The sequence below is a fragment of the Hemicordylus capensis genome, chromosome 5 (genome assembly GCF_027244095.1).
Source record: "Hemicordylus capensis ecotype Gifberg chromosome 5, rHemCap1.1.pri, whole genome shotgun sequence".
Classification (NCBI taxonomy): Eukaryota; Metazoa; Chordata; class Lepidosauria; order Squamata; family Cordylidae; genus Hemicordylus; species Hemicordylus capensis.
The window spans coordinates 201,271,700-201,343,788 of record NC_069661.1 but is presented as its reverse complement, the minus strand read 5'-3'; positions in this window follow the sequence as shown (position 1 = coordinate 201,343,788).

Here is a 72,089-nt window from a genome sequence, read left to right as displayed (position 1 = left end):
AAAACATGAATCAGCATCATACAATGTATCTAATTTTTAAAAATCTAAATTAAAAAAAACAGTTTTCTCCAGCAAATCCACAGACAATAACAAAAAAGGAGCATATGATTTATAGGTTGCAGCTATGCAGTTATGCCCTATTGACTTCCCTTGCAGAGATAACTCACCTAGCCTAATATTACACAGGTTTTTACAAAATGTTGCTTTTAACCTTTGCAATGACTATCTAGCATTAGGATGAATGTGTTGCTATAGATTTTACCCAGAGCAGCAGACTCCAGAGAGCATGATCTACACAACCATGCATTTCTGGGTTACCCAGTGTCATAAAATCATGATCTTGTCCCAGAGGTCAAGCAGGTGGAATAGGAAAACAGTTGTGTTTTGTCAAGTCATTTTGCTCATGACCTTAAAAACACTAGCTAACATCCATACCAGTGTTGTGCTAGAGCAATGAGACAAGTTGCATGCACTTCAGAGCCTTGCAGAACTGTGGGAAGTTGTGTTTCTCCATGATATTGTCTTACCACTAGTGGAAGGTCTTCTTCTGGACATGTACAAGGTTATACGATGTGTTGTGCAAAATACGAGGCACAGTGCAGCATGCTTTGCAATGTGTGTAAAAATTGCAACATGTCAACATCTTCTGCTAGGGGGAAGAACTAGTCTGGAACAAACATTCTTTGCCAAATGTCATTGCTCTATTTCTTTACTAATGCAACACTAGTAACTCTGTTTGCTAGAGCAGAGGCATTATGCTAGCACAACAGTGGCCAGGATGTGGGCCATCAATAATACTGGACTTTTCAATTTTCTGATGTTTTAAACATTTTTCTGTTATGTGATCTATCCACAAGGTAATTTCCTGACTCACAACCACCATATACAATACGACGGATATGTATATACCACTTTTCAACAGAAGTTCCCAAAGCAGTTTACATAGATAGAAATAAATAAATAAATATAGGTCCCTGTCCTCAAAAGGCTCACAATCTACAAAAAGAAACATGTAAGATCCCAGCAACAGCCTCTGGAGGGATGCTGTGCTGGGGATGGATCAGCCCAGTTGCTCTCCCCCTGCTAAATGAAGAGAATCACCACTTTTAAAAGATGCCTCTTTGTTTAGTTATCAGGGGAACATGCTCCTGCTAGACTGTGCCATACCATTTCAGAACTTCTGCGAGCCAGTTGCATATGACGGTGGGAAGCTCACCTCTTTAAAGCTTACAAAGAAGGTGTGGCAATGGGTTCCACTCCATGGGTAAGGAGTTGAACCTGGAAATTACGTTACATTAAAATTAATTATTAAAACTATTCATGAAAGTAAGGGGGCAGAGGGTTGGAGTCGGGGAAAGGCAAGGAGAAAGAGGAATGGTGTCAGTGGGCTTCAGCAGCCAACTGTATTGAGCGTCTACCGCTGGTCAGTGGGATAGGCCAAGAGTTTTTCATAGCTCTTGCTGGGTCTGCAGGATCGTCCCACTTGTGGGCTAGCAAAGATTTCCCCACAGGTTGGATCCGGTCCCTGGGCCTTATGTTGTGAAGGCCTGACGAGAGTTGGTCTTGTGGTAGCAAGCATGACTTAGCTAAGCATCCCCTTAGCTAAGCAGGGTCTACCCCAGTTGCATATGAAAGGGAGACTAGAAGTGTGATCACTGTAAGATACTCCCCTTAGGGGATGGAGCTGCTCTGGGAAGAGCAGAAGGTTCCAAGTTTGGTTCCTGACATCTCCAAGATAGGGCTGAGAAGATTCCTGCCTGTAACCTCGGAGAAGTCACTGCCAGTCTGGGTAGACAATAGATGGACCAATGGTCTGACACAGTAAATGGCAGCTCCCTGTGCCCCTATGTCCCTGAGGGCTTTCCAATGCAGGTGGCCCCTTTTATACTGGGTAAATAAGACATTTAATATATTAAGCTTGGTTTATGTACATAGTCCAGAAACTGCAGTTGGTCCATAATGTGGCAGCCAGGTTGGTCTCTGGGTCATCTGAGAGACCATATCACTCCAGTATAGAAAGAGCTACACTGGCTGCCAATTAGCTTCCTGGCAAAATTCAGTGTGCTGGTTATAGCCTATAAGGCCCTAAACAGCTTAGGTCCTAGGTATTTAAGAGAACGTCTTCTTTGCCATGAACCTCACCATCACTGCACATTGAGATCATCAAGCCTGTTTACCCAGGCTTTTAATTAGATTCTGAAGCTATCCCCTCGATCACTAGAAACTGGGCTAAGGGAGCCCAGCCCAGTTTCTAGTGACCGTCTAGTAATCCACAGCGGCTAGCCCACCTAAAACCCCCTACCATTATACAAGTGAGAGCTCCATTAAACTTGTTGGCTTGATCATGTGTCAGCCATGGCTGCTTGCAGGTGTGGGTGACACACTCAGGGTCGGGGGGAGAGGAGGGGGGACCCCAGGAAGGCACCACACACTCACGCAGTGCCTTCCTGGGGCTCCGGGGGCTGGGGTGCCATGCGGCAGTGTTCCCCTTCCCCCAGAGCTCCCCAGCGAACAGCAGCTGGGCGCTGGAGCACCTGACCAAAGCCACTACTTGTCTTAGTGGCTGATCCAGCCTCCAAGCAGTGGGCAACTGCTTGTGTGTGGGGAGAGCGGGCTAAGCCCCCCTCCCTGCCAAACCCTCCTCGGCTCCACATCTTGATCATGTGATCATGTGTAGAGTCTCACTGTTTAAACCATTTTTAATGTTGTTTTAAATTCTAAATTATTGTAATGTTTTAACCTTTTTATTTTGTGATCATTTGTATTATTTTATTGTAAACCCTCCAGATATGTAAGTTGTAGGTGGTATACACATATGATAGATAGATAGATAGATAGATAGATAGATAGATAGATAGATAGATAGATAGATAGATAGATAGAGTCCCATTGAAATTAATGGGACTTAAGTTGGCCATGAATAACTTCTATTATTTGTTTCAGTGGTGCCTAGACATTACTAACTAGTCTGGATACCACCCACTCTTTCTTTAAGACAGACAAAGTCATTTAAGATGGGTATGCATAATCGCCGACAGTGAGGCACAAGTACCCTTCATATGTTATAGAGTGGTGGGGAAGCTAAGTATCTGTCCAGATGCTATGGTGCTGCTGTAACAACTGAAGATCTGGAAATGACATGGATTCTTCCCACCCAATTGCCACAAATGAACCAAACCATATAAACATTGTATGGACCCACACAACTGGCCCTGCCTATGTCATGCCCATTATATTTTGGACATCATAACACTTTGTTCTTTAACAGCTAAATATGTGTATTCATTTTGGGCACAAATAAGTGATAACTACAGTGTTCTGCACTGTAAATTAACACAAAGTAGAGGTGTGCATGGAACTGTTCTGGGCAGTTCAGTTTGAATTCGAACTGAATTTGAACCAAAGCGCCAGTCCACAAACCATTTCATTAGAACCAGCCAGCAGTTCAGTTAATGCACTCAAACCAGGTTGAACCAGTTCAGTCTGGTTCAGCCCAGACTGAAATGCTTGTAAAGGGGAATCCGGTGAGGTAAAGGGGAATCTTTTAAAAGCAACCCCCCTAGCAACTAAAAGGGCGTTGAAAAGGGCAGGAAGCTGCCATATCCTGAGTCAGACCATTGGTCTATCTAGCTCAGTATTGTCTTCACACACTGTCAGCGGCTTCTCCAAGTGGGGTCTGGAACCTCATGCTTGGCCTCAGAATAATACAGGACTTTTATAATAACTCTATAAACTTGCCTCTGTTGGATATGTGTTACCCATCCTGCTTGCAAATGAAATATTGTGACACTTTGGAATGATCAAAATGTACCTTCAAAGACTCTCACCTGATGTTTTACTTCTTTCTGGAGATTATTAATGAGGAATACATATGGGGCATATAGGAATGACATTAATTTCATTATGCACCATTCTTGCTTTTATGTATAATGTATATCAGGACCAAAAGAGGAGAAGTCACTTGTCTCAGTATCAGCAAGACTCACAGAGAACTTTGTTGGTGTACACACTTTTACTTTCAGTTGGATATAAATTATTACTTTATAACATATTCAGAAGATGCTCTTGAGAATTAATGCTAAGAGCCTGAAATGTCAGGAACTGGCAGTTACATCATTTGGTTTCCTGCAAGCATTACTCCTACATTTTTCTCATTGCAATTCCCCCCTACTAATATACTTGACATTGTACAATTGTTTTTAATATGTTCTACATTATCTTTGTCCCAGAGGGGGCAGGGGATATAAGTTCTATTTATTTGTATGATGTGAAGTATTAAAAGTCTTTGAATTCAGTTTAGAATTAAAGATATACTTTATCTTGTACAGCTGGAATTTTTGCTTCACGGAGATTTTTATTTCCAGTGTATATGACCATTTTAACAAAATGTTTGCACTGTGCATTCAGAAGCAACCAGTTAGGGCATTCAGGCAATTGTCTGAAGAACTGATAAAGGCAGGACTGCTGTGGTCACCTAGGTGCTGCTGCTGCTACTGCTGTTGCTTCATGGTCAGGATGTAGCAGGCAAACTGCAGGAGCAGAGAAAGGTATCCAGTCTAGGAGACCCTTCAGCCCACCTTCCTTTGTCCTGCCCTGCTGCTGCAGACTGGGTCACCAGCAGCTCCAGTGTCTGCCTCCAGGAACATCCATTCACTGCGCAGCACCAAGCAGGACCAGCTCAATCCATGTATCATTCTCCTAGCCTGGCCCACCCTTCCACTTTTCTGCTGTCACCTAACTGACCGCCTTGAGGAAATAAGATGAGCCTCACCCTCTCACATGTATGCATATACACCACACACAAAACACACACCCCAGCCAAGATGCACAAGGGAGGAATGAGAGAAGAACATGGCGTTAAGGATAGGGCAGTGGGGGATGTGACAGGCTGAGAGCAGTTGGGGAGAGAAAAAGGTACTGCTATTACCCTACTGGTGATTATCTGGGAGGAATGTTGCAGATTTGCAGGGCAACTGATTTGCAAGGCAGATATGAAGCATGTTGTGTTGTCAGTTCAGGAATTGTGAGGTGTTGTGGTTGCTGTCAAGCCTTCCAAGGTGGGCTGAAAGAGAAAAAAATCTGTAGAAGGAAAAACCCTTTAGGGGCTTAGGAGAAGGAAAAGCACTGGCCATTGAATACTAGGGATGGGTATGAAGCGTTTTGTGCACACCCAGTGGGGGCAGAGAGCAGGTGCTTTAAAAGGAAGGAGGCAGGTTTACCTGCCCCTCCTTTGCTCTTCTGCCGCCCCCTGCCGCCCCCAAGCAGTGCTGTTTGTATTCAGCAGCTGGGCTCTCTGTTTGCCTGGCTGCATCTTGTTGGGAACAGGAAATTCCGTTCCCGGTCAGCCTTTGGGCAGCCTTTGGGCAGTGTCAGGAAGGAGATGGTGTTTGAGCATGTGTGAATACTATCTTGAGTGTTCAGCAACACTGAATACCCAAGATGGCATCTGCATTTGCTCAGATGCCATTTCCTTCCTGATTCTGGCTGCTGGGAACAGGGAACTTCCTGTTCCCAGTAAGATGCAGCCCGGCAAACAGAGCCTGGCTGCTGAATACAAACAGCACCACTCGGGGGCAGCAGGGGAGGTGGAGGAACAAGGGAGGCTGCCTTCCTCCTTCTAAAGTGCCCACTTGCCCCCCACTGAAATGATTCGGCTGGGGTAGCGTGAAGCATTTTTGCACCTTGAAATAGAGCTGCTGAAATACTTTGAGCACATCTTTATTGGATACTTCTTGCCAGGGCCTGGGGCAAATCAGCCATTGTGGGGCTCCCTTCCAGTTAATTCCAATGGGGGTTAAAAGAGAGGGGTCCAGGGCGGGTGCCCTGGGTGCCCTGCCTGCCCTGCCTGCCCTGCCCTAAGGACAGCCCTGCTTCTTGCTTATGGGGCCTTGGCCACAGCTTGGTTTACTTGCCTTAGTGCCAGTGTTACCTCAGCCATAGATGTCCAGGGCTGGCTGGGTGAAGAGTCATAAGTCTGTTTAACAGATTGCGGGGGGGGCGGCAGTAAGCTCTCCCTCCACATTTTGACAATACCAGAAATGAAGGGAATGGGTGAATGCTACTATTGTCAAAGTCAGAGAGAGGACAGATGTGGAGATGCTTTTCCATTCCTTTCTGAATTTTAGGTTTTTCAGAGTTGCCCCAAGGATCAACTGAAATTCTCTCTGTATTTCAGGGTTTCCCTGAAATAGAAATTTCAGAGATTTTTCTCAGTTTCTTCACATCCTAGGACTCCATACAAAGAATAGGATGGGTTACACTGACATCAATAGGACTTAAGTTAGTTAAGTCATGATTACCTTAACCCAGATCCTGCCCCAAATGCTTAATGAGGCTATTTGTGTGTTTTGTTAGGGAGAAGAAGAGGGATTGTTCAGTAGCGCTCTTTCCCCCGGACTTTGGGACTCAGGTCCAGGGCCTCACAGCCTGCTGTCTCAGAGAGGGGCCTCCAAACCGCCCACCCAGCCCCAGTGCGCCTGCCCTCATCTTCTCCCAGCTCAGCATCACATCTGTGGCCAGATGGGGTCGAGCGCTACTCAGCTGAGTCGCCGTCTTTCTCTCTCTGAATTGGAAGCTGCATGCCCGCTCAGTACACCTCCAAATCATGCCCTACCCCTGCACAAAAGAGAGCCTGGCAGCTGTTGTCAGAAGAAGCAGCACTGCAAGATATGGCTGTAAGGTCCATCTAGACCTGGTTGCTGCCCCTCCTGGGGTGGGGGCACATGGTGAGGATGATTCTGTTGCTGTGCAGGTCTTGAGCAGCAAAGGAGAGCAACCAAAGGGTGTGGGCTGCGGTGCCATCAATAAGCTGATGACACCCAGCTCTACCTAACTTTTAAGTCAGCAGACACCAGGGAAGCAGTGGATGCTCTGAACCGGGACTTGGAGGCTGTTCTGGACTGGATGGGGACAAACAAGCTGAAACTTAATCCAGATGAGACAGAAGTGCTCTGGGTGGTAGAACTGATCATCCGAGTAATGAGGTAAATCTGATCTTGGACAGGGTCACGCTCCCTCTGAAAGACAAATTCTGCAACTTGAGAGTGCTTCTGGACCCAACACTGTCCTTGGAGGCACAGGTGGCAGTGGTGTGCAGAAGTGCCTTTTACCAACTACGGTTGATATGTCAGCTGCAACCCTTCTTGGAGACGTTAGACCTGACCTCAGTCACTCATGCGTTGGTAAAATCCAGATTGGACTACTGCAATGCTCTCTACATGGGGCTGCCCTTGAAGACTGTTCGGAAGCTTCAGAATGCTGCCGCAGGGATGCTCATGGGTGCAAGTTGCTTCAGGAATATTACACCCATCCTGCATCAGCTTCATTGGCTAACGGTCCGCTTCTCAGCTTGATTCAAGGTGCTGGTATTGACCTTTAAAGCCCTACATGGCTTGGGGCTTACCCTTACCTCTCAGACCACATTCGCCCATATGAATCTGCCAGGGCCCTTCGCTCATCATCTCAGGCCCTGCTCATGGCCCTGCCACTAACAGAGATCCGGTAGCAGGAAATAGAGACAGGTTGTGGCCCCTCGGCTTTTCGGTTGTGGCCCCTTGGCTTTGGAACACCCTCCCTGAAGAGCTTCGCCATGCTCCCTCCCTCAGGGTTTTTAAAAAACTTGTTAAAACACACCTTTTTAAAGGAGGCTTTTAAATGAACCATTTTTTGTTATATCTGGTAGGTTCTTTAGCTTTTTATAATTTTCAGTTATTAGCTTTTAAAATAGCCTTTAATTTGAACCTAATAATGATTGTAGTTTTAAATCTGACAACATTTTGGGTAATTTAGTTAATTTAATTATTTTTATTGGACCTATCTTATTGTTGTGAGCCATCCCAAGCAGTAGTGCACTGGAGAGGTGAGGTATAAATATTTTAAATAAATAAATAAATAAATAAATAATAGTAATAATAATAAGAACAACAAGGTAAAATAATCAACATAGCAAAACCAGGTGATAGCAGAATAGAAGAAAAAGAAATAGAAAAAATAACAAAATACAAAGATCTACAAATTGAAATTGAAAGGCTTTGGCAGAAGAAGACCAAAATAATCCCAGTAGTAAGTGGCGCCCTAGGTACAATTCCAAAAGACCTTAAGGAGCACCTCAGCACCATAGGGGCCACAGAAACCACCATCAGCCAATTACAAAAAGCAATTTTATTGGGAACAGCCTATATTCTTCAACGATATCTATAATAATAACAGCAACAACATTTATAATAAAATTCAGCCATCCCAGGTCCTTGGGAAGGCCTCGATGTCTGGATAAAACAAACCAGTCAATAACACCTGTCTGACTGTGTAAAAAAAATAGTAATAATAATAAAAAATATGGGCCCCACCAAGTTTCACTTTCCACACTGCCCTGTGAAGAAGTCCCAAATGGAAAATGCAGCTCCCACCCACCCCTCTCTCCCTCAGGCTGAGGATGGGATAAGGCAAACAAACAAACAACCATCGTTACTACTAGATCTCAAAAAATTCTTTTTAAGTTTGGGAAGGAGCTGGAAGACTTCAATGAAATAAGTGCTGGGTAAATACAAACACTTTTCTTCAGTCCCTGTGCCAACTTCCAGCTGGGTGTGGGGACCAAGCTTCCATTGGGCACAGATTTAGGGCAGGGTGTGAGGGAGCTATATATATAATTTAAAGTGGATTGGATAATGTGTCAATTTTAAATATTTTTTTGAATTAAAAATTTTAAAAGTCCTATAACTGGCTTGTTTCTACTTCATGGCAGAAATTTACAAAAACTTCAGGAACTGAACTGCCCCCCCAGACCATTATTCTACACCCCCCCCTACAGAGGAAGCTGTCCCTTGCCGTCATTAAAAAGGGTAAAGCAACCCCCCTTTGACCCACCATTTAGATCTCCTGGAATGGCTCAGCATATGGCTTTGATATTGGGCATAGATGTAGGTCAGGCTATGAATATTGAATTTGAAATTGATTGGTCAGTCTATTGATTTTTAATTTTAAAAAATCCCCTCTTGCATTAAATCTGCTAAAAAAAGTAATTCATAGAATTATCTATGGATTCGTACATAGTGAAAGTGGAGCTGACTGTAAATATCTGAATAAACAAACAATTTAAAAAAAATAAATGCACTACCTCTCCCCACCCCTATACAAAATGTGGTGTGTCCTGCGCAGGTCGTCAGTTGGAAGTTTCTTGTTCAAAATTCCTTCTAAAATTACAAAAAAATAAATAAACCCACCATTCCCTGAGCATGTTCTAGTGTAAAAAAAATAGTGCATTGCAGCTTATCTGGTGGTGGTGGTGGGACTCCAAAAGGTCTTTAGGTCCAGGATTCAAAATTACCTAGGTGTACCACTGGGATTGTTACATATTTGCTATTCTTCTATTGCACGAATTCATCTCTTTAGAACACCTTGGTTGTGGTGGCCCCTGCCTAATAAGAGAGGATTGAGCTTTAACGTGTCTATGATTCTATAATTTTATTTGTTTTTAGCTGTATTAATTATCTGCTTTGCAGCTCTCAAGATAGTTTACAGACTTCACTCAAAGATAAATAAAATATTTATTCATTGAGTAAAATATCTTTCAATCAAAGATAATAAATAAGCACCATTTAAATTTATATAAAAATGAAGCATAGAGTTCAGACGTCTGATGCAAAGGTAACTTTTTCAGGAAACTTGGTATACAATGAGAACCACCAGTCAAGCTGCCATCTGACTACAGAGCAATAAACAGGACAGAGACAATCACAGAACTTAATCAAGTAACTAGGACATGGAAATTAATCAAAAGGGTGGCAAGTTATGTCAACAACAACAACAAATTCCAAATCCCCAAAAGATTTCTAAAACATATTAAAAAGAAATCAATAACTGAACATTAATCTTGCGCAGTGGCATGCTCGTAAGCTAATTAACAGCTGCTTCTTGCTTGCCTTACATAATTGTAAAATTGCTCACAGGGGTAAAGAAAGCAGACTTTCCCTAGTACATCTTAAACATGTTTTTGAGTGTGGGGGGGGGAGGGAAGTATGCACTTTGAAGCCCAAAAGTTCTAAGCATCTTGTCAACAACATCTTGCAGTGACTGCTCCCCACTGCCGTATTAGTGACATTAATTCCCTCTGAGATGCACCTCAGAGAGATGAAAAGCAGAGAAGAAAGTGTAAACACACGAGAACTGGAGCACAGAAAGTTGGATGTAGCAGAGTGCAAGATGACAAACATGAATTTTGAGAAACTGTCTGGCATGTTGTCCATCTCTCAGTGTCATGTTGTGAAAGAGCTTGTGGCATTCAGTTAGAGAAACAACGCCTCTCCTCATCTATTAGGCATATTGCTGGACTTTTTGCTGGACTAATTATATGAACAATGAATGTTTCATTAACTTTAACGTGAAGTACTGGAAAATTAGATATCTTTTTAAAAAAACCACCCTTATCTTGAATATTCAGTAGCTTCAAGGTTAAATACTTTGGGGGATTTGCTGAAATACAGAATTGTAGTCAAGATGAATGAAAAAATAGAGAGGCTATTTGAATACCGATACAAGAGAATAAGCAGCTTGCTTATCTTGAATAAGCTGCCTTCCCAGGTCTGCCCTTCCACTTAAGCCTGATTCAGACATTATGTTGTATGAGAGTATAGATACTGTATCTGTTTGCGTTTGTGTGAATGACAGTACCTGTGTTTATTTTAAAAGTAAGCTTGTATACAGGCCCTTCAAATGCATGGTGCAGGTAGGAGGTGCACTTCTGTGCCTGTGTTCAGCATAACATGTGAATATTTATACAAATGTACTTGTGTACACTATACACTCATTGTACAAGTGTTGAACATAATGTGTGAATGGGCCTATGGTCACATGGGGTGGAATATCTAAATTGATCCATATCACATGGTCTACTTTAATCACTGCTTTAAAATAGTATTTGAACCCCGCTATCCTCTTTAAATGGGGAATGAGAGAGACGTGCAAACATGACATGTAGTCAAAGCATGAAGCTCGTTCTTTAATTCCTAGAGTATATCCTTGTCAAAACCCCTTCAAGAGGTTTGTGCACTTGCTGACTTGAGCTACATGAGGAAGTCTATATGGCTCAACTGGCAGCTGGGCAAGTTGATTCTTATTTTGTCTAATTCAGAGTTCTGTTGAAATCTTGCATTTTTTACCAAATCTTGTATGAAATCTTACATTTTTTTCACCAAAAGGTTAAGTAAAAATACCATCCTACCCATCACTATGGCAACTGCACTCTGCTTTTGTTCTTGGATCCCATATTCTGTTCATATTTTGCACTGTATTCTTTAAAAACAAAACACTAGAGAGGTCCAGTTCTTATGTCTTCAAAGTATGCTAAACCAAATGAAAAATCCTAACTGCAGCCACCCACATATGTGAGGACAGTCCCTAAGAATTTGTTTTATCACAGAACTAAACTTAAGAATATGTTAATTTCTTTAAAATGTATCTTTTAGCAGCCAGTTTGGACAATATTATTTGACTAGCATATCACATGAGGGAGAGCACACGTCTTCCCCCTACTTGGAGCACTGTTTCATTCCCATATAGTCACGGGTGTGAGGTGGAATGTCTGAACCACCCCTGGTTGCAGGGTTAAAAATACTACTATAAAATGTATTTTAACCATATGATTAGGAACAGTTTGCACATTCCATCTCATGTGACTATGTAGGAGACTGGGGAGGGAGAGGTGTGCACACGCTCCTCCTCATGTGATGGGTGCCTGATTGGATAGTATCATCTGTATTGGCTATATTAGGAAGTAGACGTATAGTTCAGTGGTCTAGCACATGCTTTGCATGCAGAAAGTTCCAGTTTCATGGTACTCCGTGGTACTCCAGGTAATCCATGGTACTCCAGGTAAAGCAGAGAAAGATACTTTTCTGGAACCCTGGGACATCACTGCCAGTCAGTGTAGGGTAGGGACAAGATGGAGCTAGATGGACCAATAGTCTATATAGGAGCCTTTTCCCTAAAAGCTTCAGGTAGCACTGGGTAATGTCAAGGAATGGACTTGAAGACACTTAAACAATATATCACCTATAGCAACTTCCATTCCATAGTCACATGGAGCTTTTATAATACACCAGCATTAATTCAAAGAAATAACTGATTTAGTTTTGATGAATTCTGAAGCACACAGCGTCTTAACTTGCTCCTATGCCCCGCACAGTTATACTTCTGCGTGCTGTGTGCTAATTTGGATTTGTAAAGCAATTATTAAAAGTCTTTGATATTTATAAGTGAGCCACAACTTTCCTAGCAATTAATTATTGATTTCCCAAATGAACAGCCCCACCAATCTCCAATAAATATTTAATATTTTCTTGAAGCAAATAAAAGTTTTGCTTTTAACATAATTATACTGTATTTGGCCTTAGTCAATTTAATATTTGAAGCACTTTGAATTTTAATTTAGATCCTATTTTCCATGCCCCATTTGTTCAAATGTATTAAAAAAGAAAGTCAGAGGGTGGTCAGAAGTAGCACTGATATCAGCTAGAGACCTAGGATGCATTTGTCATTAAAAATGTGGTCTATTTATAACAAGCATCTAGGACAATTGTTTTTCAATGAAAGCATAGGTCAATGGCGTAGAAAAACTCTGTTGCCGTCACAGTACTATTCTCTGGTAAGTGTGAACTTGAAGTGGGGAAGCAACCTGCTATTTCAAGTGCTTTTCCAAGTATAAAGCATATTGACATTATAGCTTCTGTATTGTGAAACAAACCGATGTTGGAGTCAGAGTGAGCAAAGGATTGGAACACCTAAAGTTGGATGAAGTAAAGAAATACATTGAGCCTATTCTCTTGCCCATGGATTCCTGGGTAGGTTGGAGTTAACCCAGGAATCTATGGTTATCTGGGGAACTGGGAGGCCGCCCTACCTAGCAGCTGCAAACCTGGGTAGTCGAGTTCCGCTACCCAAGTTAAAAGTGAGGTAGGAGACAAAGACAGTTGTCCTCCCTTTCTGTTTTGGTCATCTGCAGCACTGGCACTATTTAAACTGTTCCCAGACTGTTGGCAGCCATCTTTACCATAGAGTTCTGTGGCAGGGACAGGCAGAGCGGAGCTGCCGAATACTGAGGCCTGCCTCCCCACTGCTCCTGCAATGCATTGTGGGATATGTGGATGTTCCAGTTCTCAATTTCAGCAGTGGAGAACACTGCTGCAGCATTCATGCATGTGAGCAAGCTACAGAGCACAAAGGAGTCTCTGGTCATCTGGGAGGCATGAGGAAGAAGAATGCCTTCCATCCAGCCTACTCCCATATGGTCACGAGAATGAGCCCATTGGAACAGTTGAGGATGTATGTTCGAATCATAGCATTGGATGGTACATTTAATACTGTTCAACTCTAACCCAGTGTGCCCAAAGTATTTTATCAAGTGGCACACTTAAGCACCCTCCCCAAAACAGATGGTGGCATAGTTGGCCCCAACTGTCCCTTTTCTCCCCTTTTTGGTGGCAGCAAAGGTGCTGTGTGATTACTTATTATTTAGGAGCCAGTTAGCTCCCTTACACCCTTCCTGTTGCATTATGGGTTGAGTTGGCTCCAAAAGAGGGGATCTTAAACACTTTGTTTTGGGAACCACTTCACCCCATAATGCACTGGGAAGGGCACATTTCTTCAGGTGCCTAAGAGAGTTAGCTAGTCCAAAATCAGGGTATTTAAATGCTCCACCTTTGAGCTGTCTGCATAGTACACCATCCAGTCCAAGGCACCAGCTGGAAAGCACCAGTCTAGCCCACTGTACCGATCCCCTACACTATATAGGAAAAGAATGCACATCCAACCTCTTTTTTTAAAAAATGTCTCCAGGAAAGGAGTTTCTGAAACTCCCCATAAGATGCTCATATGTTGGGATGTGAATTCCATGCAGTCACTTTACACATTGCCATCTTTACACATCCTGTGTTCTAAGACACCTACTCGATGAGAAACACATTATTAGAGTTAGCACATGGATCTTGCAAAGCAACAAGAAAAGAACAACAACACACACGCACACATGCATGCACACATGCACACCCCTACTTATTATAACCATTGTAGCCTTCCCCCACATGAGCAACACTGTCACCCCTCTTGCTGTACCCCGCTCCCAGACAAGCACCACTGTGACGAGCAGTGCAGCAGCAGGGAGGCCAGGGGAAGGATGCCCAGCCTCCAGGAAATCTCACAATATTCTTATAGACAAATTCACGGAGGGCAGGCCTTCAATGGCTACTAGTCTGGTGGCTATAGGTCACCTCCAGCCTCAGAGGCAAGATGCCTCTAAATATCAGTTGCAGGGGAGCAACAGCAAGAGAGAGGGCATGCCCTTAACCATCTCTTGTCTGTGGGCTCCCCAGAAGCATTGGTGAGCCACTGTGTGAAACAGGATGCTGGACTGGATAGGCTTTGGGCCTGATCCAGCAGGGCTGTTCTCATAAACCGGCTGCAGCTCTCCAAAGCTTGGAAGTACAGTGCCCCACCATTTTAGCAGAATTCTGAAGGACTTATATAAGATTTTGTGTCCGGAAAGAACATGAAACCATACTGATTAAAACTATTCAAATTGCTTAAACAACCTTATAAGAGAGTATCAAGATATTCTTATGTTCCCTGGGAGTTAGGCACTCTAGGCACCCAATTCTGTACGTGCTTGGGCTGCAAGCTGCAACCCATGCCAGGGTTAAGGGTGCGTCAGGGTTAAGGGCTTGCCAGGGTTAAGGGTTAAGAGTTAAGGGATGCCAGGGTTAAAGGGCTTGGCAGGAGCCCTGGGATTGGGAGCAATCCTGGTGCTCCACTCCAGCAGCCTAACCCAGCCAGGGCTGCCCCAGCCTGGGTTAGGCTGCTCGTGTGAACAGCCTTATTGTCTTGCCTAGTTAAGCATTAGCAACAATCTATCAATTAATTGAATCAATGATGTGTGAACTCATGAATCGTCAATGTAGGCATTTTCAATTCCCAGGCAGTAGTGACCTAGAACAATAGGGATCAATGTTCCTAACAACGTATTCAGAAATCAGCCCTCATTTCAATTATTTGTAACCATATTTGAATATATACCAAACGCATACTTTAACAGTAAAATTACTGTTTTCAAGGTATGCACTTGTTTTTAAAAAAGCAATAATGTTCACCAATAAAAATTCATTTTGTAGCTGTGTAGGGGGGGGAAGACAGCGGGGGGAAAGTAATCAGAAAATACTGTAATAAAATGTATCAAAACCTAGTCATCCAGGTATTGCCTCTACACAAAATCATAATTAATTCATACTCTGTCTCTACTGTGGGCAGGAGAAAGTACATAAACAAGGAGAGTTTCCCCCCGCTTCCAGACATTTTTGCTGCCAAATTCTAGATGAAACTAAACTAAAGCAGGGCTCAACACAATTTGATTACAACAGAACTTCAAAGCACTGAAGCCATTAAGCATATGTTTCCTAAATTAAAAACTAAGTTGTTGGCAAACTCTCTTGACATGGTCAGCAAACTAGCAAATAAAACAGCACCTAATTGTCAGGAAGCTCTCTCAAGAAAAAAGCACATCACACCAACTATGTTTACGCAGAATACTTTAAAAGAATCACCAAAGTCTGATGAGGTGTCTAGAAGGCAAATGGCTTTATAAGAAAAAAGCCTTGAATTTGATATGTGAGAACAGCAGCACACACCAGAGTGGTCCTAATAACTCAGGCATTCATTGCTTACAATAGAGGAAAGAAAAACCTAGGCTGAAATAATAAAAAGGGCAACTTAACGGAGAACTGCATCTAGTTACTGGTCCGTTTTGGGCAGGGCTGTAAGGCTCTTGAGGAGATCATACTGGCTCAACCACTCACATAGACATTTGCAGAAGTGTAACTGTTTCCTCCAGTGTATTCACATAGCCTGTCTCATCCTGAGGTCTTCTGAGTCTTAAAGAGGAAGTGCATCTTGATATTTAGAATCAAGCTCTGTTGATGTTGTGCCCTGTTATTGTTACACTGGGAATAGGGATGTGCAAACTGGCTCAAAATCGAGCTGGTTTGCACTCAAGCCAAACCGGGGGGAGGGGGGGTGGCAGGGGCACAGTCCGACGGTGAGTTGAGCCAAGCCCCCGCCTTGTGAGCTGGCTCAATGTTATACTTGTAAAGGGCAATCCAGAAAGGATTCCCCTTTACAAGTAAAGGGCTGCGGTGTGGCGGGGTGGGGGTGGGGGAGAGGGAAAAGTTCTTTCTTAGTCTTTACCTTTAAAAATTGCTGCTGCGCAGTGGGTTGTCGGCGGAGGCAGCTACAGCTGTGGGGATGGTGGCAGAGGCAGTGGCGCGGGCTCCTTCCACCCTCCTGCCTGCCTCCCAAATGACAGCTCTGGCTAGCTGTGGCCTGTTTGGGGCATCTCTGTGCATGTGTATGCAGAGGCCTGAAATGGGCTGCAGCAGGCCCGGGCTGTCATTTGGGAGGCAGGCAGGAAGGTGGAAGGACCGCTGCCTCTGCTGTCCCTTGCCGGATTCCCCTTTAGAGGTATAGTCATTGAGCCCCTCAAGCCTGCTTGGTGGTGAGGCTGAGCTGGGCCAGGCTTGATTGAAACTGAGTCCCAGCCACCCGGGCTCAGGCTCAATCAACTGGGCCGGCCAGTTCCGTGCACATCCCTAACTGGGAAATATTCACTTGAACTGGTGTAGTCCTCAGAAGCTTCACATTCCACGAGGCACTGCAACCATTGCGGAGACTGAAGGGCTTGCTTGTCATGAGCCAGGCCAGAGATGGCATTTTTAGGTAGAATCAGGAAGTAGGTTGTACAAGGAAATGATATAAGGCAGGCCACACAACCCAGAGCAGGGAAACATAGGGAGGTCATGTAAACTAACATTACCTGTGCTGGGGAAGGCTGGGGGGAGGGCAGGAGTCTATCTGCCTCCCCTCACAATTGATCCAGAGCTCAACCAGGGCTCCTCTGCTCATACACTCACATGGGTGCTGGGGTGGTGAGTGGCAAGGGAGAGAAGCAGGAAAGGATGCCTGGCTTCCTGGAAGCCCACAATGCACTGCTTGAGGTGCATGGTGTATTGAGGAACTTCCTCCACCAGGCTGCTCCTTCTGCCTGTCTCTATGGATGCTCAGGCTGGCAGCAGCCTGAGCATCCACATGACCGGGTGGTGAGGTAGAAGGGTGTGCATGCATCCTTCTATCTCACTTTTAGCCTGGGTAGAAAACCTGGGCTACTCAGCTGAGGAGCACTGGATTGGTCCCATTCCCAGTGGTTCTCATGACCACCTCTACCTGCGTATGGCAGTGCTAGCCTGGGTAGAACTGGTAGTGAGAATATCATCAGTAAGTTAGAGTGACCATAATTAGGTCTCCAAGTTCTAGGTCAGAGCCAAAGCTAATATCCAGAGCGATTACCTGGGGGAAGGACTGGTCAAAACAGGCAGAATGATCTAAAGAGGGCAACAGGCAGGGAGATAAGGTGTTGATTTAGCAGAAGAAGGAGAATGTATATGTTGTGGTGAGAAAGTGTCCCTTTGCACATGCATTTTTGCTATATATTATCTACATGCAGTTCTCCTCACCAAATAGAGTTGTTATTTCTTAACAACACTCCTCAGCACATACTTTGGCTGCATTCGCACGTAACAGCAAACTGCAGGTAGACAACCCTGAGGTTAATTTTTGTAACTGTGAACTGCATTGCCTCAATTGGACTGCACTCGCATGAGGGAGGCCATCCAAATCAAGGGGGCCCCTGCTTCTAGTAAATAATAGAACTTGTACACCATGACTTCCTCCTCTCCAGGCAACCCTTCCATACTCGCAAGGTGTAGTGGCCACTCCATTTTTCCAAGTGATCTCGGGTGGGCAGATTAGGGAAACACTGGGACTGGGCATAGATCTTTACTCTCATTCAAATTTCCCAGGTTTGCATTGGCGTTGCGGCGAATGCAGTTTGGCTGTCTCAGGGAATCGCAGGTGAGGGGACATCTATTTTCAGTGATGCCAGAAAAGTAGGGTGGCCCTACTTTTGGTCAATGGGCAAAACCAAACATGGATATGTGCCAATGGACAACTGGAGTGGCAGAGGGCCTGCTTGGACTGCTTATTTGTGGCAGTTGCCATGACAGGGAAAGATGGGGGGGTACCCATCCCTGTGGCTTGCTTGTGTTGAGCAACCAGGCTGGGCAGCTGCTGCTATCTGGCCCACATGTGTGTCTCCATGGCCTTTCACTCTCTTGAGGAAGTGGTGCTTGGGAGAAGGCATTGTCACACATTATTAACTATTCTGCCTGATCCCTGTATACCCCAGGGCAGTTCTTCTCATGAGTAGTGCATGGGTCTCTCCATGGCCGTTCAGTCTCATGAGGGAGCGATCTGCTCCAGAGCAGCCTCTGTCATCATCACACAAGAGGAATCTCTCCTCCTACTGCTCCTGCTGATGGTTCTTCTCATTAGTACCACCAGAAACTGCATGCTTTTATCCAAGGGGAAGGGGCTGGGGCCCCCTTCCCAAATTTATTGTATGAAAAATAGAGCAGAGCCATTCAAGATTTCCTGGGTGGGGCTGCCTTTTTAACTTGACCTCGGATATTGCTGCCCTGCCATATGTTATCTTTGCAGTGATCTAATAGGGTTGCCCGATTAATGGTGCAACTGCAACTACATGTGCTTGTGAACATACTTCTTTATCAATTTATTTTTGGAGACCAAAACACATAGTGCCCATCTTGCCATCCTGTCCCATTTCTCTTCTGATTGCCAGAGAGGGGAACAAGAGACACAGTGGAAAGTGGGCATCCCCCAATGTGACTTTCCGCTTTGACAGGCTTAGCAGCTTGAGATGGGACAAGGCAGCATTCTTGTTCCTGGGCAGAAGCTTGGGGAGTGCAGAGATAGGGTAGAGCAAGTGCTCGGAGAGGCGATCGATGTGAAGAGCAGCAGGCATGGAGCAGGTTCATTCCTGGTCGGGTCTGAACCACCCTCTCTCTGATTTAAGTTCCAGAAACAGCAAAAAACAACAACCTGGTGATGGCAGCGTCTGCCTTTGGATATAATGCTGCCTCCTTCAAACCTCAGGTTGGAGCAGCGAAACTCACTACAAACCATAGGTCCAAGTTGGAGTTTGGTGAGGGAAACCGCAGGTCACTTTTGCTGCAAAACTGCAGTTTCATGCATTCAGACGTACATAAATTCAAACCTCTCCCCCATTCAACTTTGGTTTGGCATTACATGTGAACATGGCCAGTGTAAATAATCGCTGGTAAAGTGTGAAACAAAACTATATCACAAAAATATGAAGACTTCAGCTTGAATGTGGCTACTGCTGCATTGAACTTGATCCTCTTTGGCCTGGGTGGAGGCTACAGAGCAGGAAACCAGAAAAGGAAACAGTTGAGGAAGGACCATAGCTCAGTGGTCAAGTACATACTTTGCATGCGAAAGGTCCCCGTTTCAATTCTTGGCTGGCATCTTCAGGTGGAATTCTTCTCTAAAGCCACCCACTCTTTGAAGAGAGGTCTGCTATTGAACATGTAATGTAAACTGCCCTGAGCCTTTTGGAAGGGTGGTATAAACATTTTAATAATAAATAATAATAAAATAAATAATAAATGTAGTTTGGCTCTTAAACACCTTAGTAACAAAGAGGAAAAACAATAATTCATAATATAATCACATTATAGATTCGCAAAATAGTAATACCAATGCTGATAACTCATAATAACCAGTTAATAACCAGTTCAACAACAAGAACCAGTATAATTATTTCAAAATGGCTGTTTGGAAACTGTCTGAACTGGGGGGAAGGACAAGCAACGATATACAGTTTTTCAGAGTTAGACCCATTCACTTTGAGGATGCTTCTAAACAGCAAAATGCTTTGCGGAAACAAAAACCAGAATGGTGATAAACGTATCCCCCCCTTGTCAGCTGCTGCCTCTACAGCCTTTTTCAAATGTACATAGTAGCTATGCTAAGTGTCAGCTACCACAAGCTGGTCCTGTGGTAGCAAGCATGACTTGTCCCCTTAGCTAAGCAGGGTCCACCCTGGTTGCATATGAATGGGAGACTAGATGTGTGAGCCCTGTAAAATATTCCCCTTAGGGGATGGAGCCACTCTGGGAAGAGCAGAAGTTTTTTCAAGTTCCCTCCCTGGCTTCTCCAAGATAGGGCTGAGAGAGATTCCTGCCTGCAACCCTGGAGAAGTTACTGCCAGTCTGTGAAGACAATACTGAACTAGATAGACCAATGGTCTGACTCAGTATATGGCCGCTTTCCTATATTCTTATGGACCTGAAGTGCTGTTACTGAAAGCTTATAACCTTTGAACCATGGAAGTTATGTTTCCGTACTTTACCTAAGTTCTACTGCATACATTGGATGTATAAGGGCCAAATTACATGCATTGCTTACTCACAATGTAGTTTTACCTTGACTCTTTCGTTTTTACCAAATGTACTCTCAGAAGTTGCCATCTACTAAGGTGGGGTAGGCTACCTTGCCTCTTCAGCTGCTGCTGAACTACAACTCCCATCACCCCCAGCTGCAATTTATTGTGGCTGTGGATGATGGGGGTTGATGTTCAGGAACAGCTGGAGAGCCACAGTTGCCTATTACCTGTACTAAGGCATCACTTTCTTCCTTTTACTTTGCCTTAAAACACTCTCTTGACTGACCTTGGAGCAATATGCTCTTTATTCTGTAATCAATGGTCCAAATAACTTTCTATCATAAGAAGGTAACATTTCAAACACATTCTTAGAATTGTCTCCTTACAATATGTTTGCTAGTAAAGAACGTCCATGTCCTTGCAAATAGAGATGAAGATGAAGACAGGTGCAAGGTACCCATTTTGGGTTTCATTAAGGTTGCAATTTATCAAGCCTGATTGAAGACAGACATATACAGGATATAATCCTAGGTTAGAAAATTCAAAATACATCATTCTCCCCTCAGTGTTACATTTTTAAATTATTATTATTTTTAAAAAAGATCTACTGTCTCATTTCCAAGGTCTTACCAGTCTTCGCTTACAACTTTGGCATTTCTTTATTACTGGATATTTAATACTTTTAAAAATTGCAGTTATTGCAAAATATGCAGTCTATAAAACTGAGAAATGAATTTAGAAAATGGAAAACTAGGCAAATGTCAAGCAACTAGAATAAGGTTGGAAGAGAACTGTCGTGCTTAGTAATATATTTTTTCAGAGCATGTTCCATTCTCTACTTCAGAAGACCAGACTATTTACAGAACTATGTGTATGAGGAAAGATCATGAAGATCGTTTCTTCCTTAGCCTCTTCCAGAACCAACTGCTTTTATTTTTAATGTACCACCAACAAATAAGCACACCATGAAATCCAAGAAAAGAAAACCTCTTGGTATATTGTTTGTTTGTTTGTTTGTTTGTTCAAAAAGAGTGGGATGTGATCAGATTCAATAGAACACGAACATAAAACTTTGCAATATACCTTAAGAAACACAAGAGTTAAAATGATATTTTTCCAGATGTTTTGATTGTATATGCCATGTGTCATCAGACAGACACAAACACACAAATGAGTCAATACAAAAATATAAGTCAAATCACAACTCAACCCACACTATGTCCTATATTTTGCAAAGCTAGGGGGTGGTGCAGTGGTTAGAAAGTCAGATCAATAAGTCCTAGGTTCAAATCCCCACTCAACCATAAATATCACTAGATGACCTTGGGCCATCACCATCTTTGAGCCTAACCACAGGGTTATTGCGAAGATACAATGTTCTGGAGAGGAGAAGTGTGTACACCATCCTGAGTTCCTTGGAGTAAGGAGGGAACCCCCCCTCCCACAAAAAATTGTCAACACACCCAGCTTAGACTTTAAGACATTGGTTGGCATCCAGACCAATGATACATACACCATGCTATTTCTCTCTGGACAAAACACTGAGAATGACCTGGAATTAGAGAAGCAAATCAGTGAGGTGTCAAAGAGAGACAAAGCTGTAATTACTGATGACTTCAATTACCTTGAGGAGAGGAGAGTTGCTCTTGTGGTTAAGAGCATAAGACCCTTAGCTAAGCAGGGTTTTCCCTGGTTGCATAGGAATAGGAGACTAGAAGTGTGAGCACTGTAAAATATTTATTTTTTAATTTATTTTATTTTTACATTTATATCCTGCTCTTCCTCCAAGGAGCCCAGAGCGGTGTACTACATACTTGAGTTTCTCCTCACAACAACCCTGTGAAGTAGGTTAGGCTGAGAGAGAAGTGACTGTCCCAGAGTCACCCAGCTAGTTTCATGGCTGAATGGGGGTTTGAACTCGGGTCTCCCCGGTCCTAGTCCAGCACTCTAACCACTACACCACGCTGGCTCAATTCCCCTCAGGGGATGGATGGAGCTACTCTGGGAAGAGCAGAAGGTTTCGCTCCCTGGCTTCTCCAAGATAGGGCTGAGAGAGATTCCTGCCTTCAACCTTGGAGAAGCCGCTGCCAGTCTGTGAAGACAATACTGAGCTAGATAGACCAATGGTCTGACTCAGTATATGGCTGTTTCCTATGTTCCTATGTACCTTCTCATACTGTGCAAATTCACGTGCGGGTAATGACAGAAAGGCTAAATTTCTAGATATGCTGAATGACTGTGTCTTAGAACAGTTGGTTGCAGAACCAACCAGAGAGAAGGTAACCTTGGACTTAATCCTGGGTGGTGCCCAGTATCTGGTGTGAGATGTCACTAGAACCATTGGGGAACAGTGACCATAGGGTGATTCATATCAGCTTATGCGTGAGTGGAGCATTGCCAAGGAAGTCCAACACAAATGCATTAGACTTCAGAAGAGGAAACTTCTCAAAAATGAGGGGAATGGTAAAAAGGGAGCTGAAAAGGAATGTTAGGAGGGTCAAATCACTCCAGAAAGCATTAGAACTTGTTTAAAACCACAATAACAGAAGCTCAGTTGAAATGTATACTAAGGAGGAGGAAAGGTACCACCAGGATCAGAAGGATGCAAGGAGACACTAAAGGATGCAAAAAGAGTTTGAGAACATATAGCTAGAAGTGTCAAGGGAAATAACAAAAACTTATTTAAATATATCAGAAGCAGGAAACGTGCCAGGGAGGCAGTTCAACCCTTAGATGATGAAGGTTAGAAAGGGATTATTGAGGATAAGGAGATTGCAGAGAAGCTGAATGAGTTCTTTGCATCTGTCTTCACGACAGAGGATACTTACCATTATACCCACTCCAGAACTGAGTTTCTCAGGCTTGGAGGCTAAAGAATTGGGCCAATTTGAGGTGATGAGAGAGAATGTTCTAGACTCTTTTGAGAAACTAAAAATTAACAAATTGCCAAGGTCAGATAGCATCCAAGAGTTCTGAAGGAACTAAAATGCAAAAATGCTGATCTCCTAGTAAAAATACGTAACTTGTCCAACAAATAGGCTCTGTACCAGAGGACTGGAAAGTAGTTAATGTAACTCAGATATTCAAAAAGGAATCCAGGGGGATCTGGGAAACTACAAGCCAATTAGCTTAACTTCTATGCCAGGTAAATTGATGGAAAGCATGCTTAGGGACAAAATTGTTAAAACATATCAAAGAACAGACCTTGCTGAAAGAGAACCAGCATTGTTTCTGCATGAGCAGGTTATTTAAACTGCATGACTCACTAAGCTTTTGGAGTTCTTTGAGTGTGTCAACAGGTATGTGGATAAAGGTGATCTGGTTGACATAGTATACTTGGATTTCCAAAAAAATTCTGACAAAGTTCCCCACCAAAGGCTCTTGAGTAAACTTAGCAGTCATGGGATAAGGAGACAGGTTCATGTGCGGATTAGTAACTGGTTGAAGGAGAGGAAACAGGGTAGGAAAACATGGACAGTTTTCACAATAGAGGGAAGTAAGAAGTGGAGTCCACCAGGGATCTGTACTGGGAGCAGTACTCTTTAACTTGTTCATAAATGATCTAGAAGTTGGGGTAAACAGTAAAGTGACCAAATTTGCCGATGACACTAAACTATTCAGGGTAGTGAAATCCAAAACAGATTGTGAGGAGCTCCAAAAGGATCTCTCCAAACTGGGTTATTGGGCGACAAAATGGCAAATGCACTTCAGTATAGTGATGCATACCCAATCTGCATCACTATAATAGTGATGCATATTGGGTAGGGATGTGCATTTTGATTCAGCTACAATACGTAGCTTTGTGTCCGAAAATGGCACTTTTGGACATTTTGTGCACCTGCCGAAAATGAAAAACGCGAGAGTGAAGATTCTTGTAGCTGAATCAAAACGACCCCATTTCAGAAATGAAGATTTGTTTTTTTGGGGAAAAATTGGTCCTGTTTTACAATTGCTAGCAATCTCTCAAGACTCTCCCTTTAGTTCTTCTCCTGACATCAGTTTGAATTTCCCACCATTCAGGCCTGCAGATTGGCAGGCGAAAGCAGGGCCGGATGCGGCAGGGATGCGGCATTTCTGGAATGGCAAGTAAAGGGACAGGGAACTTGGCTTGCTGGCCTGAGAACTCCTTATGTGGGCGGTGGCGGCAGGTACAATTGTCTCAAGGGGACAAAACACAGCCATCACGGGTGTGGACAATGTGGTCAAATTTCTAGATACACTAAATGACTGTGCCCTAGAACAGTTGGTCATGGAACCGACCAGAGAGAAGGCGACCTTGGACCTAATTCTGAGTGATACCCAGGACCTGGTGCGTGACGTCAGTGTCATCGACCCTTTAGGGAACAGTGACCACAGTGCCATCAAATTCAGCATACATGCGGGGAGAGAATAACCAAGGATGTCTAACATGGCCATTTTGAATTTCAGAAGAGGAAACTTCTCCAAAATAAGGAGTACGGTGAAAAGAAAGCTGAAAGGGAAATCCAGGAGAGTCACTTCGCTCGAGAGCGCATGGAGTTTACTCAAAACCACAATACTAGAAGCCCAGTTAGATTGTATACCCAAAAGGAGGAAAGATACCACTAAGTCCAGGAGGATGCCAGCATGGCTCATGGGTACTGTCAAAGAAGCCATAAAAGGGAAGAAGACTTCCTTCCGAAATTGGAAGGCCTGTCCAAATGAAGAGAACAGAAAGGAACACAAACTCTGGCAAAAGAAATGCAAGGTGACAATAAGGGAGGCAAAAAGAGAGTTTGAAGAACTTTTATCCAAAAGTATCACAAAACCTTTTTTAAGTACACCAGAAGCAGGAAACCTGCCAGGGAGGCGGTTGGGCCATTAGACAATGACGGAGTGAAAGGGATTATTAAGGAGGATATGGAGGTTGCAGAGAAGCTAAATGAGTTCTTTGCATATGTCTTCACGGCAGAGGATACTGAGCATATACCTGTTCCTGAACCAGGCTTTTTAGGGATGGAGGCTAGAGAGCTGAGTTAGATGGTAGTGACAAGGGATGATGTAATAAACTGTCTGGAAAAACTGAAAGCTAACAAATCACCAGGGCCGGATGGCATCCATCCAAGAGTCAACTCAAACGTGAAATTGCCGACCTCCTTGCTAAAATTTTCAACGTATCCCTGAAATCGGGCTCTGTACCAGAGGACTGGAGAGTAGCAAATTAACACCGATTTTCAAAAAGGGACCCAGGGGTGATCCGGGAAATTACAGGCCAGTCCGTTCCAGGCAAATTGATGGAAAGCATCCTCAAAGATAAAATTGTAAAGCACGTAGAAGAACAGGCCCTGCTGGGAGTGAGCCAGCACTCACCAACCTTTTGGACTCCTTTGAGGGTGTCAACGAGTGTGTCGATCAAGGTGATCCAGTTGACATAGTCTACCTGGACTTCCAAAAAGCTTTTGACAAAGTTCCTCATCAAAGACTCCTGAGGAAACTTAGCAGACATGGGATAAGGGGACAGGTACATGTGTGGATTGCTAACTGGCTGAAAGACAGGAAACAGAGGGTAGGTATAAATGGATAGTTTTCACAATGGAGGGAAGTAAGAAGTGGGGTCCCCCAGGGATCTGTACTGGGGCCGGTGCTTTTTAATTTATTCATAAATGATCTAGAAGCAGGGGTAAGTAGTGAGGTGGCCAGATTCGCAGATGATACCAAACTCTTCCGGGTAGTGAAATCCAAAATGGATTGTGAGCAGCTCCAAAAGGATCTCTCCAAACTGGGGGAGTGGGCGACAAAATGGCAAATACAGTTCAATGTTAGCAAGTGTAAAGTGATGCACATTGGAACGAAAAACCCCAACTTCAAGTATATGCTGATGGGATCCGAGCTGTCGGTGACTGACCAGGAGAGGGATCTTGGGGTCGTGGTGGACAGGTCGTTGAAATTGTCTACTCAATGTGCGGCAGCTGTGAAAAAGGCAAATTCAATGCTAGGGATCATTAGAAAGGGGATTGAAAATAAAACGGCTAATATTATAATGCCCTTATACAAAACTATGGTGCGACCACACTTGGAGTACTGCGTACAATTCTGGTCACCACATCTTAAAAAGGACACTGTTGAACTGGAAAAGGTGTAGAAGAGGGCAACCAAGATGATCAGGGGCCTAGAGCACCTTTCTTATGAGGTAAGACTACAACACCTGGGGCTTTTTAGCTTAGAAAAAAGACGATTGCGGGGAGACCTGATATAGGTCTATAAAATCATGCATGGTTTGGAGAATTTGGAGGGAGAAAAATTCTTTTCCCTCTCACACAACACTAGAACCAGGGTTCACTCCATGAAATTGATTGCCAGGAGGTCTAGGACCAACAAACGGAAGTACTTTTTCACACAACGCGTGATCCACTTGTGGAACTCTCTGCCACAGGACGTAGTGACAGCCAACAACCTGGATGGCTTTAAGAGGAGTTTTGATAACTTCATGGAGGAGAGGTCCATCAATGGCTACTAGTCGGAGGGCTGTGGGCCACCTCCAGTCTCAAAAGGCAGGATGGCTCTGAGAACCAGTTGCAGGGGAGTAATGGCAGGAGAGAGGGCACGCCCTCAACTCCTGCCTGTGGCTTCCTGCAGCATCTGGTGGGCCACTGTGAGAAACAGGATGCTGGACTAGATGGGCTTTGGGCCTGATCCAGCAGGGCTGTGCTTATGTTTTTATGTTCTTAACCACTCTTGATGAAGGACAATGTAAATCAATTGCATCGATGGATGTGCACTGTCAGCCCATGTTCACTTTCCTTCTGGAAGGTGTTATGTGTCCTGCTTCCAGTGACCACCAGAATTCCAATCCTGACTGGGAAAATTCCTGCTTATATCTCACAGGCTCTCTAAGAGAAAGTAAGATGGCTGTTGAGACTAGGACACTAGGCAATGATGAGATATGGGAGGTGAGAAGGACAGAAGAAGAGCAGGCAAGTTTGTGAAGTTTCAGAAAGTTGCTTCAGTACAATATATCACTTAACGTGTCTTGTATTTCTTTACACCTGAAACATAAGCCCATTCACTTGGAAGAAGGCTCCACTGAACTCAGGAGGAATCATTTCCATGTCAATGTGTTTAAGAGCAGAGTGTAAATCTCTGGAAGGAATCTGGCAGCTACTGTCTATACCAAACTGTATGAAAACGTTACTGTGAAAGGTTTCATATGCCATTTAAAATATTTGGGTTATTAATCATTCCACTAATGGGCAAGTTGGAATAATTGAGGGTGAACTGTACTAATGTGTCTGTAATTTTTAGTACGAGTGACAAGTTTGGCTGGAGTATTTCTTACTAAGTGTGATTTCTGAAGAGTCAGGGAGCTTGGCCAAGAGTGCATTAAAGAAGGAGATGGATGATATTTCTAGAGTATCAACTTCTTTCCAGGAGCCTGTAGAATTATAATGCATTAAATGCTTCGTACTGGCTTCTTTGCTTAACTGATTTCTTTCTTAACTTCCTTTAACTTTCGTAATGGATTAAATGGATCTTAATAATTGTATCCAAAACAAATTTTGAGCATGACTGACAAGTTTGGCTAGAGTATCTATACAGAGATCATGAAGAACTTACCACAAGGGCCAGATATGATAAATTTGAGTACATTTATTAGCTAGTTTTAGTTATCAAATCAAAAGACTTGTAATGCTGTATGTCAGTGGTAAAATACAATTCTTACATTTGTGTACCTTTAAATGTGTGCTGCCTCAACCCCTTCCCAAGATGTTTAAAGATCACAGCTTGTGGTTGTGTAGGCATATTTGTCAAGACTGGCAACCATTCTCAAGTTATTCTCTCCACTTCAGTGAATGTGAGGAAAGGGAGAAGGACCACCCCTCCTGGTCCTAGACTCTGAGCACCCACTAGCCCATCCCCTAGTGGCCACGTAGTCAGCATTCTTGTACCAGGGGTGATACCTGCACACACCATGGGAGCAGCAGGCCTGGGTGATTAGAATTTTCACTCCCATGGTATATGTGGAGATCATGTACTGCATACCATGGTCCAATATTACTGGAGAGACCAGTGGGCTCAACAGCATCAAGGCATGGCTAACAGACATGGTCCCACTAACTCTCTTCACATTAAGTGAACATGGGAAGAATATTTTGAAAACTAGGCTAGTGACGAGGCCAGGAGGTACAACAACAGAAGCAGTTTGCCTTCTACCATCCTAGCACTCAGATCAAGTGTCCCATTTCTCCAGTGTATAATATACAGAAGAGCAGGGGTGTATCTAGGGTGGGTAAGGCAGGGCACATGCCCCAGGCACCACTTGAAGGGGGGGCACCATTTTTAAAAATTAATTTTTTTTTAAATTGCCACCAAAAACAAAATGGCCACCGCACATGCTCAAGTGGCCTCTGTGAGGCCCTAGGCCATGCCAGGCCTTGCAGAGGCCATTTGAGCATGTTCAGTGGCCATTTTTTTTTTCAGCGGCCATTTTTTTTTTAAAAAAATTATTTTTAAATATGGCCACCACACATGCTCAAATGGTCCCTGTGAAGCCCTAGAGGCCAGCAGGGGGGACCTTTGCAGACCCCCCTCCAGCCTTTAGGAAGCCCCCCGAAGGGGCTACAGGTATTTTTTTTTTAATTTAATGTAGGTCACTGTACGCATATTCAGATTGGCACTATGTACAGAGAATCAGGGCTTGTGAATACTGAGCTGAACCTTATGAGCTAGGATTGTATTCATTTGCTCTAACTTTGCTTCTTGTGATAAGTGAGTTAAATGTGCTGTCTTAATAATATGGTTATTAATGGTGAGTTTGTCTTTGAATCAATGTGAAATCCTTAGTATTAAGGCCCACTGGGAGTTTCTTGCTCTCTTTCTCTCATTTTAACTATCTTTCTGAAATACTAGAATATATTCCAAGAAGTGACACAGTTTACTCTGCATGTCCTTTAATTATTTTCAGAGTATCTGGGAAAAGTCAAATTCTCCATTTATTTTTAAAACTTATGTAATAGGGATGCTACAATGCATAGTAGAGAATTAGACAGGCACTTCTGTTTAGTTTTCCAAGTACACCTCCACATAGTATTTGGGTATTTCATGAGCCCCAGCATACTGAAATTTGTAGTTTTCCAGCATTTTTTGGTCTGGCTACATCCACTAATAAATAGTTTTTGAAATATTAAAAGATTAACGAGCTTGACTTGTATTTTTCAGCTGATATTATGGTGAAGTTATCTGAACGATGGGTGTCAGATGTTTGGACAGGGGACGCAATTTCAGTGCTTGCCCTAGGCGCTATTTTCCCTAGATACGCCTCTGCGGAACAGACTAGGAGTGTATTCTCTAAAATTACTAGAGAGGTCAGTCGAGCTTACTCTGGCTATTTACTAAGTAGAATTCTATCAAGTTGATTGTTATTAAATTCAAGGTGGCACAGGCCTGCTTGTGAGAATTCAGAAACATAACACAATGGATGGGCCAATACTATCTAGGTTAGATTTGCTACAATAATGGCAGGCGTCTACCACACAGGGGCCTTAGCAAACTGCTCAAGGTTTTTAAAGTCCTGTAATAGAAATAGTTGCTACATATCATATATATATATATATATATATATATATATATATATATATATATATACACACACACACACACACACACACACACACACACACACACACACATATATATATATTTCTCTTAGGCATACCCATTGCTAATCCCATGTGTGGAAGCTCTCATGAGAGTTGAAGCAGCTGCCGGATTGCGACAGGGATGGGTGGGAGGAAAGAAAATGGCAGCTCTAGCCAGCTGGCAGGATGAAAAAAATGGCAGTGGGGGGCGGGCAGGGGAAGAGGACAGCTGGGCAGTTGGCCGGGAGAAAGTGGCGGCAGCAGGTGGTGGAAGTAGTGACTAGCCAGCCAATGGGCAGGGAGCGGGGAATTCCCAGTGTGTGTGTGTGGGGGGGGGGGACTAGAGGCACAGATGGTCTGCAACCAGTTCAGACAGCTAGTATAACAAGCATTTCCCCAATCAGTTCCAGCATTTTTATACTCTTTTCTCTCTGCACAGTTGCACTCAGCTTACTAAACCCCATTTTCATCCCATCACAGAACATACATTTTTAGTTTTGTTGCTCCTTGTATCCTCCACATTGTGACCACCTCCTTCAGAACCACCTGCTGCACATCTTTCTTTTTGTAGTCCGGCATCTTCCTTTATGGACAGCGGGGCTCATCCCATGGTTTTTTCCCCTTCGAAAAGGTCAACAAAATCACAATTCTTATGTTCAAGTTGTTTCCTCTCTCTGTGACTTTGCTTTTCAAGCAATTGCTTGTCTTTCAGCTACTGATGAGTCCTGCTGCACTTTGGGTTAACCCTGGTCACAAAGGTTAGAACGATCCTGTTTGCCTTCATTTCCTGTTCAGTAAGATGTAGAAATCTCATCAGCTTCCCTGTGGTCAAGGAGAATCAGAAAACGAAAGGACATGGCATACAGAGCAGTTGGTTACAAAAGAAGCAGCACACCTTGAGCAGTGGGGAGTCTAATAGAAAGAGGGCAAGGTTAAAGAGAAGCAGGAAAGGGCTGCTTATGACAGGAGAACTTTTATCTCAAAAAGACTGTCGATAAGCACTTCAGAGGCTAGAATGTTTATCTGAACTAATAGCTTACCCTAGGAACTGAAAGTCTTTTTCTGAACTGAATTAGCACTGTCATTGTACATTGGACGGAAAGATTTAAAAATCTCAGAGCTTGCTTGGCATTGCTTTCTGTTAGTGATTGCTAACTGCAAATCAACATTAGTTACTTGCAAATGGTAAAGCTGTAATGTTTCATGTGAGAACCACTATGGACAGAAATTAATTCTTTCTTGCATTGACTTAAGGGATGATTTTAAAAAGAACGGATTTATATTTGCCTTTTAAGCTCTCACTTCAGTCCCTGCATACAAATATCAGTCTGGAACAACACTAGAATTTCAACATCTGTCACCATTGCAGTGTTCGATCAAACCAACAGAGATCATGTTTGGGTAAATTAAAGGGAGGAAGACTATAGAAAATAATTCCTCTCTTGGTTCCAGACAATAAGAGTTTGATAATAGATCCAATTTTTATTTCACTAGATGGAATAATTTTTATTAAAATCTAGAAAGCAGCAACAATTCCACAAAGGCAAATTAAGGGGGGGCAGGAACCAAGTATAATGACTTTAACACACTGTTAGCAACAGCTTAGAAGAAAACCAGCATGAGAGCCAGTCTGACAGCAGCTTTCAAGAGTTGGTTAGGGTAGTCCAATTGAACGATTGACTGATTTGAAAAACTGGGTCTGTCGTGTGCAGTGAATTAGTCATATGGCCACATGCATTCAGCATACATATCTTCAGCCCACATTTCAGCCTGGTTTAAATTGCATGTATGGGTCCTTAAAGGTAAAGTTGTGCCTTTGGCTTGGTGTTGACTCCTGGTGACCAGAGAACCATGTGGTTTTCTTTGGTAGAATACAGGAGGGAATACCTCCTTAAATCTAGTTCCAAAGTGCAGAAATAGCCCATCCTGGACTGATCCAGATGACAAGTGGAGGATAACAATTTCAATGCTCCAAGTGAAAAGCCTCCATGTACATGCACAGTAAATGTACCAAGAATAAGAAGGGCTTTATGTTTTAGTCTATCTATCTCTAGCATGCTAGTTTTCCATATCCCAGTGGCCCAAGACTATTCCACCTGAACTGGTTACAGTCATTTGAAGAGGTCAGATTTGAGGGATAAACTTAACTACAGTATATGCTGGAATGGAATTCACAAATATATACATACGATAACAAAACCCCAATACTTACCACTAGGTGTCACCACAATGCTGGGATGTTGAGTTTAATATAATTGATTGATTGTGTTTGTATTACATATTTATATAATACTATTTTTCTTAATTTTCTGCTCATCTTGGATTTTTCTGATGAGCGAGTTTTTGCTTTGAATTGTAATTGGAGGTGGGGTAGGTCTTCAACATGTTTTCTAGACAATTTATAACTGGAAGTTTCTTTCCGTTGATTGCCTAGTTGGGCAGTCATTACAAAATCTTTAGGGAATTTACTATTACTATTGTTAGTAATATTGAAAGTGGTTACCCAATAACCATTATAAAATTGTGGCTTTATATAAGGTTTTGATCACTGTTCCTAAAAGGATTTGTCATGGTGCTTTTACTTGAGACATACGATGCTGCCTCATTCATATTCAGACCAGTGGTCCATCTACCTCAGTGTTGTCTCTGACGGTTGGCTGTGGTTGTTCTCCAGAGTTCCAGAAAGGGATCTTTTCCAGCACATCTTGAGATGCCAGGGATTTGAGTCTGGGATCTTCTGCATGCAAAGTATGTACTCTACCACTAAGCTAAAACCTCTCCCCATGGCACTAGTAAATTTGGAGATTGGCATGTGCTATTGAGAAGGCCTCCAGAATAATCTAGAGATGAAGATCTACCAGAAATCCCACTTAACGTGCTGCTGGACATTAGATTCATTCCAGGGCCGAAGCCACCATTGGGCCAACGGGTTCAAAGAACCCAGGTTGCACCCAATCAGGGGCCGTGCTTTGCGACCCCAATATGCCCCTCGCGTCTGACAGCAGACGCGGGGGTGCTGGTTTAGCTCCCAAACGGGGGTCATGCGGCCCCTGTTCAGGAGTTAAAGGGCCACTGTGTTCACGGTGCAGCCAGGAGCGGCTCTTTCCTGCAGGGAAGAGCCGCTCCTGGCTGCGCTGCGAATGCAGCACCAACGAAAGTTTAACTCCCTAAGGGGCCACGTGGCCCCTTTGGGAGTTAAATGGCCAGTGCTGCATTTGTGGTGTGGCCTGGAGAAGCTCTTCCCTGCAGGGAAGAGCTGCTCTGGGCCACACTGCGAACACAGCACCAGGCCGAGTCTAGTTCCTGAAGGGGCCACGCGGCCCCTTCAGGAGTTAAACGGCCAGCCCTGCGCCGGCCTGACTCGCTCCCTCCTGAATGGAGCTGTGGGGCTCTGTTCGGGAGCCAGGCCATGCCCCCACATCTGACATCAGACACTGGGGCTTGGCTAGCACCCACGCCTGACGTCAGACGCAGGGGTTGGGGTGAGCAGGGCTGCTGCTGCAGCCGCACACAGGCTGCTGGTGGTCGGCTCCGCCACTGATTCATTCTATTTTGTACACAACATGGAAGAAATGAACAGACATCACACAATAAAAGAAGAAAGCAAACCCTAAAGCATTGTTAACGGTGATAATAATTATTTTATATATCAGCATAGGTTCATGGCAATACCCTCCCTCAGAGAAGTATGAATGATCTTAACAAGACCATCTCCAATAATCTCCCTGCTAGATTATATAAGCCATGTAGGGCAAGGATCAAGAGAACAGGTTGTAAGGTAAAGTGTCCCAAGCAGCTTCTCCACATCCTCAGGAGTCACAAACTGAAATGTATCCAATTTAACCATACAAGAGGAGCTGCTGGACACCTCCACAGTAGGCTCTGCAGTAACTGTAGAGTCTAGTTCAGCTCGAATATGAGAGATTTTATCTGCAAAAAACTCATTTAGAACATCACAATGGGTAATTGAATATGTACTGTTCATATTAAGAAGCATAACACAGGCAATTATTTCTATCTGAGAACAGACTACAAAGCTTGTCATCTATACCTTCAGATAAATTTTCTGAACTTTGACCAGACAATGGACCACAGACAACAGGTATGCATATGTAGGACCTTGTAGAGGTTGACCAAAACCAAAGAGATCAGTGGGGAAGGAAAAAAAACACCTTTTAGTATACTGTTTTGCTGGAATAACCTTATATACTGCTAGGATAGGAGAGTATCTCCTCTCCTATAGCCTGCAATTTATTTCCCAAGAATTTCCACATAGGTTTTTGTTGTTTCTTAAATCACTGAGCTATAGAGCACAAGATAAAACAGGCAAAATTATTGACAATTTCTATGGGAAGCTTGCTCCAAATCTGTAGAATTCTGCAGATCATTAATCTTCTTTCACAAGCTCCATGAGGCAAGGCCTCTGCAGAGTCTATTTGTATCTCTAGAGATTTTGGGAGTGTCAGTTGTGACTCAGTAATTACGGCTGACTTCCATTTTACATTTCCAGCAAGGGATTCACACCAGTTACTACTATGAAGCAGGAAAGCCTTCTCAACTGCCAACAGACTTATCTGGTAGTAATGACTTTCCTAAAAATGTACAAGGATTTTGAACTAATTTATTAAAAGGTGCAGGAATGTCAGTGTCATTGGTTATCTTTTTCATTTCTGGGATTACAGGTTCAAAGAAACTTGGGCCCTGGTTGGGGGAGGCTTGGCCAGACCTGGTGGTCCTTTGCGATATGACAGTTTATCTCTCTGTGTGGGAGGTCCAAGTCACTCCGACCAGTGCTTCAGGTGCCAAAGCCAGGTGCTGTTCCACCTTACCTGACTTCTTGCCATGCCAAATGCTCTCCTGACTAAACAAAATGAACTCATGACCCACTCTTACCCAGTAGCGTGTTTGCACCACCACTGCTCATTCCCCTCCCCCTCTTTACCTGATGGTGCTCCTGCACTGTTGCTCACCTCCTCCCCTTAAAAGGTGTGGGGGGGGGGAGAGGGCAGAAGAGGAAGTATAGAGAAAAGGAAAGTGTGTGCTAGAGGGTTTACATCCCTACATTCTCCTCTCCTTCACACTTCCTATTCTGCTGCCTCTCCCTCTTTTAAAATGGCGGAACTGGGAGGAAGAGGAGAAGGATGGTGGTGAGGTGATTCACCTCTGGCATACCACTGGTAAAGGGAGCACTGGGAGAAGGCCAGCCAGACAACAGTGGAGGCAGCACTGGCTGAATCAAAAGCCAGAAAGCATGAGACACCCCCGCCCCATCCCATGGGTCCAGCCATGAGAACTGTTGAGGCAGTTACTTCAGACATGATTGATTACCTCAGCAGTGGCAATTGTGAAGGAATAGATGAATTTCAATGACCTCCCCTTGCCCCAGAAGCACTCTGTTTCTCCAACAATATGTTCCTGTGGGTCAGGGATATCGTTTTGGGCAACACAGAGGACTTCCAAGGGAAGGGAGGTCTCTGATATTCACCTCCCCACCCCTTTGTGAACACTGATGCTGCATTAGTTGGGGATTTGTGGTGCATCTTATGAAGCATCAGTGGTTTGTGACTGAGGATGTTGGCCATTGGTTCTTCCTAGCATTTAAGTGGTTCAAGTTGGAGACTTGGCCTTTGTAGACATTTTCTCCACTCTGTCTCCATGATACTCCAAATATTCCTATTTAACAACATAGCTTTAAGAGAATAATGTGATATAGCTTTAAGAGAGTAACTTATTCAGTGTATGAACAAAATTGCCTGAAGGAAGCTGGAAATAGTTCTATAAAGAGAGGAAACAAAAGGGATTATTGAAACTGGTTATAGAGTTAACACTTGTTGACTTTTCTTTCTTTTTTACTATGTTAATAAACCTTTTCTAGTTGACTCTTTCTTTTCCCTCAGTTTGGCATCTCTTCTTACAAAACCACCACATCAGCCTAAGTGAAGGATGGATCGCCAAAGGCTCACAGAGGAATGTTTTTGTTGGGTTGCCCAAAGCTGCTTATTTTGTACCGTTAACTTACATATCCTTCATCCTCTTTGATAAAGGCTACAATACTATGTACAATTCAGCTTGTTAAATCCTCTTATGTCAGAGGTCTCCAAACAGCCATACTGTGTGCAGAATTGCAGCCCATTTTTCTTAAAACAACATCCACATAATCTCTTTTGTTATCATCAGATAATCTTTAGCTTTATATATGACTGTTCTGAGTCATATTTTAGATTTAAGTGGATGGTTGAGAAAGGCAGAAGAACTATAATATCCATGCAGTGAAGTCCAGAAACAGATTGGTGAGGCCAGATTGGAACCCACAAAAAGTCCAGAAGAGGAAGTTCTAGAAAACTGCTTGTTATCACCTACAGCTCCCTGCTAAAATGTTCTCCAGTCTATAATCTTCAGGCTATCTTGGTAATGACCACTGGCCTTGGGTGGTAGGTCTGTCCTTACTTACAGGTCTCTTCCATGAACCAAAAAAACTATGCATTAGGATTTACATTTGAAGGAATCAGGCCCTACAACAAACTCATAAGCCAACTCAGTCCTCATTTCCACTTAGGTAACATAATTGTAGGATCTAAGAACACCATTCAATACCATCAGGGGGCTTGTTCAGCTGCTCATCCTACAGCATGATAGTTGCCATTACTTGCCAACAATGCTGTTTTAGTGTCTACATAGGCCAGTCTCTAAGCCAAAGAATACATAAATGACAATGTGACCGGGGGGGTGGGGGGTGGATTTCTGTCTACTGGGAAGCTCTGCTACTAATTCCAGTATTACCAAGCTTCAACACATATACTAGAAAGGGAGTGTGAAGTTGCTAAGCTAAAATTTACCAGCAAATTTTATTCTATCCATTAAGACCTGAATAGAATGAAACTTTCTGGAAAATTTGCTTAACTAGAAACATGGATTTCTCTCCTACTAAAGGTGTTGAATTAGCATAGTCCAAGTTAGCATAGGTTCCAGTTACGTTAGAGAGCTCCTTCTTCTGCATGATCCTCACTGCACATTAAGGTCATCTGAGGAGGTCCATCTCTAGTTACTTCTGGTTCATCTGGTGGCAACTCAGAGGTGGGATTTCTCTGTAGTTGACCTGGAGCTGTGGGATGCACTCCAAGTAGAAATCCAGAATTCATTGCTGGCCTTCAGGAGAGCCCTTAAAACCTATCTGTTTGGCCTGGCCTTCCAGGGTTTTTAATTTGTTGTAAATTGTTTTTAACTGCTATAAATGTTCAGCCTGGTTCTCCAGGGTTTTTAACAGTTTTAATGTTTTGTTAATGGTTTAATGCTGTTTCTATAGTTTTGTTTTTAATTGTTAATTGATTTTAATTGTTTTATTTTGATGTAAACCACCCTGGAAGGGCAGTATATAAATTTTTGGAAGGGCAGTATATAAATCAAATCAAATCAAATCAAATCAATCAATCAATAGCAAAGCTGGGAAGACAGCTGTTGTGCAAGGGTCTTTCTGTTCATATCTAGTATTCATTGTGAATAGAAATGCCATGGAACTCCTGGATTTCATGGCCTTTTAGATCCAGTATCTCTATTTCTTTTTCTGTACCCACACAGTCACTCTCTCTTGCATGTACACATGCACACACACTCACACACACAACCTCCCACTACATCTGACAAAATGGACTGCAGTCATGAAAGTGTATGCTAAATCTTCTGGTCTTTAAACTGTTGCAAGACTTTTTGCTGTAGATTTGGTTTTGAGTCATGTCAACTTCTTAGCCGTATTCAGACATTATGTTGTACAAATATACAGATGTCTGTACACAGGTACATGTTTTTGTGTGAATGATTGTACCTGAATTTATTTTAAAAGTGAACCTGGGTACAGGCCCCAAATGCATGGTACAGGTAGGAAGTGTACTACTGTACCTGTGTTCAATATAACATCTGACTAGGGCTCATGCCTCCATCATAAGTTTCTGAGTGTTGCACAACATTCTGGATTGTGAAGAAATAAATGTCTTTGTATGTCAAATAGACAATGTAGCTGTTGGTTGATGAACAGTCAATATCTGTAGATCCAATCAGAAAGTTATAGGATATTAAAATAAGATAGATCATATAACATATCCAACTAATGATCATGTTGATGTCTTGCCATTGTTCCCACACGCTGAAAGAAACGAAGCAGTGATAATATGGACAATTCAATGCTAATAAAAGGGCCACAACTTTATTTAATTACATTCAACTGTTTAAACTATTATTATTATTATTATTATTATTATTATTATTATTATTATTAATTCGCTTTCTATACCGCCCTTCCAAAAATGGCTCAGGGCAGTTTACACAGAGAAATAATAAATAAATAAGATGGATCCCTGTCCCCAGAGGGCTCACAATCTAAAAAGAAACATAAGATAGACACCAGCAACAGTCCACCTGGGGGGCACCACGTTTTGACACAAAAAAAGTTCTCAAAGTGGTTTACACAGGAAAAGAATACAAGAGTAAGGTGGTTCCTTATAGGCTTGTGCATTTCGATTCGGGTACAAAATGTTTTGTGCCCAAAAATGGCAGTTTCGGAGGTTTTGTAATCAAAATGAAATCAAGAATTAAAAAACAGAGATTTTTGTTTCCAATTCGAAATGACTGTGTTTCAGACAGAATGCTTTGTTCTTAGGAAAAGCATTGCAATTCAAATTGACTTCTCTGACTCTTTCCACTCCAGCTGAGGCACTGAGTGATTAGCAGAAGATAAGATATGCAAAAAGCTGTTGAGCACAAATGGTTTAGTTAAGTATGTGTTGTATTCAGTGTGATTGAAATGCAAACAGACCTTGCAAAGGGATTTGGAAGACAGCATTTTGAGACAGAAATACCCAAATATCTTTGGGAGCTCAATGCAATTCCAAAACTCTTGCTAAAAGTCATGATATAAATTGTGTGGAGAAGCTTTTCGAGAAGCTGGTTAGGAAAGTTCTGAAATTACACAGGTTTTTCTTTCTGAAGGTTTAGAAAGAATCTCTTGACTTGTTCAGGGGTCTTTTGAAGAGCTATTTTGCTTTTCTTCTTATTTTTATGAGTTATAGTGGTGTCTAAGTTTTGTTGCCCAAGTTGAGCAGTCTAATGTAATTTAGTCCACAATGTAATTTGGTGGGACATGATGTCTAAGCCAGTGGTTCACAACTTTTGCCATTGCAGGGACAGGTCATCCACATGGGACTACAGGAGACAAAAGAAGCGGGGTGGGGAATACCCCTGTCAATCTATTGACATCCCCAGGAATCTTAGTTGCTTCTCTCTTTCTTGTAACCATGATCCATGGTTTTGCACTTTCTTAAATGCAGTGATGATAAATCTCAACAATTCTGAACAGTAGGCTGATTTGTTTGGGCTACAGCTCACTCCACTTCAGTTAAATGAACATTTGAAGCTGTTCCATAGTACCAAGGCAGTTCACTGGTCTATCTTGCTATCTCAAATGACCTGTGGTCACTGTTCCATGGGGAGGGAGTGTTTTTATTGAAAGATTGCTTGAATCCACAAATGGGTTGTGCTGCTGTGCTAGTGCCACAGGGACAGGCTCCCACCCGCTGCAAAATTCTCAAATAACTGTGCCAAAAAATTCAGTGTCGTTGTTGTTCATCATTCTCTTCACTCTTTCAATTTGTTTATGTGGGGCTTCAGGGGCAAAACAGGGGTTGGGTGGCAGTGCTCCAAGGGTGGTGCACCCAGATTCCAAATAGGGCAAAGGGGTGATTTCTTAGGGATTTTTGAGGTTTATGCGTCTTTAAGATTTTTCCCCATAGGGAATAATTTCAGCAGCCCCATAACTCCACCTGGGGGGCACTGGGATGGCCCGAGGTGAGTGGTGGTGTAGTGCACAGAGGGTGCCAACCACCCCCCTGGATTGCTAACCCATTGGGATACTGGGCTTTGTTGTTTCTGAGGTGTTGCGTTTAGATTCTTTGGTAGCAAATGAGATTTTTAATGAAAAACCATGAATCCACTCTCATATGCTACTAGAGAATCTACTCTCAGAACACCTCTAGTACAACAAAACCCTGTACTTCATGGGTTGGCAACCCATGTGGGTGGTTGGCACCCTATGTGCACTACACCACCACTTGCTCTGGGCCACCCTAGTGCCCCTCAAGTGGAGTTATGGGACTGCAGGAACCTCCATTATACCCTACGAGGAAAGTCTGAAAGACTCATAACTTCATTAATTCTTTAAAAATCAGCCCTTTGCCAAATTCCTCTGAAAAAATTGTGGTATCTTCCTTGTACCAACTGGGCACTACCACCAACCACACTCCACTCTGACCCCCCCCCCACCCGCCATGTGAAGCTATACTTTTCCTGAAACCTCCATCATACCCTATGGGGAAAATCTGAAAGATGCGCAAACTTCAAAAATTCACCAAAAATCAGCAGTTTGCCTAATTCCTTTGAAATGTTTGTTGTAGCTTTCACTCATTGGGCACTATAACCCCCACCCATTCTTTTGACCATGTGACCCATTTAAAAATCTGAATTAATTCAGATTCATATCTGGATTAATTTGGATACAAAACAAAACTGGGGTGATTCGGAAGGCTTAATTTCAGACAAAATACAAAATGGGGTTGATTCAGATTTGGTACAAATCAAAACAGAAAAAAATACAAAACGTGCAACCCTAGTTCCTTGTCCCCAAAGGGTTCACAGTCTAAGATGAAACACAAGGGAAACACCGGCAACAGCCACAGGAGGAATGTTGTGCTGGGCTGAATAGGGCCATTTGCTTTCTAAAGGTTCCTGTTTGCCTAGCTAGTGGGGGCATAAGTCTCCACTACACTCGGGCTGAAGGTCAGTCAATCACATACTTTCCCATAACTTGTTTGGGTGATCATACTCTTGCTCAGTGCAGTGGATCAGACAAATTCAGATCCCTGCTCCTCTTTGATAATCCCAATGTGGGATCATTGGTTTCAGCACCCACAAAGCTATTCAGTAGGGAAGTATGTCCCAATCATAATCCTTGTGCAGCCAAACCTTGCAGGCCAAATTGACCACTTCCCCTTTGTTAAAACATGCTCAAGGGTGCTCAGCAATCACTATACGCCGTCCATACTCTGCCAGACTCTGCCAGTTGTGACCTAAAGCAATTCAACTTAAGTGAATAAGAGCAACAAAAAGAACCCCTCCCTGATAAAAGCCAATCAATTGGAAAATCAATTGGAAATGTCCATGTGACCTCCAAAAGGATGACCAGCATAGCCCATTCTGCCCAGGGGGAGCTCCCTCTGATAGTGAATGAGACACTTGGTAAGGAAGACTAAGCAACAGACCACCAAGCTCCACTTCCATCTCAGCACCTCTATCAATCCCATCTGGATGCTACAGGCTATGGCAATATTCCCATAGGATAATACTTCTTCTGTGCTTGTATGTCTTGTCAGTCACTCTGATCTTCCATCTGCAACTTCAAAATAGTAAAGAAACAATCTTACTTTCATCTGGAGACAATTAAGCATTTCCTGGAAGTGGTCTTAGACCTTTTTGTTGTGTACATGAGCAGAAATGCAGTAGCATGTTGCCTAGCTTCAAAGTAGCCTCCTGCATTTGACATCGCCATGTTACCTGCATAGAGAAAAACCAGGGAATTGTGAGTGATTCTGGAAGAAACTTGTGTACATGCACAGATTTTGAGACACTAGCTGTTGCTTCTTTCTTAGCATAGTGTTTTCCACCAAGCCAGCCATGACAGACTATTTTCTGCTCTGTGTTGGAACTGCAAAGGGAGGCAGGGACACTTTTGTCTTGTGTTTATTATGGTAGCTCATTGTTGGAAAGTTTGAAAAACCCCAAGCAAAGATTCCCTGGCCAGCCTTCTCAGTTATTAATGATCACAGACCATTTTACACTAGTTATTTTCATGGATAATCAATATTAGAAAGTATTTATTGTATTGCTAGCTGACAGCTTAGGAAAAAGAGAGCCTGCATTGCACAAATACAGCAGATCAATGATAAGAGAATAGGCTCTGTTTACCCTGAGTTCAGAGGAATTACTCCAAGGCAGACAGATCTTTCTTATTCCAAAATTGTATATTCTCTGTTTGTACCCATTATTTGCTGTTGTTGAAATAAATTTGTGTTTTATAGCTGCTTCCCTTACACACACAAAGTAATCTTATATAGATTTAACTAAGTAAGAGCATATCCAGAAAGAACTCTTCTCCTTCTCCTTTCCCTCCCTTTTCCTTTCTGACTTCACCCCCAACACTCTCTACAGGATCCCTAGTGGGACAAACTTCTAAACAACAAAGCATAAAATATACTGGATATAATACACGAAGTTGCTAGCATCACTATTTTAATTCCAGGAGATGAAGTTAAATGTAAATTTGTCAATAGGCACTTTTCCTAGTTCATTAAATATTTTCTTCTATAATAAGAACAAAAATTGATTTCTTCAGATGATTCTGAAATGCATAATTCCTCACATACCTAAACTTTATAATTCTTTGGAGAGTCAAGTAATATTTGTTCTCCAGTGTTATTAATTTTAGCTAAGTCGTCATAACCTTTTCTCCTGAGGTTTTTGCTGCAACAGTGGATCAATTGTTCAGATTCAAAGGAACCCAGAATGGTACAAATCCCTTTGCTTCTGCCAGGGGTGGGGGTGGGGTAGGGGGCAACCATCCTGGATTGATAACTCCACAATGGTTATTGTGAAAAGGCACCTCATTTTAGTAGAAGTAATTTATTTTATTTTTACTTTAAATGTACTCAACAGCAGACCTTTCGTCCTTGCTCTTTTACTAACATCTTTTGCTCTCTCCTAAAGTGGCACCATGGGTGAATGGCAAGCAAAAATAAGAGCATGATATGCCACCAGAGGAGGAGCACAAAAGGGGCATAATATACCCCTTTTTTCATATATTTAATGATATATATATTTCATATAACCATGTCCAGTGAGTTTCTCACAGTAAATGTTACTGTATTTCTGAAGTAACCAGATTTTTTATTTATAATCTAATGTAAATTTCTTCATATGAAATTGTTTATATGTTTACAATTTCTTCATGTGAAAGGTTGACAGGATCTTGCCATTCTTAAAAGTAAATCATTATTGGGATGTTCAATTCTTCCTGACAGATTTCTGAAAGAAAAATAGCTTCTGACCACAACAAACTTTCCTAATGAACAGACATAACACCTACAGGAGGTCCTATTTTTGATATTTGTTCCTGGCAATGTAGAAAACTATTTTCCAGAGCGGTTCTTTAAGCTCTGTAGGGAAACTCTACAGAGAGCAGAAATCTTTGAAAAACTGCTTGAAGGGACTGCTGATTAGGCTGAGGAGAGATTATTTCTAGGTCTCTGACTGAAGTTCTACTACTGCCTCTAAGAATCATGTATGGGTTCACTGTGAATTCTTCTCTAAACAGAAAATGTTAGAGACTGTACACAGCAATACCATAAGTGTGTTGTCATGCTTCATTTTCTTGATGGAGAGTAGTAGTGTGTGGCAGTGTTCCTTGGTTTAAATCTTTTTTCTTTAACAATTCTGCAGGTGGTGGATGCAGTATTAAGTACCAGCTTCATTGCCCAGCTGGTGCCATTTTGTTTTCTGGAAAGCACCAGGAATGATGCAGCATCATTGTGCTGGTGCATTGTACATTGTGCTGATTGCCTTGTGAAGCATCATCCCCATTTTTTTAAAGCCTGGCTTTTAATGATATCGAGTTTTAATGTTATCTAGTGTTAACTATAATTTTAATCTATTTTAATTGGTTTTTTATTTTAATTGTTATGTATTTTTGATTTTAATGTAAACTGCCCTGAGCCACCTTTGGAAGGGCAGTATGTAAATAAAATGAAATATAAACAAACAAACAAAATGCAGCATCATTCCTTAGCATATTCTGGGAAGGAAAACAGTGCCACCCAGGTGACAAATCTAGTGCTTAATGCTGCAACTACTGCATTGTTAAAGGGGGAAAAAGTTTTAAAAGTAAGAAACACTGCTGCAGACACCTGCACAGTGCCTAGGCAAGCCCCTCCCCAATAGGGATGTGCACGGAACTGTCTGTGCACTCCTGGGAGGGCAGGGGGTTTGCTTTAAATTACAGGGAAGGTGCAGCTCTCACCCCATCGCTTTCCCCTCACCGGTGCTCTCCAGAAAAGCAGGCACCCTGGGCTGCAGTGTTCCTGCTTGCAGCGACAGTGCATGCTCGTCAGCCATAAGCGTGGCAATGCTGCTGGGGCTGCAAGCAGGAAAATAGGGGGACTTATAACCATAATATATAATGAATTGGCAGATCTAAACTTGGTGCCTGAGGGCTTCTAAGAGAGTGGGGGGAGGGATTTTGACAGGGGCCACAGCCAGCCCAGGCTTTCATTTGGGAGGCCAGGGGGGCTTGGAGCAGCCCCCGTTACCCCCACCTCTGATGTTTCTCCACCACTTCCGCCACTTCCTGTAAAGGTACAGAGGTTGCTTTCTTTCTCCACCCCATGCCTGTGCCTTTAGCTTAAAGATTAGGGATTCCCCCCCCCCACACACACACTTGTACAGGGGAATCCTCAAGGATTAACAGGTGTGGGGAAAACTGCTGCCCAGAACAATGCAGTAATGTAAGTAACAGTCAGAATTTGATAGCATTAGGGAGATGGACCTATGGTTGTATTCTTTAAGTCCTCGACTATAAGGTTAATTTGTGCCAAGGAAAGAGCACTTTGTTTATGATCAGATATTCATTTCAGCTGAACTGCAGATGCTGAGGAAAATAAGTCGAGCAATGAGAGGAAATTTATCTCCCGGAATTCAGTAGCAGGAAGTCCACTATCACATCGAACTCTCAGCACAGGTGATTTTAATCAGTCAGTTAAACCCTCAATACATGTGGCTTTGGTCAGTCAATACACACCCCTCTTTCTTCCTCTTCCCAAAGTTTAGTGATTTTAGAGCTTATCTCTGAATCAGGATCCATGGAGAATTACAGGGCAGTTTTTACCAGCCTCTTAGACTTACACCCTCAGACTTTCTGTTAACATTTAAAACTCACAAACACAAAAGATAATAATTATCCAAATGGGCTTCATCATTTTTGTTTGGCCCTCTAGGCATTTGGAGACACCTGTCTCACTCTTAAAAGATTTTTTTTTTAATATTCCCCTATAAAACCAAAATATCCATTTACTAGTAGCTTGTAAGTGTGTGTTTAGGCCTGCAGGTACATGTGGAAGGTTGAAATCCAACAGTAGTTTAGAATACATGAATTTTAAAAAGCTTTTAGTAGGAATCAGTCCAATCAGTCACAAAAAAAAACTGCAAGAAAGAATATATTTCTTAAAAGCAATCTGTCCTGCAGGGCAGCATTATAGCACATTCCCCAAAGATCCAAAGAATAGGGGGCAAAAACCACTCTTAGCCTCTATTTCCTTAAACACATACTCTCCTTAGAGGATAAACAAGTACACTGTATTATTCCTTAAACAGGCTCTGAGTGTGACTTGCTGTCAACAGTCATTGGTGATTCCTTACGATGACTTTGTCTTTATATATGTTTAGAATTCCTTAACATCATTGCTGTTTTTCCAAGCAGACATTCTTATATGTTGATTTCTTTTTAAAGAAACAGGAAGCAAAACATATAATTTAACTTGAAGGGCATTGATCTTCAACATTTGTCTCACTTAATTCTATTTTCCAACTGTTATTTCTACTAACGCCAAAGCCCAGGGAAAAGCCATTTTAGAAATGATCTGGCAGCCTTAATCGATAGAGTGTAAATGGAACAACCTTAATGGCTGTTCAGTCAAGAGAGAGTCCATCAGATTGCATCAGGTTTAACATGACACAGCTAATGTTAGCGTCTGCATGTCAAGAGCACAAGAGCATTCGCCTGTCATTTGGCCATCACAATGCCCTCCTACCTCTAATTTCATATGGAAGGCTTAATGGAACACACATCATGGGAGGCCAGCTGATAGCACAAAGCTCTGCCACGAGGGATATATCAACGAGAACTGCGCGTACTCTGTTGTTGTTATTATCCTAGAAAGCAATTGGAAAGCTGCTAGAGCAGCATGATTAGAGGGCTACTGGAGAAACTACTGAACCATGCCAGCACTTCTGGAGAAACATAGAAGGAAAAGGTGGTTAAAAAATAACAAACACTTTAGCTTACAATAGTCAAAGTGACAGACTCCTAAGAAAGCAATGTGTATCTGTCTGAGCTTCCTGATATGGGCACATAGGTTTTACGACTACATTTCACAACCAGCCACTTAATTTGTTGCATGGTTCATGTGGAATGGTGCTCCAGAGAATGGTTCAAGCTAGCTCATTCTCATAAATACCTACCAAAGGGTCTACTTGGGCGAGCAGTACAATATCAGAGGAGCGATGTTCTATTTAGAGCAACTTTCCTGCTGATGGTTTTCAGTGCACTAAGCATCAGCAAGCTGTGTTGTCTAAATCTACATTTGTGGCAGGTAGTTTCCTGGAGTGACAGGAATGCAGGTTTAATTATGCATTCCATCCTTTGGTGGGGTAGTTGGATGACATCAAGGATTGCAGACTATGGGGTAGGGCTTCAAAGTGAAGGCAGTTGTTGACTGGATAGTGCTGGCTTGAAATACGGGCAACCTCAAGCTTATCTGGTGGGAAGGTGAGAGGAAATTGCAGGCAGGTGATTGGGGTTTGTCTTGGTCTTCTCACTGTGCTGCTCCTCAAAGGAATTCTGAGTCAGGGAGACTCTAGATCCTTTTACAGCAAAGGGATGAACATCTGCAGGAAGCTTCCAGCCTGTTCCCCGTGCGGTCAGATTTCAGATCTTGTGTCATCCAGCACGAGTACAAAGTTATCTCAATAATGTTATATTGTTAAGCTAATAAAGTTGTGGCTGGGCATTCTGTGCCACTTTCCCATATTCCTATCTCAGTGACTTCTCTGACTCCTGATGCAAAGTATAAACCTTGGGGGTGGAGTGAACAGGGACATACAGCTTGCAAGGCTGAGATTTATTCATTATTCATATTGTTTCCACATAAATACATATATACCATGAATTGAATATGCTGACGGTGAGAGTAATGAATTTGAAATACAGCAAACAGCAAAAGCATACTTTAAAAAAGACTGCATTTACAAGCAGAAATCAAATATTAAGAGCAAGACTTTGATTTGACAAACACCGCAATACTTGACACTGCTCTTCTGCTATAGTGTGCATTTTACTTATCATAATAGACCAGCTTAAACCTCTCAGGCCTGCTTTTTGATGGCCTCCAAGGAATTGAAGCCATATGAACTGCTGTTCAAAATATAGGGACCTGTCATGTAAAAACACAGCAGATCTATCCAATCCAGAGAAGACAGATAAATGGTTGGCATGATGTGCAACAGAGATCCCCATCAGGGGCTGCTGCAGATTTGAAAGGCAGTCCCTACACTGTAGAGAATGCATGGTTGCGCACACATTGCTGCTCCAGTTTCTGCCATTGTTGTGGATGGGAGAGACTGCGGCAGCACTGCTTGTGCAATCCTGCTTTCTTTTTGGGCGACACAACTTTGGCTCTCCTGCAGATGTTGGACTACAACTCCCAGAATCCCTGACAATTGGCCACTGTGGCTGAGTGTTGTGGGCGTCGTAGTCCAAAAACAGCTGGAGTGATGAAGTTGTACAGCCCTGCTCTGCAGCACCAGGACTGCCTTAAGAATCTGGAGCAGCTCTGATGTGTTGCACATCATCTCCATAATGCTGCATTATGGAGATGATGATACAGCTTAGTATCAGTTCACTTTGCCAGTTGCACACTGAATCATATAGTGGCTCTTCCAGTATCTGAAGGAATGTAGATGTTGAGAATATCTTCTGTGAGCCAAAATATATTGGGTTAAAAAGCAATGAATTGGTATTTCAAAACATTTGAATTGTAAACCCTCCAGATATCTGTATATGGGGCAGTGTAAAAATGTGCTGAACAAACAAAAATAAAATAAAATAAAAGTTGCCATACAGCCACCACTTCTTGAGCACAATTACTGTAATTATGGTAGTGGAGAAATGTCTATAGTGAATGCAGAAATTGCAACTGAAAAGCAGCAGTTCTTCCTGTAGAAATGAGATGTTCTTCATGTGAATGGGTCTTCTAGGAACATTGCATAGCGTCAAAATTGGCCATGTGAAATTCTCCCTCAATAAATTGCATGAAAGAGGCAGTTTTGATCACTATAGAGCAACTACAAGAACAAAGAAATGCAATAGTGGTTGTATAGGTCTCTTGGGTATGCCAGATCTTTAAGATTTTATAGGTCAAAACCAATGAATCTTTTCAGAAGCTATGGGGAACAAACAGACCCTGATGTCTGCTCACCACACAGGTAAGAAGGTACAAGCTATCTTCAAATCTAGCCTCTTACCAGAAGGTAGGATCACCCTACCTGTCCTAATAACCTCAAACCAGAGTATGTAACAGACAGAAGAACTGTAATGAACATTTTTTTAAACTTATTTATTTATTTGACCTATTTATATACTGCCCAAAACGCAAGTCTCTGCGCAGTTTACAACAATACAAAACATGGAGCATTACATCAAGGTTCCTTCAAAAGAATATCCCTGGTATTCAAATACAGTATAGCTGCACAATATGCTATACATGCAGCTTGAGTAAGAAAAATATGGCTGCTAAGCTTGCAGTAAATGGTACATGGAATACATTGTACATTATATGGTTGTCGGGTGGTGGGTGGAAGGCTGTCTGTGTGTGGGATAGCTGCTGCACAAGAGCTGCTGAGAAGATTACTGGGATGCTTACTTTGAATTTTGTGTTGATTTTCCACAGAGCTATTTAGACAGCTGGTATTGCTGTGATTGTTCCTGCTGCTACATCAGTTGGTGGCGCATGAACTAGACTATATCCCAGTGGGAGACTTTCCTTATTTAATACTATTTTAACTTTCTGGAAGTTTCCCTGTTAAACATTCCAGCATCTCTTGTTTCTAAAAAAAAAAGTTAATCTCCTTAATACAATAATGAATCTCTAGTACCTCAATTTCTAATCTTTTGTGTGCTAAGAATATTCCCAATTATTTGGAAATGAATCTGTTTTAGAAATAGATGATATAAGTAACTTAGCTGAAAACACCTCAACAAATAAAATAAAAATGAAATGAGCACATTGATTGATTGGTTTCTTTCTTCTCCCATTTCTATTTTGTGAGATTGCAAATTTGAGTAAAACTAGTGTCCTCCAGATTTTCTATATACTTGAGGCTACAGGAAACCTTTATAGCACAAATTTACTTGAAGTGGAAAAATTTAGGTGTGTAGTGCCCATTTGACCACAGGAGCCTGCAGTCAGGCTCTTACTTGCTGCATAGTCTGGTGTAGATAACTGTTTTCAGAATCAGAATCAGTTCACATGCCCATTTTACATGCCCAGTGGTTTGATGGATTTGTGATGCACATTGAATAGAGAGTTTTCCTATTGTATACAGCTCAGAAGATTCTGGCATGTTACAGATGTATAGCAGCCAATATACTCCAGGATCATATCACTCTTTTAAAGTATATGAGGGAATATTACCTTCATTATTTATTTACTGTATCTTATCTTGCATGCAAATTTTGCATGTAAAATCAGCACTAACTCAACATTTAACTGAATTCCTATATCTATCTATCCTGCCTGATATGTACATCTCTAGGCGGTGTACAAAATTTAAAATATTTAAAAGTCACAAATGAAAATACACAACAATAAAAACAATAAAATAGATATTAAAACAAGTTTTAAAATTATTAAAATTAATTCTAATTAAAAGTTTGTGAAAACAGGAGAGTCTTGAGGTTCTTCCTGAAAACAAATAGAGAAGGAGATGCTCTTATTTCAGAAGGGAGCATATTCCAAAGCCCTGGGGCAGCCACAGAGAAGACCTGGTCATGGGTCGCCACCAAATGAGCAGGTGGCATCTGTAACCGGAATTCTCTAGAAGATTGTAACAAGCGGTAGGGTTTATGACAGAGGAGGCTCTCTCTTAAATAGCCTAAACCTAAGCCATTAATTTTGAGGCAAAATGAAATGTTCCACACAATTATTAGCCAATATGCTGAGACGCAAACGCTTATTTCCTTTTGCCCCAAAGAGCTTCTCTAAATGGCTTTTGGATAGGTCCAAAAACGGAAGCTTGATGGCTTCAGCTGCTGCCTTGTGCTCTTAAAGAGAAGGGATATCTTCTCTGCTTCTGAGGCAAGCAATAGCTAGAGGTGACATAGGGGGGATTCATTCATCTTTGCTACCAACTAATGAGGAGGTTGCGGCTCTGATTTGGGTGGGATACTGGGGGCGGGGCAGAGAGCTGCCACCACCTCACATACCATAGGCCTAAAGTATCAGAGAGAGTTCTTCAGTCGTCCACCCCAGTATCCTACCTTTCTAAAGTGGCTCAGGGTGGTTTGCATTAAAATTCAAATCACTTGCATAATAAAACAATTAGAATTTTTAAAAACCATTTAAACCAGATTAAAATTAAAACTAGATATTAAAAGCTAGGCTAAAAGTTGGGTCTTTAAGGCTCTTCTGAAGGCCTCCAACGACAATAATCTTCTTATATCCACAGAGATATAAGTTGGTAGCAAAGTTGGATAAATCTCCGCGTTCCCCCCTTCCCAATGTAGTTCATCATGTTAATAATTTTGGGGCGTTAGTTTGGAACAAAGAATAAGGCAGAGAAAACCCTGCAGAATAAACTGCAGTATATCTGCCCCAGAGAAGAACAGGAAAGTGATGTCATAATAGCATCAGACAATGAGGTGCATTTTCAATCTCTGCTGTTGCTAGGCTAACTTTAAAGTATATTTTCTTAAAAACAATAAAAGTTACAACAATGATTTTTGTTTCACTAACTATGGATTATGTGACTGAATGTAGTTATGGTACTAATCCAGAATTCTGAGAGTGAGGAAAGTCAAAATATCCCATTGTTGTATTTATAACATGTGTCCATATTAACACATGTCCCATGTTACTCATATTGTTGGGTCCTTTCCCCTTTACCATGCACACACACTATAAGCAAAGCAGATGGTTTGCTGAAGAAGTAAAGAGCAGGAAATCTGTTCACCAATTTCAGGCAAATCAGTCAATCAATCCATCAATAGGGCATATGGAGTTAATAAAAGCTGGGTGTTTGGAAGACCTTCCTGATTTTCTGAGGGCAAAGTTTAAATATCTTCCTGCCTTGTCACCATATTTTTACTTATTTATGTTGTACTGTAAATTTACGTTGCAACATGGGCACCAACACTTCCGCTGCTTTTTCTTACATTTCTGTTGACTTTATGTGGAGATGGAGGTTTGTGAAGTATAAAGAGGCAAGAGATTCAACATGCCTCTCAGTGTTAATGTTTTCATACTGCAAGTGGAACATGCTGTGTAGTTCATCTGTACACAAGGCGAATGACCCTCTTTCCCTCTTTGTGGGCATTCAAGCCACAGGTTTGGCATGAAGTGTGTCCAGAAATTATCAAAAAACTCAACCTAAACTTGTTATTCCTTTTTATTTGGATGCTCAAGCAGCTCCTGTTTACTCATGCACTCGGGCCAATATTATTATTTGACAGTGTGGAGAAAGAAAAATTAATGTTTACTGTAAATGTCCAAAAATTCTGTGAAAGGCTAGGGTCTTTATCCTTTAAATGAATTCTCTCCAGAGTTTGCAATTGGCTTCAAAACTGATTAACAGTAGGTATCCCTGCTGTTAAACGCAGCCATTCATGACTTCACCAGATGGGTTGCTTCTGGGCCAATGATAGCCTTTGCATGGTTTTTTCTTCCCAGGAGCCAGCACCAGTACAGGAAATAATCCAGGATGAAACTGCTCACCTATCAGTACATGCTTAACTATAAGCACAGGGCGAAAATGATCCATTCATTGCTGTATCATGGTGAACATGCATGGAACCTTCAAACTGAATTAAGCTGAACTACATTTTTTTCTGCACATACACTCTTTTGTGCTCACTTTACCATGGAAGTATAATTAGAATGTATCCTTGCCACTTTACCATCTTTTTTCTTTGACTCTTGCCAAATTTGTTTTGTAATTTAGTATGGTACATTTGATATTTTATTCTAGCATAGCTGTGTGTGTGTTTGTGTTTGACAGATTTATATCCCACCGTTCTAGCATTTATGGCTTAAAGTTTTTGCTTTCATTACAGGTGGTCTTCTATGGGAGAGGAGAGCTGGTCTTGTGGTAGCAAGCGTGACTTGTCCCCATAGCTGAGGAGCATCTGCCCTGGTTGCATCTGAATGGGAGACTTGATGTGTGAGCACTGAAAGATATTCCCCTCAGGGGATGAAGCCGCTCTGGGAAGAGCAGAAGGTTTCAAGTTCCCTCCCTGGCATCTCCAAGATAGGGCTGAGAGAGATTCCTGCCTGCAACCTTGGAGAAGCCGCTGTCAGTCTGTGAAGACAATACTGAGCTAGATAGACCAATGGTCTGACTCCAGGGGCGTAGCAAGGTTGGAGTGGGCCCAGAGACAAGATTTTAAAATGGGCCCCCTCCTCACTGAAGTTCAGCTCATGAAGTAAAGGCATCTTAAATGGGGCTGAATAATGGTAACAAAAAGAAAAGGTTTTGTAAATTGTGGACGATGCAAGTCATTTAATGGTACTAGAGAAAGACATGCTGTTCCGGTAGCTCCAGGTCTTAACACTCACATCAATTTCAGAGGATGAATACAACTGAAGGAAGCCCGGGTGGTTGTGCAGCTGGGGGAGTCAGTCATATGACTTGCCTTGGGGACCCCAAGGCAGTGAGCCCCCAGACAACTGTCTCCCCTTGCCCTATTATAGTTACGCCCCTGTCTGACTCAGTATATGGCAGCTTCCTATGTATGTTCCTATATATAGTTCTTTCACCCCAAGAGACCCTCCACAACAGGCCCCCATCCTTCACCCAGAAAAGCAGTTCACATGAGCAAGAACTATAAAATCATGCATGGTGTGGAGAAAGCGGATAGAGAGAAATTTTTCTCCCTCTTACTTAACACTAGAACCAAGGGTCATTCCATGAAATTGATTACCAGGAAATTTAGGAACCCAAAACAGAAGTACTTTTTCACACAACAAATAATCAACTGGTGGAATTCTCTGCCACATGATGTGGTGACAGCCAACAACCTGGATGGCTTTAAGAGGGGTTTGGATAACTTCATGGAATTATCCATGATAGAGAGGTCTATCAATGGCTACTAGTTGGAGGGCTATAAGCTACCTCCAGACTCAGAGGCAGGATACCTCTGAATACCAGTTGCAGAGGAGTAACAGTAAGAGAGAGGGCATGCCCTCAACTCCTGCCTGAAGGCTCCCAGTGGCATCTGGTGGGCACTGAGTGAAACAGGAAGCTGGACAAGATGGGCCTTGGGCCTCCTTAGGTTCTTAAGTTCTTATGGGCAGGGCAAGCATCCTAGCCAGCTTCAGGAGTTGTGCATGCACCTGATTTTTGATCATGTGTGAGCAAAGAACTAGGAAAAAAGAGAGAGGAGTGAGATCATGTGTGAGAGGGGAGCTGAGTAGGATGGCTTTTCCTCAGTGGTGGCTGGTGAGGGCTGTGCTAGCAGGGCTGTGAGAGGAACCCTTTAAAAGTGATTACCGGAATCTGCAAGATGCTGCTAGCAGTGGTGCCTTGCCCGGCATCCTCCGTGGCGACTGCCGTGGCTCCAACACTCAGCTGGCCTCTGTGCATGTGTAGAGGATATATGTGTGGTCAGCATGGTGTTGCTGAGCTGACCACACAAATGGCCTCTGTGCATGTGCAGAGGCCAAGTGAGTACAGGAGCTGTGGCAGCCACTGCACGGGATGGCGGGGGAGATGCCGCTGCTTGTGGCAGCTTGCAGGTGTCAGCAGTACCACCGGTAATAACTTTTTAAAGGTATCTCTCATGGTCCCGCCAGCACAGCCCTCACCAGCCACCACTGCTTTTTCTCCTACCTTCTTAAAAAGCTGGGTATGAGCGCTGGGTAGCTACCTAATGGTGCAGCAGGGAAGTAACTTGTCTAGGAAGCAAGAGGTTGCTGGTTTGAATCCCCGCTGGTATGTTTCCCAGACTATGAGAAACACCTATATCAGGCAGCAGCGATACAGGAAGATGCTGCTCATACTGCATGGAAGGAGGCAATGGTAAACCCCTATTGTATTCTGCCAAAGGAAACCACAGGGCTCTGTGGTCACCAGGAGTCAACACTGACTCGGCACAACTTTACCTTTTTACTTTATGAGTGCTGGGTAGGACAGCACTGACCTACCCAGCTCCAATCAAATGATCACTCCCCTCTCCGCCTACCTAGTTGTCTGCTCCCAAAAATCAGGAGTGCACACAGCTGCTAAAGCTGGGTAGGATGCTTGCTCTACCTAATTTTTGATTGTGTGGTCTGCCTTGATAGCTCACACTGCCTTGATAGCAGTTGACTTGGGTCCCAGCCTAATTTCCTTTAGGTTCCAGGCAGCTTATCCTGGGAAAGGCAGGGGGGAACTTGGGAGAGCTCCCAGTGCAAACCAGGTGTGGCCCAAGGTATCTGGAAACATGAAGCAGGAGTGCCAAGTGCTGTCCACAACATCTTAGGGACCACCATGGAGAAGGCTCTCTCCAGATAAGAGGGAGCTACAGATTCTTCTGTTTCCTTATTTGAGAAGCTATCCTGTTCCTTTGGATTCTCTGTAGCAGAGTGTTCTTCCTCAGACTGGACCTCTGGTTTGTCCCTGAAATAAAATCCTCCCACACCTTAAGGATCACGATGGAGAAGTTTATCTCCAGATTAAATGAATCTGTGGATTCTATTTCCTTGCTTGAGAAGCCTGAGCCTCAGGCTCAGAAAAAACACACAAACCTGTTCCTTTGGATGCTCTTCCTCAGACTGGACCTCTGGTAGGTCTTGGAGCAGAATCCTCCCAACCCACTTTCACAGAGACTTCCTCTGCATTCAAAGCAGTGTGAAAGCCTGGGATGTAACATTTGAGGTGTGAAAGCCTGGGATGTAACATTTGAATTGTGACTTGCCCTAAGGGCTGATTTGTTCTAATTCTCTTTTAATATGTTTCTAAACCATTGGGATTTCTGCAAATCATTATTAGATGAGCGAAGATGAATTTGAGGACTGGGGAATATTGAACAGAGATGGAAAGAAAAACTGCAGACAATGTTTCCCAGGATGGAGCCCCTCTGTTTTGTTTTGTTTTAAAGCCCCAGCCATAACCCTGCTTGGCAAAGGCAATGTATTCAGGATATGCCACTTCTTTAATTGCATTGGTTTATTCCTAGTATCTGTGTCTTATTTGCTAGTAGGGTTTTGTGACATATTTCTACAGCTACATTTTAAATCATGTTAATGCTGTACTGTACTCCCAACTGTGAATAAGGTCAGCATTTCCCTGCTGATACTCAGTAATTAACAACTTTTCCAAAGTCAGTTGTTATGGTGATGAAACTGGAGTAAGATATTTGTATCTTTTATTAGTTCTTTCTTTCAATAGATCTAGAAACATCTTGGACAATCATAGAGAAATAGTTTAAAAATCAATTTCTGAGCATCATTTTAACATTTATTTCGGCAAACCTCTGGACTTCTTTGTACCTCACTCCACAAATGTAACTAATAATTATTATTGTGAATAGAATGATTGTGCCAGTGCTGCTAACACAAAAGGAGAGTGCTGTAGTACTGAACAGAATTTTAAAAGAAATCTAATATTTTCAAGGAGAGAGAGTCAAACTATCATTTCTGTTTCCATTTTATGCGTATTTCTCAAATGAGTCTCTGTGTATCAAGGTTTTGTGACACATCACTATTTATTTGAAAAGAAACTAATTATAATGCTCATTGCTCATAGATACAGTTTTAATTTTGTCACATTGACCTTTTACGAAGATATATGAAATGTGAACTTTTGATTAGAATTTAAAAAATGAATCCATGCTGAGGAGAATGCCAGTTTCATATTGAAAACAAAACAACACAAAAAACCCTGACATTGCAAACTTAGAAACTGATCCTTGGTTTAGTTAGAAGTCCTACACAGGCATTCTGTACCCATGATGGGAGAAAACAAGGATGCACCAGCTAACCACATGCCCATACCTGCCAACATGTCCCTATTTTTTCTATTCATCTGAATGGGAACATAGGAGTATGTTGGCAGGTATGCATGCCCACACTGACACACTGCTTGATCATGTGTACAGAGGCAAGTCCAGAACATGGGATGTGTTTCTCATCAAAATTGAAAGGCCTGGTCAACTAGGCCATAGAGAGAAACCTGTATTCAGTACTTGCCTCTGCAGACAGGCACTAAATGCAGGGGAACCCAGGGCAAGATGGTTAAGGAGTACATTGACAAGGGGGCAATCCATTTTCCTCCACTTGGATTCACTAGACATATCCCTGCATAGGGATTCATTCATTCATTCATTCATTCATTCATTCATTTGATTTCTATACCGCCCTTCCAAAAATGGCTCAGGGCAGTTTACACAGAGAAATTTTTTTTTAAAAAAAAAGATACCTTAGAATTTGGGTAGCTCATGGCCTGTCCTTCCAAGTTTCTTGGCCTGTTCTGGTTCCTACCCGCCATCCAGTGCATCCGTTAGTAAGGGAAGAGGTTGTCATCCACCTGTCCCCACCTTCTACATATCTTCTGGCATTGGCTAGATTTCTCCCTTGAAGCTCCACATCCTGAAGCTTCCTCCCAACAGATCCTCCTCCACCCTCAGTGTCATAACTCAGCCAAAAAGAACTATGTCTTGTATGAGCTGAACAGGCTGTGCTTAAATCCTGCAAAATCCTGATAGGCCTTCCAGCCTGGCCCCTCTGAGATGTAGCCTCATTGGTCATGCCTCTGTTGCCTGTTCCCACTTCTTCCTGTGGCTTTCTGGCTCCTTCTTCCGGGAGCAGTCCTCCAGAGCCAGGTAGGTATAGGCCTCTCTTGCCATCATTGTCACCACTCACTCTGTTGAGGTTCTTGTTCTTGACACAGAAGCACTTGCATTTATTCTGCTCATGCAAGGTTAAGGTAATTCACACCACCTTTTTGTTGTTTTTCTTTGCTAACGGTCAGATCTTTTCACTTCCTCTTTTTTCCTACAAAAAGAGAATTTTTTAATAATCCTCATTCTCATTATAAATTTTAACACCTAATGCTTTTTAAAATTTGAATTTTTGTGAGAATTTGTTCCTACTAAACCCACGCATTCTCTGAACTGCCTCCAGTCAAAGTAGCTTGATTCAACATCTGGTGTAAAAAATGGGTGATAAGAGGGTCTCCCCTATATCACACTTCTTTGCAATATAAGTGTTCCAGGGCCAAAAAAAAAAAAAAAAAAAAAAGCCAGAAGACCTGCTCAGCCCCATTCCGCCTTTGATGATTTTGCTGGGCACTTTGATGATTTTGCTGGGCACAATTAGGACTAGGAGTTTTGTCAATGGTCCAAGCAGCTACTGGGGATGCTTGGGCATGTCCAGTAGGATTGCTGGGGTCTTCTTTTCCCTTTAAACAATATACCCCATCAGGGGCGTAGGAAGCTTGGCGGGGGCCAGGGGACAAAGTCTGACCCTTGGCTCCCCCACCCCCTTGGTGTTCCTTTGCATGCACGTGCCCCAAGCCATGCCCCCTATGCTTGACATCAGACGCAAGGGGTGGGTGTGTGGTGGGGCCAGTGCTGAGAATGGGGCTGTAATAGCCTCAGCAGAGTTTCATTTCCCCTGTCAGTGATTGGTGGAATCACTGAATGGGAGTTCCTTTCCCTGGAAAGGTGCTCCCTTTCAGCAGTTCCAGCGATGAAACTCTGCCGGGGCTGTGACAGCCTCGTTCTTGGCACTGGCCCCATTCCCGTGCATCTCATGTCAGATGCAGGGGAGGGGCCAATGCCAGGATGGGAGAGTCCATCCCTCCCCAGCTAGTGTTTCATTGAAATGCTGGCTGGAGGGGAGAGGGGTGTGCCTCATGCTCCCATCTGGTGAGTGCTTTGCTCGCCAGCTGGGTTCAGGAGGGGGCAAAGAGGGGCCATGGCTGAGGGTTAGGGGGAGCCTTGGAGGCCACCCAGATTCTTGGAGCTTGGGAACAATTATCTCCCCTTGCTCAATAGTCACTACACCCCTGTACCGCATTCTATATCACACACTTCTTTTGAAGTTTCTTTAGTTTAAAAAGCTGTTTGCTACATGGTAAAAGAGAGAGAGCTGTTGGGAAACAGAAACTTAAAGGAGGAAACCGACCTGTAGCGTGAGTCCATCAATATGTATCAGATAACAGGCATCAAGATTCTACATAGCTGAAGTTAGGTAAAACCTGGGGCAGTTTCCTTGCAAACTCCCACAATCTATGAATGTTGCATCAACAAGGTACTGAGCTCAACACATACCTAAATGAGCTAGCATGGTTAGAGTGTTGGTCTAGGACCGGGCGGGGGTGTGTGTCTCCATTCAGTCATGAAACTCACTGGGTGACTCTGGGATAACCACTTATCACTCACTCTAACCCTACCTCACAGAGTTGTTGTGAGAATAAATGTGATGTGTATGCTCTGGGCTCCTAGCAGGAAGAGTGGGCCAGAAATGCAAATAAATAAAATAAAATAGTGGTCCTACTGAGTACCCAAGCCCTACCCTTAGCCTCCATCGTATGCCCTTTATCTTCTTTGTGGTGCACTTGCAAGGGAACGAGAGACATTAGTAATGGGAAATGTAATGAAGATGTAGATTTTGAGGAGTCTACATCTACAGTCTTAGAGGAACAGTTCAGTCCGATCCTCTTTTTCTAAGTAAGGACCTTATTTGCAGAGTGTCCTTCCTTAGACTGGACTTCAGGCCAGCTAATGGTCCATGGCATCCCTGAGGTGGAGTTCTGCTGACTCACCTCCACAGAGATTACCCCTGCACTGGCATAACTGTCTGAGGAATTTGGGGCATGCCAACCTGTCTTAGCTGAACTAATTGCATGATTCTTTGGTGTTGGCCTTGATTTCTTCTTCTTCTTAATTGAGGGCTGAGATTTTTTTTCCAGAACACCAAATTCAGCATGAGAAACAAAATTCAGTTAGCATGCTGAATGTGCGTAGTCTTTTTAAAAAATCAAAATGGAATAGAGTAGAGATTTTTTGCTGCTGCTAATATTGTCTCCGATTTATGCTCATGTTCAGTAATGGTTGACTGACTGACTGGAAGACCTCTGCATTTCTTGTCAAAGCAGCCATAGCAGGCTTTTCACCTTTTTTTTTTTTTTTGGCCTAATGCTGTGATATATGTTTTTAAGTACATAAGGCTTTGTAGACTCCAGCTAAACCAATGAAAACCAGTTAAGTCAAAGAAATATATCACCTTAAAGTATTTTATGTGTCTCAGACAACTCCGTGTTGCTGTTCTCTATCTTTATTGAATCTGGTAGTACTTCAGATACTTTACAGTGAAGATCCAAGATAGCAGAAAATAAATAATAGCTTATACTTGAGTATCTTGTAAAAAGTGATCTCTCTCCCTCTCTCTCCCTCCTCCCCTCTCTTTTTACATCTTGCCATTGCAGTTATTTGCAAGGATCAAACATAACTCTAAATACTCTCCTTCCATTTGTCTTTCTCTCAGGGAAGACAGGTGGCATTTAAGGTGTTTAATGGGAATAATGACCTGGCTGAGATTTGCAATTCAGAGGCCATGTGTCAGGTATTTCACTTAAGGGAGGGAGACTGAAGTGTATGGATTCATCATATCCCACAAGAGAGGTGTTAGCATTATCTCACAAAAACTAAATGCTCCAAAGAGCAATTATCTACTCCAGTTCTGGCAGAAGCAGTAGCATCATTTAGGAAATTAATTTCCATATTTTAAGGAAGCATCACATTAACATGTTTGAGCAACACAAAGCAGAGCACATTAAGATTCTAGTCTAACATGCTTTGCTTGTGACTATTTTTTCATTTCTAAATGGAAAAAAGTTTCAAATTCTGAACAATTATGTGGTCTTTCAAAGACAGGGTCTTATTTCTTGGCAATTGAACTTGCTTTTATTGAGAAAATTGACCATGTTTTTATTTAGAGATTTAGTTAGCAAGATGTTCAGTCTAGGGTATCTTGAGGCTGTTCTCACGAGCAGCCTAGCCTGGGTTAGGCTGCTCGTGTGAACGCCGAGATCCATGCACATCCCAGTGCTCCTGCTCAGCCTAACCCCACTCCCAAGCCCAGTTCTTAGCCGAGGTTAAGGGAGCAAGCACTCCCTTAACCCAGCTGCACAGATTGTGTGTCTCCTGAATGCAGCTTGAGGAAACACAGAGAGGGGTGCCTAGAACACCCATTTGATGGAGGATCCAGTCAATGCACTGTGCTTGAGGTGCGGTGCATTGTGGGATATCCAGAGGCTGGGACACGTCATCCTAGCCTCCGGAGCTCTGCACTGCGTGGAGCAGTGCAGATCGTCTGGGAGCAGCAGCATTTTTGTTCTCTTTGAAGGGAAAGTAAGTTTGAGCAGCCTTCCTTCCCCCACAGTCACGTGACTGCCCCCATAAACTTTTGTTTTAATTGACTGAAGGGTGCTTAATGAAGTGTTGCATTGTGGGCACATACTGTAAAAACAAACAGCATGCCATGGTGCTAAAGTGGAAGGAGCACTGGAACAGTTTGCCCATGTGCGTTGTGGAAATCTCCATTACAGATTTTGAAAAAGCAGATGAACACTGGTTGGTTTACACAAATTCAATACTTAAAATATGGAGACTGACTGGAAGACAATCCGTTAAGCTGTTGAATCCAAGGGTATGCATCACTGAGGTGAGGATGCAAGAAACATGCTTAAGAACAGAAGCCTGCTTCTGGTTGAATCTCAGACTTGATACACCTCTTCCATTTGTATACCGCCTTTCATTAAAACAATCTCAAGGTGGTTCACACAGAAAAATTAAAACGACTATAAAAATTACAATTAAGCTAAAATATAAAGTCATAGATCTGACTGAAAATATTTAAAATATAAGCACAATATAACCATACAAAATACAAAGCAGCAGCAGTAGAGACAATTATATAAAAGCCTGGGTAATACCCCAACATTTCACATGCTTTCTAAAAATGGTGATGGAGACAGAGGAGCGAGTAGCCACCAGGAGAGCATTCCAGAGACTGGGGGCAGCAACAGAGAAGGCCCTGTTCCACATGCACGACAGCCAAACCTCTGTCATTGCCTGCACCCAGAGCAGAGCTCCCTCGGATGAGCTCGTCAAGCGCGCAGCAACCCTTGGGAGCAGGTGGTCCCTCAGGTATCCAGGGCCCAAACCATTATGGGCTTTAAAGGTCAAAACCAGCACCTTGAATTGGACCCGGAAACAAATTGGCAGCCAGTGCAGCTCTTTCAAAATGGGTGTGATGTGATCCCAGGGGGCAGCTCAAGATAAAATCCTGCGGTTGCGTTTTGCAGTAGCTGCAGTTTCAAAATATTCTTCAAGGGCAGCCCCGCATAGAGTGCCCCCATGATGTGACTAAGGTATGGACAACAGTGGGCAGACCTGCCTTCTCGAGAAAGGAGAAACGCAGCCGGCGCACTAGCTGAAGCTGTGCAAAGGCACCCATGACCACTGCCTCCACCTGATGTTCCAAAAGCAGAGCTGGGTCCAGCAATACCCAAAAACTGCATAGTTGTTCCTTCAAGAGGAGTGCAACCCCATCCAGAACCAGTAGAATCTCCTCATCCCAACTGGTTCTTCTACTGACCAGCATTAAGGTTTTGTGCGGCAGCATGCAAGATCCGTCGGACCCTGACTGCCAGCCCATAACCTGTTATTTTAACTACAGACCAATTTATCCTAACATGTCTTTTTAAATACTTTTACTATCTTAGATGCTTTTAACTTATAGATAGTTATATATGTACTTATATATTTAACTATGTTTTACCTCCATTTTACTAGTCATCCCCTTAGAACTGTATTTCCCTACAGACCAATTTTTATATAGATTGCACAAAATGGCTTATATTCGTTAGTTGTTTTTATCAGTTTTATTAGTCTTATCAGCTGTCTTCCCTTATTTTTTAGCTATCCCGCTTTTACACTTTAGTATATCTTAGAGCTTATTTTAAATATTTAATACTTTTAAAGACATTTTTATATTCATTGATAATTGTATGCATTTATGAATCTGTGCTGCAGCAACAATATGGCTCTAGTATCTAGTTTTACTGTACTATTACCTATGCTGGTCTTTGACTGTAATAAAGTTGATTGATTGACCAACATTACCTCCATCTTGCCCAGATTCAATCTCAGTTTATTAGCCCACACCCAACCCATCACAGTCTCCAGCCCCCGATTCAGGACATCAACTGCCTCCCTAGGATCAGGTGACAAGGATAGATAGAGCTGAGTGTCATCTGCGTATTGCTGACAACTCAGTCCAAATCCCCAGATGACTTCTCCCAGCAGTTTCATGTAGATGTTAAACAGCATGGGGAAGAAAACGGAACCCTGTGGGATCCAATGGATCGGAGCCACTCCAAAGCAGTACCTCCAATTCCCATACTCAAGAGATGGTCCAGAAGGATACCATGGTTGATGGTATCGAGTGCTGCTGAGATGTCCAGCAGAACCAACAGTGATGCACTCCCCCTGTCTAGTTCCCAGCGCAGGTCATCCACTAGAGCGACCAAGGCAGTTTCAGCCCCATATCTAGGTTTGATATGGGCCTGATTAAAAAGGGTCTAGATAATCCATACCACCCAAGACCCTTCACAGCTGAGACACCACCACATGCTCTATCACCTTGCCCCAAAAGGGAATTCTAGAGACAAATCTATAATTGTCCGGGTGGAGGGATCAAGGGAGGACTTTTCTATGACTGACCCTTTGAAAAAACCAAAACTTAGTCAGTTATACTAAGCATAGTCAGTTTTATTTAGCAAAATGCTGCAATCAAATGCAACAAAACCGGAAGCACACATTTTACAAGTGGGCAATAAATGTAGCTCTTAATTTCCTGGCCACAAAGTCAAACATGGGTACATAATGTTTGATAACAATTGTATAGTATGTGCAGGATTGCAACTAGACCATGTTTAGAGATGCGGAGAATGCAGAAGCTAAATAGTTAAAAGAGCAAGGTCACAGTCTCCTATACCGTTTATTATTATTATTATTATTATTATTATTATTATTATTATTATTAAAAGCTTTCCCATAACAAATTGTTCTCTGGCTCACAAAGGCGCTCTCCTTCATAGCCAGCTGCTTCACCTTATTTGGCAGGTGCACTTGGAGCAGGACCTCCAAAGAAGATCTTAGAGTCGGGACATGTGGGGCAATATGTTAGATCCATTTTCTGTTCGTCCCTCATGCATTCACTGAACCTGTGAGGAGGAAGTAAGACTGTGCCCACCAGCCCCACCTCTGACATTAATGTCCTGCTGGCCATCCCCTCAAAGTCTATGCATTTAGTGTTGATGTCTAGTAGGCCTATATATATAAAGATGTATACACATAATGTTTGCCCATGTCATCAGAAACTCCAGGAGTGATCAAGGTTTCTAATAGCATGAGGAAGTCCTACACACTTATACCTGTAAGACCACAATCCCCTTTCAAACTAACACTGAAACTAGAATAGCTAACGGACAGTGGAACACCTAGGTAATTTTGGTTCCCAGTCCACACCCGCTGTGAAGCATCCCCTGCCGCCGCGAGCCTCACACCACAGCTGTGCGCTTCCCCGTGCCTCAGCAAGGCCGGACCACCAATTTTTCAATAATTCTAGCTGCCAGGGGGTGGGAATGGGTGAGCTGAGTTGGCTTCCCCAGCCTCCCATTGTGGTGGCAGCGGCAGCGGGTGGAACGGGAGTGGCCCAACTGCCCTTGGGAACTGTGAGGTGCTCCAGTGTGCCTGCGCAGTTATAATAGAGTACTTATAATAGTTATAATAGAGAATATAATAGGCACTCCACACTGGAGTGCCTCGCAGTTCTCAAGGGCTGCTGGGCCAGACGGTCAGGCCCAGTGGCCACTCCCATTCCACCTGCTGCTGCCGGCAACAGGGGGAGGCTGGGGAGGCTTGCTCGGCCCACCCCCCACCCCCGGCAGTTAGAATTATTGAAAAAAAATAGTGGTTTGGCCTTGCAGTATGACAGTGGTGGGGGTGGGGGCAGTAGCCCCCCGTGGGAGTTTGGAGGCCCCCTTGGACCTTGGAGGCCATGGGCCAGGGCCTCAAGGTCCAGGGGTAAGAGCGCCTCTGCCAACACATGTGATCCACACACACCCCTCCACATATTCAGTATCTGAGTGTGGGTAGAATATACAGAACTTCTTTTTCAAGTTCCCCACTTCCTGTACTGTGAGAAGTTCCAGGGCAGCAGTATTTTGTTTGGGTTCCAAAACTAGAACACTGCAAACTTATGGCATCTTTTAAAATTTCCTCCTCCTACCCTGATTAGAATTGTGAGAACCACCCTATTGTCTTAAGAAGCATTTTCCTCTCCTTACAAGGGATATATATTGTTTTTGGATTAACTGATTTTCTACAAAAAGAGAATACAAACAGAGTAATTTAAAATGAAGAAATCCCCCCCCCATGTTGTGCTTCTTGAAATGGCAAAATCGCTATCGCTATTTATCTCCCTTACTGTTACATTTTGAAATCCATTACTGTCCATGTTTATATCATGACATGTACAAAACATAATGATGTAAGTATTCACTGAAGCATCAGTTGTGTGTCATACTAATTTAGAACAGACCTTGCACTAGCTGCCATGAATCGAGTCCTTCTCTTACACAAGCCATATGGTCACGATTTCCCACAGTAATGCAAAAATGGATTCTGAATAGGCCCCCTATGTGTTCTGGGTGCTTTAGAATAAGGTACATGGCAAATAAGACTATAAATGACTCCTTGAGGCTATTCACACGATTGTAGAAAATCAGGCTAGCTAGCCTCCGCTAGCCCCATTTCCTACAATTGTGTGAACCACCAGGCTCGGCTGCAAGCTTGGTGGTGATTGAGCGGGTAACCCCCTCAAGTAGCCCGCTGCTTAAACTGGGTTTGCACTCCACAAACCCGGTTTTTGGGATCGTAAGTAGACATGGCTACTCATGAGCAGACCCCTGGCGGGAGGCTGAAAAACAGCCTCCCGGCTCGGGGGTCTCCCCAGTATGCCTTGCACGCTTGCTCAGGGCATAGTGGAGATTCTGGGGGCTGCGCGGCCCCTGAATTCCCCAGCCCCTGCCGGCTCTGTCACGTGTGGTCAGCCGATCCGGGAGCCCAGGGCTTCCGCCCTCTTTGTCTGCGGGGAGAGCGAGATTAGCCCGCTCTCCCCGTAAAACCGGCAAAAGTGGGTCTCACTGAGTGTGAGATTCGCCTCATTGTTTAGCTGGTCTAGAGATATTGCTCCAAATAGGGAACTTTTAAAAGTGTCAAACATTGATCATGGACACAATGAAGGTGTTTATCATACTCCGGTTACAGAATAAACTGGCATCTGTTCGGGAATCTTCCACAACCTTTCCCCTAAAGCAAAGATTTCCCATTGTCACAGAGACATCAACAGCCTGCAGTGATCCACCTTTTCTTGGCAGGTCTTTAGTAGCCATGAGGATCATGGATCCTGCTCCTAATAGCTATTCCACATTCTTTCAAGAATTCAGGCTGTAAAGTGGAGTAAACATGATTCTAAGCAAGTGACCACATTGCTGCTACTAATGGCTATCCTAAATATGTGTGAAGGTAAAGTGTGCTGTCAAGTCAGTGTTGACTCCTGGTGACCACAGAGCCCTGAGGTTGTTTTTGGTAGAATACTGGAGAGGTTTACCATTGCCATCTCCCACACAGTATGAGATGATGCCTTTCAGCATCTTCCTATATTGCTGCTGCCCGATATAGGTGTTTCCCATAGTCTGGGAAACATACCAGCGGGGATTCGAACAGGCAACATCTTGCTCTCTAGGCAAGTCATTTCATTGCTGCGCCATTATATGTAGTCCTTTATGTTTCAGCACTTTCTCACTAAAGCAGGGCATCTATTCCATAAGTTAATTTTGACAATAAAGAGCCATCTTTGTTTTCAAAGAGACAAGAGTAAACTATATTTAAAAACAAAGAAGCTTATAAGGGATTACAGACAAGGGGGAAATTTTAAAATATAAATATTTCCTAGTGTTTTTCTCCTTTGGAAGCTTGATACATTTAACCTTTGTTTTCAGAAAACTGCTTTCATCTTCACATTTTCCAGGTGATTGATTTTTTTGGATGGGGGGGGTGATGTTTTACTGTCAGGCTGCATTAGTCACACTACATTATGTTGTTGCTTGCTCTAAATTAAGTAACAAAACATGACTATTAATGCTGGGATGTGCAAGAGTATCTCCAACTTGGGACTATAAAGATGCAGTTTTCTGAAAACATCTGCCTTTATAGGTTTTTAATGCCACTTTTATGCAGAAAACTGATATAATTTTGCTAACTAAGCACCTTCATGAATACTATCTGAGCATATTAGAGAAATGCATGCAGTATTCTTATTTACTTTCCCTGTTTCTTTTTTCTTCTTCATTTGGACAGCAAATATTGATAGTTGAATTGCATTAAGAAATATTGCATTTATCTTAGAGATATCATTATTATTCCATCTAGGTTCACTGAGCACTTTGCATCTCGCAATTGATACAACCCATAATTGCTTATTCTACAAAATGGTTAAATGGGAGAGGGGAACAAATACATATAGCCAAGTTGTGGTGTCCCAGTTTGGAAATATTCCTGATATATGAATTGTAATTCATCACATCCTGCCTCAACTCAAGCTCTATTCAGACATCATGCTGAATGCTCATACGAGTGTATAGCATGCAAACAGACAGATCCATACACAGGTACAGTTATTCAGATGTTCTGTTGAACACAAGTACAACAGTACACTTTCTGTCTGTACAATGCATTTGAAGGACCTGTACTCATGCTCACTTCAAAAATGAACACAGATATCACTCAGCCTTCCATCCTTCCGAGGTCAGTAAAATGAGTACCCAGAATGTTGGGGGCAATATGCTAAATCATTGTAAACCGCTTAGAGAGCTCCGGCTATAGAGCGGTATATAAATGTAAGTGCTATTGCTATTGCTATATAGGCATTCACACAAAAACATCTATGACATCAGTACACTTGTATCAAATCAGTACACTTGTATCAAATAATGTCTTAATAGGGTATCACTCTTTGAGCATTTTCCTGGATATGCCACCTTAGTAATGCAGCCTCCAGTTCTAATCTGTGTTCAATGTATGATGACATACATTGATTGAGAACGTATCAATTCCATATCATTCTCAATTTAGTGATATTTTTTCTAATACTACAAAAGAGTGCCATTTGGTCTTATAATGGCACAATAGAATTCAATGACTGCAATCTTGTGCACAGCTTCTATGGAATTTAATGCAGCCAAGATCTTCTCACACCAGTGGGGAAAAAATACCATACTGCTCCTTTTGCATTTTTTTCAGTTGATTTCACCCAATCAGTTTAATCATACAGTGAAAGCAATCATTTCATGTTGGTTAAAGCATTAATCAAATTGTGCTTTCCATGCAATCATTTCCTGTACTCTGTGGGCAGCAGCTATCAATGGAATGAAAATGCCTGCATGGATGTGTTGCTTGCTGATCATGTTAGTTGGCCTTCCGCCAGTCTGTTCAGCATATAAAGAAATATACACTACCAAAGCCATCCTATCTGTATAGTTTCCAACCTAGTTTCCAACTTCCCCTCCCACTGTCCCATCATGCTCTGGAGTTTCCAAGAAACAGAAGCTCAGAATGGGGCATTGTAGATAAGAGCAGATGTGACTCTCCATGATTGGACTCAGTACAAGAGGGGCTCTCAAACTCCTATGGGGTAGAATAAAGGGGTGCATATGAGGACATTGTTTTAGTCACATGGGTAGCCTGCTCCCGCTGACAACCATTTGCAGGGGCTGTGTGCAATGTCACTTTGAACTAGGGATGTGCAGAAGCCCCCTGAGAAAGTTTGCTTGTTTTCTAGGAACTCGTTTGGTGTCCTTTAACAATTCTCATACATGAAGTCCCTAACTAGAGGCATATTTTAAAGTTGTGGTTCTCATTTTATCCACCGGGAGGAGAGGAACTGTCCCTATTCAGCTGCAGCATCTCTCCAGAGATTGATACTGGTGCATCATTTGTGTCTGTGTCTGTTTTAGTGTTGTTTTGTTATTGTTATATAGATTCTTAGCCCTTTAGAAATAGGGAACCATTTTCTTTTAACTGTTGCTGTTGAAACTGGTTTGTGGACATTTTTGTTGTTGTTGAAAAACAGTATATAAATACAATGATGACAATGACCACAACAATATATCTCACATTGAGAGGAACCCTGACTCCTGCTAGCTGGGCAAAGAGGCAGCTTTTAAAACAGCAACTCTGTTGTATTTAGCAGGGAAAAGCAACTTTCCAAATTCAACCCCGTCCCCAGCACAGCTTCTGTCTAGTTGCTGTTGCTGGTGTCTGCTTGTGCTTCTTTTTACATTGTGAGCCCTTTAGGGACAGGGAATTTTATCACACACACGCTTGCATACATATACAAACACACACACATAAAACAGTTAAACTGTTTTGAGAACTTTTTTTTTGTTGAAAAGCAGTTTATTCATTTCCTTAATACTACTAATAATTTGCATGGAATTGCACTTTCTCAAAAAGTACCAACCATACTGTGAACATGCAAAGAGTGCAGAGAGGCATTGCATCTTCTAGGCTTCTGCAATAAGCAAATCCTTAAGTGAGTGAACATACACACACCCACACACATACATGCCTATATGAGTGATTGGTGCTTTGTTGAACACTAATAACTTGGACATTCTAAGCATTATCTTCTGCAAAACATCCACTCTAATTGGAGCTCTTCTTTTCCCATTGTTTGTATCTATTCCCATCAAACAATATCTGTTCCTTTCTCTGTCTGCTAACTTCTATGCCTCTTATCAGTTGTTTCTTTTTAAAAAGTGTTCACAATACAAATATGGATGAATGCAGGGTGATTATATTTGTGTATTCAGTCCTTTGTGTTTCATATAATGTCAGTCATTATTCTATCTGACATGGATAGCACTTTCAGACTGATGTGTTTAAAATTAATGAGCCATTTGTTCTCACACTGTGAAAAAGCGAATAAAAAACAACTCCCCCAATCACCACCATGCATTATGTAGACAAATGAATTCAAATCAATTTTATTTTTGGAGGACAGTGCTGTGATTTTTTTCTTTCTTTCTAAAGAGGCATCCTCACATTTATGGCATGAGAGCGCTGTAGTGACAGAAATAATAAATGCAGATTAAATGAGAAATAGATGATGTTCTCAGCAAGACTAGAATTAAGTAAGGAGCTGGGCATTGATCAAAGATGAAATCTGCAACTCAGCTTTGGTGAACAGCAATCACTCCTGGTCTCTCCTTCCCTCCTGGGAGACTCACGAGAACAGCCTCCATATTGTGTGCTTTCCAACTTGTACATGCTGGACTACAATTGCTATCCCTCACTACTGGCCACTGTGGTTGGGAGTGATGAGAGTTGCAGTCAGAGGCCAGTGTGTAGATTCTATAGCACTGTGCTGTGTTTAAATGCAGCTTAGTGATCTTTTCTAGTTACATAGGACTATTTGGCTCTTATTACGGCTGGAGGACACTGAAAAAGAGCTGTATGTGCAACCTTCCTAGTGCTGCCCAGGGTAAAATAAAAATAGTCTTTGTTTCAGAGTAGTTTGTGGGAGATTGATTTGCCACTCATTTATTTCATTTGTTAACCTCTTGCTAGAGTTATTTAGAGTTATTTCTTTATTACATTTTTATCCTGTCCTTCCTCCAAGGCGCTCAGAGTGGTATACACGATCCCCTCCATAACCCTCACAACAGCTCTGAGAGGTAGAGTGGGTTTTTTAAAAAGGTAGCTGACATAAGGTTATATGTATGTATGTATGTATGTATGTATTTGATTTCTATACCACACTTCCAGAAAATAGCTCAGGGTGGTTTACATTAAAACAAAACAATAAAAAAGCATTAATAGTTAAAAACAGAGACTATAAAATACCATAAAATAATTAACAATTAAAGCATGCAATGCAGTTTAAAAACCCTGGAAAACCAGGTTACAGCAGGTTAAAAACATTTACAGCAATTAAAAAACCCTAGAAGGCCAGGCCAAACAGAAAGGTTTTGAGGGCTCTCCTGAAGGCCAATAATGATTTCAGATTACGGATTTCTGCAGGGAGTGCATTCCACAGCCCTGGAGCAGCTGTGGAGAAGGCCCGCCTCTGAGTCGCCAGTAAGTAGATTACCAGTAAGCTTGGAGACTGGCAGGAATTTGAATTCCAGTTTCTGTCATCTAAATCTAGCTAACCAGTATACCACAATGACTCCCAATTCCTAACCTTCAATTTGGAAAAAAAAGTGGCAATCTGGGTGGGGTCATAGGATTAAGTGAGGCAGGCCAGGCCCGGAAAGATCTTGAAAGGCCTGGGAGGAAGGACGAGGATAGAACTGGAAAATGAGGGGCAAAGCCTGTAAAAGTCTTTCAGGACAGAAGCAGTGCTAGGTTATGACCTAGTAGACTTGAGTAGAGCCTGACAGAATATGGAGTTAATTAGCTTTTTTAAAATCTTCACTCTTTTTTACCTGACATAATACAGTTTTGCTAGACAAACTAATAAAATATTGGTTGGATATTACATCTCATCTCTACTCTATCTATCTATCTGTCTATGTATCTATCTGTCTCTGTAGGTAACACTTCATGCATCTGATGGACAGTAGTCTATGAAAGTGTATTTTCTGGTAAATCTTTGATGTGCCACTAAATATTTGGTATTTGTTTTTCTGCCACAGACTAATTCAGCTACATGTCTGGAAGTGAATCTAGTAACCCAGGGCTAAACAGTAGTCAGATATCAATTCTTTCCATTCATACTGAAAATAAGGTCAGTGCCACTGGCAAAATTAACTGGAAATTATTCAGATTAGTTGACTTCTAACACTTATTAGATTGTGCCATATCTTCTGTTGCTTTTAGTCCCAAATACTAATTTAGTGGAGCTCATGTGGGTAACTTGAATCACGTGGGTATAATTAATATGTTCTCCTATCTGTAATGCAATCTGAAAGCTTTAAGGAACATTTGTAATTAGTGAAGGGAATTAGTTCTAATGAGGTTTATCTTAATGGATTGAAGTGAACCTAAGGATTAGAGACATTTAGTTCCATACCAGGGGATCTGACCCATTTTGCTGTTGGACTCTGGAGGTGCCAGAGAGCTCTTCTTATAATGTTCCCATAGCAAGTTGCCGAAATGATTTGAATGAAACAGCTTGATCTGGGTCTTCTTAACATACGGAAGTATGCAGTTCAGTGACTGAGAGGATACAGTGACTTACATACTCTTTGGCGCCTTGCCAAAAGAAGAGTGGGGCGTGCACGCTTGTTCTGTGTTAGTCCAAAGCCCATCTGTGCCGCTAACAGGCACAGAGAAGCTCTGTGGCTAACCAAGAATTGCACCAGAGCTGTAGCACTGATTGCCCCATTTGGAATAATGGGAAAATTGGTCCTGTGGCTCTGATGCAGTTCTTAGTCACCACAGAGCCTCTCTGCATTCGCTAGCAGCATGTATGGACTTTGGACTAATAGGAAAGGCCAGAGCGTGTGCCCCACGCTTTCAGTGGCAGGGCACTGTATAGTATGTAAATTACGGTTCTGGGTCCAATTCAAAGTGCTGGTTTCCACCTACAAAACCCTTATAGGCTTAGCACTTGTATATCTCTGGGATTGCCTCTCTCGGCTGGTTGTATCCCATCCTGTGAGGTCTTCTCAGCTGGCCCTCCTTAGTGTCTCGGGCCCTAGTGTAGTGAGTGGTGCCTGGGCCTGTAGGAGGGCTTTCTCTGTGGCTTTCCCTCTTCTTTGGAACACTCTCCCCCCACCCCCGATTCACTCAGCCCCCGACCTAGCTGCTTTTAAGGCCCTTCTTAAGACCTACCTGTTTCACCAGGCCCTTGCCGTTTAATTAATCAGTATTGGTATTGTTGTTGTCTACCGCCTAAAGTCTTTGGAGGAGGCAGTATATATGGAAATTTTAATAA